Raw genomic sequence first — 72,089 nt, forward strand, 5'->3', positions numbered from 1 at the left:
TCGTCCTAGCATCGCAAAAGGAACGCCTCCTCACCACCAAAGCTGGACGCGCAATCTTGGAAAGAGTGGGTTCCCCGGCTGACATACGCGCCGTCCAGCACAACCGAGACATACCCTCAACTCTGCGAACTCGCGTGTATGTAGCTCCACTCCCGAAGAACATGCACTCGGACTCACAAAAGGGACGACGAAAGGTGCGAGTGGACCATCTGCGCCGCACACATCGACAGGCACAAAATGCTGTATACGTCGACGCAGCCATGTAATAATAATATTATTATTGTTATTATTATTACATGGCTGCGTCGACGTATACAGCATTTTGTGCCTGTCGATGTGTGCGGCGCAGATCCGATTCAACAAACGCGGTGGCGGTCGTCTTGGACACCAATCTCAAGGAAATCGCCAGCGCCTCCCCACGAAACTGCTCTCCCACAGTAGCAGAAACTGCTGCTATTGCCCTCGCAGGCCAGCACGGCCATGCTACAGGAAATGAGTTAAAAATTATTAACGACTCCCAGCCCGCGTGTCGCCTCTTCCTCTCTGGCAGACTTCCACATTCCGTCGCTCCCATTATGACAACCCCACAAGTTCAAAATTCCACATGCAAGCACCAAATCACTTGTACTCCTGGGCACGAGGGGCTCGAGGGAAGAGAGGCCGCGAACAGTCTAGCTCGAGAATATACTAACCGAGGGACTAACCTCCCTGACCTCACCCCTCTCCCCTCTAAGTACGGCGAGCGCCTCCTCCTTCTCCGAACACAAAGACAAGTCTATCCCTCACCACACCGTAAGCTAACGGCGGCAGAGGCGAGGGAATGGCGACTACAGACGAACACCTTTCCTAACCTACACAAGTGCCACATCATCTTCCCCGACAGATATGACAGTATAGCCCCTGGTGTGACGGAATTCCAACAACATATCATGTAACATGGGGCTACTCCGGTCCCTAGCCCCCCGAACTAGACAAACATCACTCCGAGAACAGTGGGAGTCTGCCCTGTTCAGCTCTGACTTGGCGAAGCCGCGAAAGCTGATATCCCAAGCAAGAGCAACTGCGGTGGATATTGGGATCCTGAAATAAGGACTCCACCAAAAATCTGTATTTTCGCCTCTCTATCCTACCTGTTTGGAACAAATGTTTTCTACTACTATTCCCGTGACGTCGCCATCACTGACTGAGGACGACGGCGGACTGGCCCTGGACGCAGGATACGGAGGTGACATGGTTGCTACCATCGTGCTGAAGACCACGACCTCGACTACCGCCCCGCCTATTTCTGTGACGTCGCCATCACTGACTGAAGACAATGGCGGCCTGGCCCTGGACGCAGGATGCGGAGGTATGGTTGCTACCGTCGTGCTGAAGACCACGGCCTGACAACCGGCCCGCCTACTTCCGTGACATCAACATCACTTGCTGAGGACGGAGGCGGCCTTGCCCTGGACGAAGTATACGGAGGTGACGTGGTTGCTACCATCGTGCTAAAGACCACGACCTCGAATACCGCACCGCCTACTTATGTCACGTCGCCATGACTTGCAGAGGAAGACCGCGGCCTGGCCCTGGACGAAGGATACAGAGGTGACGTGGTTGCTACCGTCGTGCTGAACACCATGACCTCGACTACCACCCCGCTTACTAACGTGACGTTGCCATCACTGGCTGAGGACGACGGCGGCCTGGTCCTGAACGAAGGGTCGGAGGTGTTGTGGCTGCAACCGTCGTGCTGAAGAACAGTGCTTCGCCAACCGTCCCGCCTACTCTCGTGACTTTGCATCGTTGTTTGAATTTCCGCAGATCTGTATTAGAGTAAATTCATAATTGTATTCCAGGTGTTTGCATATTTGTATTTCTATTCAGTTATGCCTTATACTGCGAAGCGTCTCCTCCGTGGTTGTCGCATATTTCCGTGAAAATTTGAACACAATAAATATAAAACAAAAATAGCAAAAATAGTTATTTATATAACCCTGAGGCCTGTGAATATTAAGGTATATGGTATTTTTTCATTCGTAGCTATTCACTTCTGTCATCGTTGCTTTCATAGATTTACAGTCCGGCTCTATGGTCTACCATAGAGCCCCCTGATCTACATCACTGGGAGTCGGATCGCCAAAGCGGTTCACGGTTCTCAATGCGCCATTGCTGCTTAGGAAACATGACTCAACGGCACTAGTTTCCCGCACAAGACATCGGCAGTCCTTAATTCTAAGAGCGGCTGAGAGCAATGGCTTCTTTATGCCATCTGTGACCCCGTTTGTCGCAAGGTAATTACGCTTCCACTTTCGCAAGGTGAGCTGGCCCGATATGTTTCTCTTCGCCGAAGTGACTGGTGGTCCATGATATCTGGTCGTCGCTAGTACACCTGCCGCTGCTGTAGTCATGTGCTCGATTGTTCTTTTGATTCAATTGATTGCTCGTCGTCGTTGCTATGAGTTCGTGGCCAGTGGCCGCACCGTTAAGATAGCATGCCCGGCAGCGTTTACAGGAAAATGAGACGGTCACCATTGGCCTGAGAATGTGTAGCAGAGGAGGCGTGGCAAAAAGAAGGGAGTTCAGCATGTGACGTGGGCAGTACTCGGGTTTTCCATATAACCCGGTTATCAGTAAGCAATGCTGCGTAGAAGCCGCGCACAGGTTGTGAGAGACTCCGTAGGGGAAGACCCCGGATCAATTTCAGAAAGGCGTCTCTGCGGGCAAGAAATCATATTGTTCCTCTTAGAGTAACAAAACCCGCCGCTAGACGGCGTCATTAATCGCAAAGACATGCCGCGATAATGAAACATAGGGTATTTGAGGGGGGGGAGGGGGGGGGGGGAGGTACAACAAGGATGAAGTACTAAGAGGTATTCGCAAAAAAAAATGGTGCCAGAGCTTATTTTCGTGAATGCGGTTCTGAGCTTAAGAGCAGAAGTTCACTCGGGGCTAGAAATATATCAGAGACGTATTGGAAGATTATCACCAAGTGCCACTACAAACGAGGCTGTACAGGGGGATATGGGCTGGGCACCTTTCGAAATGCTCAAAGTAAAATAATATATGAATAACGCCTGACGAAATTGGACGATAACAGGTGGGCAGCTAAGGTATTTAAACATCTATACGGAAAGAGCGTTGCCGCACAAAGGCGGCAGAGAACTAGGTATATTGCCACAGTAGAATCCATCCTGTGGCGCCATAGCGCGGCCGAACTGTTTTAGCTGGGACTTGCCGTGCCTTGGGTATTCGAGGGGCTAGAGGTTTGCCATCTTCCTCGCCCGAGATTCCTCCTGTCTTACACGCCCAGCGCGTCTAATTAAACCCGTTCTCTGTGCTTCAACCTTTTATCGGTGACATCTTTGGTGGAGCAGCTGGGTAGCGTCCCATGTACTCTGACTACGAAGACACTCTTGACCCCTGTTCTCCACGCGTGCACTCAACACCCGTCCACAAGGCGAGCCGCCGTCTGCGAGGCCTACCACCGCAGTTCTGCCAACTGACAGCGCCGGCAAGGGCCATGACATCCACCACGGCTAGCCAGACAACTCAGCACCGGGAATGCCCCGCCATTCGTCCTTCATGCACCTCGGTCGCCGCCACGGTTCCACGGGGACAGGTTCGAGGGCGTTGAAGACTGGTTGGCGAGCTTTGACCGAGTGGCGGGTTTCAATGATTGGGACGGCGAGCGCAAATTGCGCAACGTCTACTTTGCGCTATACAGGACTCAGCCAGACGTGCTTTGAGAAACACAAAAGAAGGTTCCATGACAAACAAAAATTTATTCCACAGCGAATTAAAAAGCACTGTCTGCACACACAAAAAAAACTAGGCCTCGGCCTGGGTCTCTTCGAACTCTCCCTCATCATCAGCTGTGGCCTCCTGGTACTGTTGGTATTCGGACACCAGGTCGTTCATGTTGCACTCTGCCTCTGTGAACTCCAACTCGTCCATGCCCTCTCCGGTGTACCAGTGCAGAAAGGCCTTGCGGCGGAACATAGCTGCGAAAAAAATATATGTATCAAGCAGGCGTGGTCACACTACATCTAATACGTCGATCCACACAATAGGCACAAACGGGCTTTAATAAAACGATTTCCTTTTGAGAACCACCTTCAAATCAAAGACGTAGTTACCGGTAAACTGTTCGGAGATTCGCTTGAAAAGCTCTTGAATGGCTGTGCTGTTCCCAATGAAAGTAGCCGACATCTTCAGACCTCGAGGCGGTATGTCACAGACTGCAGTCTTGACGTTGTTCGGTATCCATTCGACGAACGAGCCAGAGTGCTTGTTCTGGATGTGTAGCATCTGGTCATCCACTTCCCGCATGCTCATTCGGCCTCTGAAGACTGCAGCCACTGTCAAGTAACGGCCGTGACGGGGGTCGCAAGCAGCCATCATGTTTTTGGCATCGAACATCTGTTGCGTCAGTTCCGGCACCGTCAGAGCCCGGTACTGGAGGCCGCCTCGGGATGTGAGCGGAGCAAAGCCAGGCATAAGGAAGTGGAGGCGCGGGAAGGGCACCATGTTCACGGCCAATTTGCGAAGATCAGCATTCAGCTGTCCAGGAAACCTGAAATAGCAGTGAAGAGGCTTTAAAATGTGTACATAAATGCATACATAGGAGAATTCCGATTGCGTAAGTAGGCCGAGATATATATTCGCATATTATAAAAGTCATTAAGAGGTTGATGCTCGTGCAGCAACATAACCATATAAAATGGCTTGATGTTGCACAGCGGGTTTTTTTAGAATACTGCATGGAATATTGCGGTATTCCGGTATTCAGAAATTTCGTGCAAACGATTTGGATGTGATCGAGACCTATCACAAAAAATTGCACTGATTTTCTGCCTGTTCGGAGTCTATAGAATACTGGTCGGCCAATTATTCAATTATCCCGACAACACTGCTCAATTTAGGAGGTACTTCAACGGACTTTAAAGCTGCTTACGAGGCGCGAATGTCTTGGACCAAATTGTCTTGGATCACTGTCGCAATTTCATATAATTTTTTTCCTTGACTTTTCCAAAGCGTTCGAGCGGGCTTCGCACCCAAAAGTGATATACAAACAAAAGGATTTAATTGGTGATGGTCCCGTCCTACAATGGATCAGCAGTATTTTGTATGAACGTTAACAATTTGTAAAATTCGACGGAAATACCTCCGACATTATTCCCGTTTTATCTGGTGTCCCCCAAGGATCTGTACTGGCGCCTATTTTATTTTTGCTATTTATTAATGATATAACTAACGAAAATTAAGTACAAATGAGACTTTTTGTAGACGATTGCGTTCTTTATCATAAAATTAAACTTCAGTCTGACCAGATCAAACTAAATAGCGCTTTGCGTAAAGTTTTTCAGTGGTGCCATGATTGGAGTATGGTCATTAACAAAGAAAAGACTGTTTCTATGTCCATCACAAAGAAAAAAATTCCGCTTAAGTTCACTTATGGTTCTGAGCACTGCGCTACGAACTGTTAGGGAATATCGATATCTGGGCATCCTTATCTCATCTGACCTGAAGTGGACAACGGACGTTCAGTATGTAGCAAATAAGGCAATGAACAAACTGCTTTTCCTCAAAGGTGCCTTGGAAAACTCCCGAAATAAAGCTTCTGGCATACACTACGCTTATCCGCCCCGTATTAGAATAAGCTAATATTACAGAGTTCCCTTATACAAGTACTACTGTAGCCGCAATGGAAAGTGAGCAGCGAAAAGCTGCGCGATTTATCTATAACCAGTAAAGACGCACAGATTCACCTACTGAACTTTTGCATCGCGCAGGACTTCAGCCTTTATCTATCCGATCGAAACTGCACCGCTTGAAATTCTTCTAGTTTCCTCTGCACAATTCACTTAAGCTTAACTCTGAAGACTTCGTCAATATACGCCACTCCAGAATCACCCGCCGTAAACATCCTCTCACACGTGATGATTTTTTTTTGTTGCAATAACACATTCTATTTTTCTTTTTTTCCGCGAGAAGTGCGCGAATGGAATGCACTTTACGCTTCAAATTGTAATGCAGCCAACAGTCCTCAAATTTTTGGAGCTTGCCGAGCTGTGTATATTGCCACAAAACTGACTAAATATTGTTAAAATGTTTGTGATATAACCTTTGTTCTGCATAACTGTTTACCTCGAATTTGTTAGTTCTTGTCTTGCTTTAACTAGACCCATCCTTTTCATTGTACAACTGCTTACTGTTCTATAAATGTTTTATCTGGAAGCTATGCATTTTTTGAAGTCCGCTCACCCCTGTAAAAACCCCGCTTGGCGTTGACAGTATCTCGAAATAAAATAAAAATAAAAAAATAAAATGTAGATTATGACAAACTGCAGTTTGAGCCATTTAAATTAATAAGAAAAGAACCACACCGGCACCACTACTGTATCGCGGGTATCAGTTAAAACGGCAAAAATAAGATGCGAAACCATTCAGGCAACTGCGGATGCCTTCACGCGGCTGATGGGGCCAACGCTGTCGCTCAACAACATAGCTAAGTTTCCCTCTTACCATCTAGGGGATCCAGCCTAGTTCGTCCACTTCCTGCATATATACGGCGTCTTTTAGAAACATTCGCACCTTACGCGACAACCTGCCTTGTAGTCGTTGCTGTAAACCTTCGAAAATAAATGGCAAGCCCCTTACGATGTGTGAACCGTATGTCTCTTCGCATTATGCGCACGCACTCTGCCACGCTGCTTTCTGAAAAAAAAATACTGTTCGACAACGATGCAGAACTCTTGCTGAAAACCCAACAGAATTTAGCGTAAGTGAATTATCAAGCAGATTTCTCGAATTCATTTGGAATGGACCAGCATAGTCCCTTCCAACCGTCGACATCCGATGAGATGACTGCGGCAACTTCATTGACCCTCTGCCCTGTAGCGTAGTACCCCATGGCAACGAAGTTAATAGTCAGAAAGACCCTTCTACGATTATAACTCCATGAATTGTAATCATAGGCATAGATACTGAATTTACGGCAGACCTTGCTAAAATAATCTTGTATACTACAACAAGTCCAGCCACGGTACGACAACTGCCTGCCGCCCACAGGCCAGCATACTGACGCAACGCTTACAACATAATCGTCAGCATGCTAGCCTTCTACGCTGACACTGAAGCACCTGTATAGATCTGTGCAGGGGGGGAAATCCGACTGTGCGGCCTGCCCGTGCCCCCCCCCCCCTGCCACCAGATACGGGCCGGTGTAGTTTCGGCTACTAGGCTTTGTTCCGGTGCAACGCACAGCGGTGGGGATGGGTAGTCCGGGGCCCATCCTCTTGGGAGCGGCAGCGACTCCCACGGCTGTGAGGGCCAGCCGAATCGTGAGGTCCGTTGTCTGTGCGGAGGCAGGCCTGGAGGCATACCAGGCTGGACCCACGAAATCCGGTAGAAAAGAATGTCAAATGTCAAAAACCTCCGCTCACGGGAACGTGCACGGCTACTAATGCTCGGTTTCTGGCTACGAAGAGGTCAGGTCCGCGCGGTAGCGTGCCGACGCAGGGTTTCTGGCTACATAGAGGCCAGGTCCGCGCGGGGGTTCCGACAGCCCGAGCTCCTCGGAATCGATGTCCTCGGGGAAGAAGTCTCATTGCGGATCACTTATGAGGGTGGCATATTGCGGACGCGGAGGCTGACCCGGTCTGGGGACCAATGGGGACGCCGAGTTAGAGGGTGTGCAGTAGGACCAGTGCGAAAACCGTCGATGTGTGGAGTACCGGTGGAGTAGGCCCGGCTTATCTCACCCTATGCCCGATTCTTGGTTCGTGGCCCGGGCGCCCGGCCTTGAATACTCCCTTCTCAGTAGGCGTGGAGCAAGCAAGGGGAGGAAATAAGTGCATGGTGGTTGGAAGGTAGCACAGGTGGGTCCCCCAGGGTTACCGGGTTATGGTGCCGAGGGCCAAGCGCCGATAGGCTGACGACCTGGGCCTCTGTTGGCCGGACCACACCACACACACTTCCGGAGTCTGAAAAACCGCGAAACACAGCCGACGGCTAGTAACCGGCCGGTCCGATCCAACCCTTAAAATCGTGGAGGAGCAGGTGGCTGCGGACCCCAAGTTAAGAATTTTTTTTTCTTCTTTCCTGTCTCCGACGGTCGGAGCCAGTGGGTGGTCGTGCATCCCGTGGGGGAGCCGCACCATTGGAAAAGCTCGATGCTCTACCTGTCCTGGCCAGGCGGGCCAGAAATGGAGTCGATGTCATACGAAGGATCAGAGCAAAATCTCGCTGTCCCCATTCCCACCCCATTTCCCATAACCCTTTCCCAACTCCAATTTCCCATACCCTATATCCCACCCCCTCCGCTACGTCCTAGGGGAGATCAGGGGAGTCTCCCCGGGCCCGTTCCCCCGGCGATGGGTCGCTTGTAGCATTCCCCCCCCCCCCCCCTTTCTTTTATTTTTCCACCTACGGGTGGCAAAACGATGTATTGCCTTCGGGCCTTTTCATTTATTTCACGATTGGGTCAAGCCTGTAATACTTAGTGGCACAGGCAGGGGCATATTGGTTTACATTCTTTTTCTGGCTGCCCCACCATACACATTTTGTATAGATCTGTGCAGGTGTGCAAGATATGTAACACCATCGTGCTGCCCTTCGCCACGCGGAGTGATCGTACGGATGTAACGCTGCCAGGTTCCCGGTCATGCCGTAGTTTTCCTACTAGAAATTTGGTTATTTTACTGTCCAAAAAACAACTCGCTTTTCGGAGAATCTGCGTGCTTGCTAGCCTGACTACCGCCTCGCGGAGAACTGTAGTGAAGGGGTGTGCGCCTGTTCTGAGACATGCACGACTTACATAGTTGTCCCCATAACAGTCTCTGGGTCTGTACACCTATGCAGCGGTTTGTATTTCGAATTTTGGACCGATGATAATATTGCGCTTGTGCTGCCGCAATGGCACAGTGGTTATGGCGCTCGGCTGCTGGGACGAAAGACGCGGATCCGATCCCGGCCGCGAAAGTCGAATTTCGATGGAGGCGAAATTCTGGAGGCCCGTGTGCTGCGCGATGTCAGTGCACATCAAAGAACCCCAGGTCGTCGAAATTTCCGGAACACTTCACTACGGCGTCTCTCGTAGCCTGAGTCGTTTTGGGACGTTAAACCCTCATTAACCAAACCAAACCATATTGCGCTTGTATACACGCGGAAGCTGAGCACTCACCGAAGGCATGTGGTCACACCAGACATAGTTGCGGAGACCAAGTGGTTGAGGTCTCCGTACGTTGGAGTAGTGAGCTTCAGCGTCCGGAAGCAGATGTCATAGAGCGCCTCGTTGTCGATGCAGAAGGTCTCGTCGGTGTTCTCCACAAGCTGATGCACAGAAAGGGTCGCATTGTATAGGGCTCGACGACGGTGTCCGAAACCTACAGAAAACGGCAGAAGAACCACGATTACCAGGTGCAGGCAAGCATTAATTCAAACTCTACAAAAACAAAAAAGCAAAAAAAGCAAAAAGATAACACATTTGATGTAAAGCTTCGGTCACCGTTACCGTGAACACGCGAGCGAATTCTGTTCGATGTTATTCTGATACTTTCTTGCGCGATTCGAGCGATCTTCACCGCTGTTAAGAAAACGAAAGTAGCACATGATGCGATACAACAACACGCGCCGCGAAAGCGTGTAAATGACGTGGTGCACAGGAAGGACATGAACCCCTGTTCGTGTTGACGCCGATCAGCGCTGTAGCACAACGACGACTAAATTTGTTCTGATGGGTATTGTCACACACCTTTGGAGAGGGCACTACACTGTAGGTGTTCATGATGCGATCACGGATCTTCGAGATGAGCAGTGTGCCCATGCCAGATCCAGTACCTCCGCCCAGGGAGTGGGTCAGCTGGAATCCCTGCAGGCAGTCGCAGGACTCCGCTTCCTTGCGCACGATGTCGAGCACCGAGTCCACCAGTTCGGCACCCTCGGTGTAGTGGCCCTTAGCCCAGTTGTTGCCCGCACCTCCCTGACCTGAAGGGGGAACATTGTCAGAGGCGTACACTTGTGCAAACTCTATTATGAAGGAAATCAGTACTAGAATATGCAATTAAGGAAAGCCATGCACTGGGCGAAATGCACACAGCAGCCTGGAACGCGGAAATAACTAGACTTATGCTTTGTGGTGGACGTAGTGAGTAGAGGGATAAGCAACGCACAACACAGTTGAAGTTAACAGTTTGCGCAAGTCTACGATAATGTGGCGTGTGAAAGAAGTTGAAAATATATGTTCACGTCTGCAAAGAATTCAACAAATCATGGCTTGTATTGTACTCGGCTACAGAACACAATCTCTCCAGCGAGTCACTATGTAAACGGGTGGCAAATGACATGAACACCGGGGCGGGAGAACCGCCTCCTGTAATCATATCCTCTATTATATGTCTGTAATCTTTTGTTTTATGCCGGATTGTCCCCGCAGAGGGCCACCTCCCTTCCTTGTGTAATGCGCCACCTATCCGTTCTGCTGAGTGATGTGATGTTGTGTCAAAGGCGGATGGAAGCTTTTGTAGCGATTGCTACGCTAGTGTATAGCCGGCCCATTTCGGGTAAGCATGTCTAGTCACTACTGCTAATGAGCCACTAGTTGCACCGAGCCATAGGTGTTCCGCCGCTGCGCCGCTCCGCACCTTTCCTAAAAATTCGATTTTCAAGTTGCTCTTTCTGTTTTTCTTCTTTCCATCCCTCCTTTATCCCTTCCATTATGGGCCGGTTCTAGTGTCCACCGAGACATATGAGACAGTTACTGCGCCATTTCTTTTCTTCAAAACCAAAAAAAAAAGTGAGCCGCCGGCGCTCATTTGGTTCATTGGTGTTTACAACGTAGAAGCCGTTCATTTTTACGAAAGGAAACGCGCACAAGTGGCTCCCTGGGTCAGTGGACACCTCACTTTCGCTTTTGTGTTACGTGGAGTTGGCATCCAACTGCAAGAACTTAATTTGGATTAGTTCAGTTAATCCAGGATATACAAAGCGAAAGGTGTCGGCGTTCCTGTGTTCTTCTGCGTTGACAATGTTTAAGACGGCATTGGCTTTGAACAAAGGAAAGGCGCATAACTGGCTGCCTGGGTATGCGGACACCGCATTCGTGCTTTGACGCATGTGGCAGTGGTGAGAGAGAGATGTGGCCTGAATGCAATAGTGCTGACAGCGTTGTGTCTGACATGAGGCAGTGAAGCAATGGCTAGGCCGCAGCGTTCGTTTGGTTATCAATATCTCGCGATCAACCATTAATTGCATGCCACCTCCCAGGGTGACAGGGAGGGCGCGCTGCCTATACACTGTGGGGAACGCAATCAAAGCAGTCTTTTGCAGTAGACACCAACGCCACGTACATGAAAGCGAGATTTAGGTCTCCACTAACCCAGGGAGCCGGTTGTGCGCCGCGGTGGCTCAGGGGTTAGGGCGCTCGGCTACTGATCCGGAGCTCTGGAGCACTAGGGCATATAATCAGGCTTGCGATGATTATATGCCCACTAGATGCATGCGAATGTCCGGACACCGTAGAGTATCTGTTACGGGTCCAAATGGACTTATTTTTGGAAATGTGGCGAAGAGTTTGAAGGATGCTTCCCTCCCGCCATCGGTTGGCCCGGTATTGCACTATCTCCGGGATCAGCCTTGTCTTTAGCGCGTCTTTACTATCCTGTCTTTCTATCCCATCTTTCAACTCTCCTACTATCTGCACGTGGTTACGATTGTGGCTCGGCTAGAGCCAGTGAGCAGGCCTGTGCGCTTTCATTTTCTTTCTTCCTGGCAACAGACAGACAGACAGACAGACAGACAGACAGACAGACAGACAGACAGACAGACAGACAGACAGACAGACAGACAGACAGACAGACGGACAGACGGACAGACGGACGGACGGACGGACAGACAGACAGACAGACAGACAGACAGACAGACAGACAGACAGACAGACAGACAGACAGACAGACAGACAGACAGACAGACAGACAGACAGACAGACAGACAGACAGACAGACAGACAGACAGACAGACAGACAGACAGACAGACAGACAGACAGACAGACAGACAGACAGACAGACAGACAGACAGATCCGGAGCTCCTGGTTCAAACCCGACCGCGGCGGCTGCGTTTTTATGGTAGAAAAACGCTAAGGCGTCCGTGTGCTGTGCGAGGTCAGTGCACGTTAAAGATCCCCAGGTGGTCGAAATTATTCCGTAGCCCTCCACTACGGCACCTTTTTCTTCATTTCTTCTTTCACTCCCTCGTTTATTCCTTCCCTTACGACGCTGTTCAGGTCTCCAACGATATACGAGACGGATACTGCGCCATTTTCTTTCCCCAAAAACCAATTATTTAATTATTATTAGACAGCTTTTGCATTGTACATCCTCGATTAATGGAGCTAGCAATAATTGGTTTTTGGGGAAAGGAAATGGCGCAGTATCTGTCTGATATATCGGCCGACACCTGAACTGCGCCGTAAGGGAAGGGATAAAGGCAGGAGTGAAAGAAGAAAGGAAGAAAGAGGTGCCGTGATGGAGGGCTCCGGAATAATTTCGATCACCTGGGGATCTTTAACGGGCACTGACATCGCAAAGCGGCAGTGCGAGAAAAAAGAGAGGCTTCCTTCATGACTTTCAAGGAATGGTTACAAGTGCTACTTAAGGAGTTACCAGTAAATCTGGAAAAAATAACATGTTTCATAACTGTACATATATACAAGCTATCCTCAATTTGTTTACCTCAATACCGCACCTGTGGCCTAGTGGTTTGAGCAACCGCCTCGCATGCGGGGCCAGGGTTCGGTCCCCAGTGCCGCTGGGTACCCACCAGTGATATAATAGGCACAATCTTCCCCTTGCCTGATGCTCAGATTTTTTAGAGTGAAATGCTTCGGAAATCGGTCTCTGACCCCATCTTACGTTTTATTTTCATTTTATTTTTGAAATGGCGCATGTGTTGCCTCTGTCGTTGTATGCTCTTTTCACGGCGCACTATATTCTTGATGAACCGCCAAGCTTGCGTCTCAATCTTGGTGGACTAGGTTTCGCAAGGAATTGATGAGAATGCCCATTGATCAAACTCGAAGTACTAGATTCCGTGGCTGCATTAAACTGACTGCCACTCGGACTGGATTACAATCAGCGAGGATTCGCAGTGCGTACCGAGATGTGCATACAAATTTAGCCAGTTGTGCGCTTTTATGATTAGTCTATACTGTGCGCTCTTGTGGGTGTGTTTATGTAGTAGGTTTTACGCCGAGCAGCCCCTTACCGAACACAAAGTTGTCCGGCCGGAAGAGTTGTCCAAAGGGTCCCGAGCGGACGGCGTCCATGGTTCCCGGCTCCAGGTCAACCAGGATGGCCCGAGGCACGTATTTACCTCCTCAAACAAAAAACAAATATCACTTAGGGGCAACAAACATACCGTACAGTTATTAAAAGTACCTGCGTCACAACAAAGCCAGTTAAAGAAGCAATGACAATAGAGCGCGCCAACTGAAGATGTCATAGCAAATTAAAAGCGGCACTACTAGGACCTTGCGCCACCTCACGGTCTTTAAATAGCAGATCCAATTATGTTTAATCAAAGATATCAATAACTTTCAGCAGAAAAACAGAAGGGGAAATGTTGATAGATAATTTGAGATGGATCAAAAAGATGTTTCTACAATAACGTCCTGTTGCAACTCCTGTTGCGATTCTGTTCCGTATTACGAAACTTACAGTGTAGTATATGGGATTAACTTTCCGAATACTGTACATGGGCTGTGATCAACGCGGTAGTGCAGGCCTCTGGATAAATTTTCACCACCTGGGATTGATTTACGCGCAATAAGATCGCAGAACACACGGCTCTTTAGAATCTCGCCTCCATAGAAATGCGTCTACCGAATCATGGATTTCATGATCGAGCCCCTTCCAAATGAAGCACAGCGGCGGTATTATTAGCAAACATTGAGTTAAAAACGCTTTACAAACTCACTGCAGCAAGAGGAAACGTTGGAGAGGGGAGAGTTACTATGTCCTCGTCAAACCTGACGAGGGAATTCAGAACTCGGGTTCGAACCCGACCGCGGCGGTTGCGTTTTTATGGAGGCAAAACGCTAAGGCGCCTGTGTGCTGTGCGATATCATTGCACGTTAAAGATCAACAGGTGGTCGAAATTCTTCCGGAGCCCTCTACTACGGCACCTATCTCTTCCTTTCTTCTTTCACTCCCTCCTTTATCCCTTCCCTTACGGCGCGGTTCAGGTGTCCGCCGATATATGAGACACACTGCGCCATTTCCTTTCCCCAAAAACCAATTATTATTATTCAGAACTCATTCTCGTTGTTAACATTCATTGCCTATGAGAAAAAAAGCCTTTGATAAAGAGCCTTCAAACTAATGTCGGCGGGAATTCTGGCAATGCAACCTGAAAAGCTGCAATGGCCTAACATAACATGCCGCAAGCAGAAGAGGCCACTAGATGTTGCACTGTGATCTAACTAAATATGCGCGATAGGTTGTACAATTTAAAGCTCAAACATCAAAGGCCTGCCGTTGAAGAAGCTCCATTGAGAATCCAGATAACTGCTTAACACCACAAACAGCGCTGTTAAGACAGGACCGAGAATATGAGACACCCATACACACAGCATTCGGTTTTGTCTTTCGCTTGCTGTTTTTGTTGAAGTCATCTGCCAACCAGCCCGGCAAATTTCCGTAATGCTTAGCAGCGCGAAACAGCCGCAAGGCAAGTTCAACGCGACGGGCAAGCATCAAAGTGAAATTATCAACCGAAATACTGCCAGACGCCTACCGGAGGCCTCATTGTAGTAGACATTGATGCGCTCTAACTGGAGGTCCGAATCGCCATGGTACGCCCCGCTTGGATCGATGCCGTGCTCATCAGAAATCACCTCCCAAAACTGCAGACGGGAAAAGATATCAATAATCAGAGTGGCGTCACATCGCGCAGAGGCGACAGTCAAAGCATATTTACAGGCTGGAATTCACAGCGAAAGCAACATAACTGCTACAGTTACACTTGTCAACTGGTGTTTGTAGTCAACTCGTCAATTGCCATAGATTCTCACGCGTCATGTGTTTTGCTGATGGCGGAAAGCTGGCAGGACCTAAGACCACTTGAGGCCTTTGAATTACGTCATACGCGAAAACTAGGTCATACGAAAAAAAATTCCGGCAAAGAATCTTCGCCGATCGCTTTGCGGCAGTCATTTGCCATGAGACTTCCATGTCACCTCTCCGCCGAGACCGATTGTCTGGAATTTTCTTACAACCGGGAATAACGTCTGAGCTATATGGCATAAAACAACAAAAATATTATAACGCTCTCAAAGTGCGAGCAGTAATTAAAAGGTCAGAGCGAGAACAGCGGTCAGGAATAAGAGATTCGATGCGCATTAGGGCACATTATTGTCCCACGCAAAGAGGCCACAACAAAGAACGAAAGCAGTACGTCTGCTAAAAGCCGCGACTGCTTCACAGGTAATTACTTTCGCCCGTATCCTGAAACGAGATTCTATAACGCGGCGTTTAGGACGAAACGTAATCGCCAACGTAAAACGCCCCTGGACAGGCACTGGGACCGAATGGCTATCGCGATCCTTTGAGCCGTGAAATAACCCACAAGGTGGTAGAGGTGGCTCACCTTCGCCCCAATCTGGTTGCCACACTGGCCTGTCTGGATGTGTACTATCTCGCGCATGTTTGATGCCACTCCGAGACTCAGCTGTCAAGATGCCGACTGGCTGCCCGGGTCAAGGGTCCATTTATTCGTTGCCTTGCGCCGCATCAACGCTCACTTCTTCCTCAACAGTACATGCTCCTATGTGTACGCGTGTCAACTCAATAACACCTAAGAAAGTGCCACAGCCTGTTGCTGCCATAGTAAATGCGTTTCTGAGCTCATATATAAGACCTTCAGTTCACGTACCGGATGCCGTGCAAAGGATATGCGCCGTACAACGCGTACTATTTCTCGTTTCGGAAGGCATCCGACCGAACGGGGTTCTCTCAACTGGCTGCAGGGGCAAACTCGGCTTCTTCTGCTTTCTTTTCTCGGTGCTCGAAACTGGTTTCACTCGAAGGAACCCCGCGTGCATTCTTGAGCATCTTTTTCCATTTTTGTAACTTTTTCGACTCGTGCACGTGCGGTCGGTTCTAAAATTTGAATCAAACCGAAAGATTGTAAGACTTTGATTCATCATCATCATCATCATCATCAGCAGCAGCAGCAGCAGCAGCCTGACTGTAGCCCCCAGAGGTTGGAGACCTTAGTCCATGGCCTCATTAGCTTTTCCAATCGGGTTTGCCTCGTCGATCAGTCTGCGCTGGTCATCCTGGTGTGTGCTCTCGTAACAGCGGCTTCCCATTAGGAGGGAGGGGTTGGGTGTGGGTATGGGAGGTTGGGTTGGGAGTTTGGGTGGGTCATTATCATCATCGTCGTCATCAGCCTGACTACGCCCACTACAAGGCAAAGGCTTCTCCCATGCCTTTCCAATTATCCCTGTCCTTTGCCAGCTGCTCCCACCTTATGCCTGCAAACTTAATCTCATTCGCCCACCTAACCTTCTGCCAAACGTTGCCAGGTTGAGACTGGGTGGTTATGTGCCAATATATGCCTGGTGAACTGCAAGCTATTTACACAGAAAATTTGCGCAGAATTTGGTCATTTTGGCAGTGATTTTACTAGGTATAATGTTCGATACTTTTGATGGATCATGGAATGCTTTAGTAAATGTGGATTCACAATACGGGCCTCTTGCCGTTCCTTGGTCCGAGCAGCGTTCTGCTTTCGGTGCGTTAGGTATGCACACTGCCCGCAGAAAATTGTCTGATGTTGGTGAACGTAGCACGGCGACAGGCCGTGCGTATGCCTATCCACTTACAGCAGCTTGCTCCGACCTCCAGCATCACAGGTGCTGATAACAGGATTAGACATGCGCATGACCTTTCACTGTGCGACGTTCACCAACATGGCAGCCAAAGATCCGGGGTCCGCCGTCGGAAAAAAGGATATCGGAATTTCTGCTGGGGCCCCGCCGCGGTGGCTCAGTGGTTAGGGCGCTCGACTACTGATCCGGAGTTCCCGGGTTCGAACCCGACCGCGGCGGCTGCGTTTTTATGGAGGAAAAACGCTAAGGCGCCCGTGTGCTGTGCGATGTCAGTGCACGTAAAGATCCCCAGGTGGTCGAAATTATTCCGGAGCCCTCCTCTACGGCACCTCTCTCTTCCTTTCTTCTTTCACTCCCTCCTTTTACCCTTCCCTTACTGCGCGGTTCAGGTGTCCAACGATATATGAGACAGACACTGCGCCATTTCCTTTCCCTCCAAAACCAATTATTATTATTATTATTAATATTATTATTATTATTATTATTATTATTATTATTATTATTATTATTATTATTATTATTATTATTATTATTATTATTATTATTATTATTATTATTATTATTATTATTATTATTATTATTATTATTAATTTCTGCTGGAACCCCTGGTGCGCAGATAACCGGGGCCAGGCCAGATACGGGCCAGGCGCGAACTTAACGAACTGAAAGTAGAACGTCACGTGAAGCCTGTTTCGCGACACAAAAACTGGTCTCCAGATTTTCTTTTTTTGTAATTGTCGAGTTTAACGTCTCGAACCGACACATGGGGTATGATGAACACCGTAGTGGAGAGCTGCAGAATAATTTAGCCCAAATGGGGCTCTTCAACATGCGCCACTTGTCGCTGCAGCACACGGGTATTTTTGTATTACGCCTCCGCGCTGAAACCCAAGCAACCACTGCCCCCGCCAAAGAACTTTCCACCGCTAGTGCCTCATCAAGATCGCCAGCGAGCCGGGACCAAACCCACCAGTACACCCCAAACCTCACAGCGGGAGGAAGAGATAGCTCTCCTGCGGTAAGAGGTAAGGCATCTTAGGGCAGCCATTAATTCTATCCATCCTACAGTTTCTCCACCCACTCCTTCACCAACACCCCAAACCTCTTCACCTACACCCCAACCCTCCACACCCCCTCCACAAAAGCAACGCAGACCAGAAGACGTTCCAGACATGGATTCTAAATTACAAACCTTTGCCCAACAGCTCGAAGCCAGTATTCTGGCTGAGACTCAAAATTACAATGAAGCCGCCATCGCTAAGCTTACAGAAACTATTATCAGTCAAGTAACCACTGCCATTCTCCAACAAATTCCAAAAATAATTGCTGGAATGTCTTCACATATCCCAGCTAGCAACCCCATAGCTGCTCCCATCCTCCGCCCCCCCCACCCTCCAGCATGGCCCAGTTGACGGGCAATAATCTCCAATTAAGCATCCTACAATGGAACTGCAAGTGGTTTCGTCGCAAACGTGACCCCCTGCAGCAGCTCTTCTCTGCTTCCTCCACACCCCCTGATATAGTAGCACTTCAGGATGCTGGCACAAATTTATCGCTGCCAGGATACGCTCTGGTACCCTCTGACACCACTCCAAACCCCAGGGTTACCACGTATCTCCAACATTTTGTACCATACACTTGTCATGTACTAACCTCGCCGGTAGCTCACACATTCCTAGAATTAATCCCCTCCACTCACAGATCTCATCCCCTCTTCATCCTCAACTGTTACCTCCTTCCGAGGCAACCGGTCTCAGATTTAATCTCTCTAATTAAAGCCGCCTCCAACGCTGCAAAAAGGAACCCCCTCATTATATTAGGGGATTTCAACTGCGCACATGTAGACTGGGGTACACACGCACTAACAAGAGAGGAGCGGAATTGCGCAACACCCTTCAGATGCATGGCCTGTTCATATATAATGATCTGAGCACACCTACAAGAATCGGCAATAGTGTCACTGCCGACACTAGCCCAGATCTTACTTTTGGTCGCAACCTTCCCACACCGGTGTGGACAAACACAAATGAGGCCCTGGGCAGTGATCATTATATCATAACTATACAGCTTGATTTTGCCAAAAAGCTAAAAACTACCGTGTCCGAATTACCAGCTGGGATAATCTTCGGAAGCACAGAGAGGCCAAAACATTAGAATCCCCATTTAACCTCAACACATGGATGACAGAGCTGAAACACGATGTCCAGGCATTCACGCAAACATTAGACGCCACCCCCGAGACTCCCGTTGCAGACAGTCGCTTAGCGCACCTACTCCAAGCTCAGAACAGTATCGTCACACGCAGGAAAACCCAAAAGCAAAGTCGGAAACTTAAGCTAAAATTAGCGCAACTACAGAAACAAATAGAAGAGCGCAGTGCCGCACTCAGTAAATCTAACTGGCATATGTGACGGATTACGCGGTAATCTCTCCTCCACCAGGGCCTGGCATCTTCTACGGACATATGATAGACCCCACTGAATCTAAAAAGCAAACACGGATTACACTCAAAAGACTTACCCATAAAAATCGTCAAAATCATCAAGCACTGTTACGCCAACTACAATCAACTTATACCACTGTGGGCCAAGCTGTATCATATCCCGACCATGTGGGCCCCGATCAACCCTCCCTCGACGCCCCCATTATGGAGGTTGAAGTCAGAGCAGCCCTTATCAAGCTCCGAAACTCTACCCCTGGGGAGGACCAAATCACAAATGTCATGCTCAGAAATCTAGATGACCGTTCAATTTCCCTTCGCACCGACTACTTCAATGAGTGCTGGGAAATGGAGGCGCTACCCGCTGAATAGAAGCACGGGAAAATAATTTGCATTCCTAAACCAAATAAGCCCATTAACGCCCAAAACCTCCGTCCCATTTCGCTGACTTCGTGCTTGGGCAAACTGTTTGAGCATGTCATCCTCACCCGTCTCACGCAACACATGGAATCCCATGTACTATATCCCCATACTATGGTAGGATTTCGAGCCCTCCTCTCGGCACAGGACGCCCTACTGCAGATTTCACACGCTATCCTCAATGACATGTTACATCACACCAGAGCAATCCTGGCAGTCGATCTCACCAAAGCATTCGACAAAGTTACGCACAGCGCCATCCTGCAGGGCATCCAAGAGCTGCAGTTGGGGCCTAAGACCTACAACTATATTCGGGCCTTCTTAAACGGTCGCACAGCCTCACTGCATATAGATGATATACAGACCCCCCACCTTCACACTTGGTAATGTTGGTACCCCGCAAGGAGTGGTGTTATCTCCCTTCCTCTTCAACCTCATCCCCCTGGCCAAGGCTCTCAGCCGCATTCCGCACTTAGGACACACACTTTACACGGATGATATAACGGTTTGGACCACATACGGCTCGGATGGCGACATAGAATCGACCCTTCAGGAAGCCGCCACAACTATAGCTACTCACGCGGCAAACATTGGGCTTGAATGCTCCCCCACAAAGTCAGCACTCGCCATAATCCGCCCGCGGCGCGTCCCTACCTCCCCCATCACGATCTACCTGCATGACACTCCCATACCGCAAACACCTACCCTCCGCGTTCTTGGCCTGCATTTACAGGACACGGGGGAAAACAACCTTACCCTGAAAGCACTAAAACAGTCCACTTGCTCCGTCATCCATCTTCTTAGAAGGGTTTCACATTCACGAGCCGGTCTAGACGAAGCAGAAAATCTCAAGGTGCTGCATGCCTTTGTGCTTAGCCGCATTCTTTACGCCACTCCTTACCTGAACCTCTCCTGTGCGGATAAAGACAAGATCAATGCTCTAATCCGCATGGCTACCAAAGCAGCGCTAAACCTACCAAAGAGCACTAGCACGGGCAGGCTCTTCAAATTAGGAATGCACAACACTATACAAGAACTTATAGTGCACATCGCTACACACAGTACCTTCGTCTGGCTGGCACGGAAACCGGACGATATATACTGGATTCTCTGGGACTTCGCATACTGGCACACACGACAGACTTCATCTCTCTCCCTCGCGCCATACACACCGCGCTTATCCTGAAACCCCTTCCTAGGAATGTCCACCCTGAATACCATCAATCCCGCCGCGTCACGCGAGCCAAAGCTCTCCATAAAGAATATGGCACTTCAGAGGATGTGCGCTGGGTGGACGCCGCGTGTGGTCCAGACCGTTCAGTAGCTGTGGCTTACCATCCAGCAGCCCCCCATTTACCCATTTCCTAGACCCCCCTTGTACCCCGGAAGAAGCAGGGGAAGCAGCTATAGCAATAGCCATTGCCCAAACCAATGCGGCTTATATACTTAGCGATTCCAAAACAGCCGTTCTTAACTTCGCCCGCGGACGCGTCCATCCCCCCGCGTGGCAGATATTGAGAATGTGCACCCTAAATCCCGATAGGCGTATTGAGCTCGTGTGGGTGCCGGCTCACTCTGGCAATCCCGGAAATGAGGCCGCCGATAACATAGCCCGAGGACTACTTGCCGGGCAAATGGCGACCCCAGCCGGGATTTCTCGAGGGAGCGGGCACACACGTTTTCAGAACTAACTCAACAAGCACGCCTTGCCCGTCGACTCTATCCCCCTCCCCACCCCCGCCTATCCCACTCCCAACAAATCCTCTGGAGGCGACTCCAGACCCGAACTCTTCCTACCCCTCAGCGTCTCTCCTACTTCCGCCATGTTTCCCCAGAGTGCACTCTCTGCGGAGCTCCACATGCCACCCTGGACCGCATCCTCTTCGGCTGCCCTGCCGATCCTCCCCCGCAGGGACAGCCCGCCATCGGTACATGGGAGGAATGGGAGGCCCTCCTTGCGTCGCAGGACCCGGACACGCAACTTCGCTGTGTGAACCGGGTGCCAGTGCCATGGCCCTACGTGGCCTGGACACATGCGCGTAATGTGAGGGCTGTGCGGTGGCCCTGAGACCTTGCACGGTCCAAACTCGCTTGCTTAATAAAGTTTTCCATCCATCTACTACGGCACCTCTTTCTTACTTTCTTCTTTCATTCCCTCCTTTATCTCTTACGGCGCAGTTCAGTTGTCCCCGATATGTGAAACAGATACTGCGCCATTTCCTTTCCCCACAAACAAATTTTCAAGTTTTGAAGCGAGAAGCTTCTCTACGCCTGCTTTTCGAGCCGTCAAGAGGGGCCGCAAGTTTGACCTTGAATGTAGCTAGAGGTCATGGTGGCCGCAAGTTTCACCTTGAATGTAGATAGAGGTCAAACCTTGAGCATAGCTGATGGTAGCCTGGTTCGACACATGACGTCGGCTACAGAAGCGACACCAGCGGCTATCACACCATCTATCTTGACTTTGACCTTTGACCTTGACCTCCGGTCAGGCGGGAAAGCGTCTGCCAGCATCGCATGCCCATATCATGAAAGTGGGTTCTGCAGATACCGCGAACCCGCCGCGGCGGCTCAATGGTTAGGGCGCTCGGCTACTGATCTGAAGTTCCCGGCTTCGAACCCGACCGCGGCGGCTGCGTTTTTATGGAGGCAAAACGCTAAGGCACTCGTGTGCTGTGCGATGTCGGTGCACGTTAAAGATCCCCAGGTGGTCAAAATTATTCCAGAGCCCTCCACTACGGCACCTATCACTTCCTTTCTTCTTTCACTCCCTCCTTTATCCCTTACGGCGCAGTTCAGTTGTCCCAGATATGTGAAACAGATACTGCGCCATTTCCTTTCCCCAAGAACAAATTTTCAATTTTTGAAGCGGGAAGCTTCTCTACGCCTGCTTTTCGAGCCGTCAGGACGGGCCGCAAGTTAGACCTTTAATGTAGCTAGAGGTAACGGTGGCCGCAAGTTTCACCTTGAATGTAGATAGAGGTCAAACCATGAGCATAACTGGTGGTAGCCAGGTTCGACACATGACCTCGGCTACAGCAGCGACACCAGCGGCTGCCACACCATCTATCTCGACTTTAACCTTTGACGTTGACCTCTGGTCCAGCGGGAAAAACGTCTGCCAGCATCGCATGCGCAGGTCATGAAAGTGGGTTCTGCAGATACGGCGAACTCGCCGCGGTGGCTCAATGGCTAGGGCGCTCGGCTACTGATCCGGAGTTCCCGAGTTTGAACCCGACCGCGGCCGCTGCGTTTTTATGGAGGCAAAACGCTAAGGCGCCCGTGTGCTGTGCGATGTCAGTGACCGTTAAAGATCCCCGGGTGGTCGAAATTATTCCGGAGCCCTTCACTTCGGCACCTTTCTTCCTTCCTTCTTTCACTCCCTCCTATTTCCCTTCCCTTAAGGCGCCGTTCAGGTGTCGAACGATATATGAGACAGATGCTGCTTCATTTCCTTTCCCCAAAAAGCAATTATTATATTATTATAATATACTCCGTCATTTTCATTCCCAAAAAACCAATTATTGTTATTATTAAAACGGCGGTGCACTTTGATGCGTTCAGGGGAACGCTAGGTGGGATGAATGCGACGCTTGCCGTGGAGACCGACACCAGAACCGCGCCCGTAAGGACAGGAAAATTAAATAAAAGTGGCTTTAAGGAAACGAAATTATTCCTTTCTCACATATCTCAGTGGACGCCCGAACAGCGCCCGTAAAGGAAGGAAAATGGAATAAAGTTGGTTTAAGGAAACGAAATGACGCCTGTTTCACATATCTCGGTGGACACCCGGACCGCGCCGTAAGCGAATGAAGGTTGGCTTTAAGGAGCAGGTGCTGTAGTGTTTCCACTGCACCGCATCTGTCACACACATTAGGCCCCATTCTCACAGCCGGTTTTTCACTTCCTCCGTCACCTCCGTCGCCGCCGGAGCCGACGGAGGGGGATGAATTTGCACCGGTTTCTCACCCAAATCTGGCGACAGGTGCCGCTGGGCCCTGCTCTACGTTTCCGTCAAGCGGCGGCGACGGAGCCGCGCCCCACGAAAAACGCGCCAGTGACAGCCCGAGCTTGCCTCACAGGATCCACGGCTTGCTTGCTGCGAGCGAGAGATGGCGCTGGCGAGCGTCGCGGCTTCGGCGGCGGCAATGCGTTGGTGCGCGGGCTCCCCCCGGCTGAGCAAGCCATCGCCACAGACTGGGCTGTCATCGTCATGAGCTTCCGGGACTTGAACGTTTCAGTGCAGTGGGGCCGTGCGGGGGCCCAAGGACCTGCGTATCCTGAGCTCACCTGTGTCTATTGAAGTTTTAACCGCCACCACCACCTCACTTTAAAGGAAGCGCGTACGGCCACAGTGCGCGCTCCTGAAGCGCGATTAAAATAAGAGGCACAAATATGTCACACGCCGTAGCAGACGACACGGTTGTCTCCACACCAGGAGAGGGCGCGCGCATCGAGGCACCCTAAAGTGGACACCTCAACCGCGCCGCGAGAGGAGAGGGAGAGTTTTTTTATTCGTCCAACACAAGGGCTATCTCGCGGTTCATGGGTTAGACCCCGAAGGCTGTGGCAGTCGCCTAAATCGCAAGCCGGTAGCTCTTGGACCAAGCCGGAGTCTTTAGCCAGTCGAACGATTTCTTGTTGGGCACTTGAGTCCCAGCTTCGCAGAAGGGTCGAACAGTCGTTGCGGAGCGGAAGCGTCCTCGTCTCGCATGCCGCGAAAGGAAAATGAGCCGACGCTGAGCCAGCGATCGAACGCTAACACACCTAAAATAGGTCGTAGGCTCGAGTTTCATAGCTCATAGTGAACTAATTAGGGATATCTATACCGGGTCGACAGAGCTCAGTTTCATATTGTGGTGCTTGGGCATCACGCCGGCGCCTATTGTCTTTCCATTTCGTAACCAATTTCCAACAAACAGCCTTGAGCCTCCCTTTCTAAATAAACAGCTCATTCGTTCATTATTTAACCACCTCGGTTACCATGATGGCAACCACTGGGTTACGATCTGCGCTACGATCTGCGCTATAAAGCATAACGCTGGCACCCGAAACGCGAAAAGCAGAGGCGAAACGCTAAGGCGCCCGTGTGCTGTCCGATGTCAGTGCACGTTAACTATCCCCAGGTGGTCGAAACTATTCCCGAGCCCAGCACTATGTACCTCTTTCTTAATTTCTTCTTTCACTCTCTCCGTTATACGGTTTGCTTAAGGCACAGTTCAGGCGACCGCCGATATTTGAGACAGATAATGCGCCATTTCCTACCCCCCTCAAAAAAAAATTTAAAACAACCAGTTAACGCTCTAAAACGCCATTGCTATGGAATCTGTTATTTTGGATTCTATCCGTGGAATCAGCATAGCTCGGAGGATCTAAAGCGCTCCAAAAGACACGGAAACAAGCTTTAGTCAGCGTTTGTTTTTCCCACAGCGCGGTTGGTGTGTCCACCGGCAAAGTCGGCCAGTTATGAATAATAATAATAATAATAATAATAATTGGTTTTGGGGGAAAGGAAATGGCGCAGTATCTGTCTCATATACCTTTGGACACCTGAACCGCGCCGTAAGGGAAGGGATAAAGGAGGGAGTGAAAGAAAGGAAGAATAGGTGCCGTAGTGGAGGGCTGCGGAATAATTTCGACCACCTGGGGATCTTTAACGTGCACTGACATCACACAGCACACGGGCGCCTTAGCGTTTTTCCTCCATAAAAACGCAGCCGCCGCGGTCGGGTTCGAACCCGGGAACTCCGGATCAGTAGTCGAGCGCGCTAACCACTGAGCCACCGCGGCAGGGCACAGTTATGAAATTGAAAATTGGTTTTGGGAGACATTAAATGGCGCAGTATCTGTATCACATAACGGCCGATACCTCAGCCGTGCAGTGAGGGAAGGGATAAAGGAGAGAGTGAAAGAAGAAAGGAAGAAACCAGTTATGCGTCTTTCTTCAAATTCAGGGTAGCGTCTAGAAGGCGAATAAGGCTAGAGGGGGACCCTTATTCGCGGTCTAATCTCTCACTCGTTTTTTTAGGCAACGAAATTCGCATTCCTGGCTAATATAAAAAAGTTAAATCGAAAATATTTTTTTGTCCGCATTATGATGTGCAGAGAACCCCAGGCCACTGACTCATTAACGGTATCACGTCACCTTTAAGGCTGAGCTTAACTTCACGCCGCCGCGGTGGCTAAGTGGTTAGGGCGCTCGGCTACTCATGCGGAGTTCCCGAGTTCGAACCTGACCGCGGCGGCTGATTTTCAATGGAGGCGAAACGCTAAGTCGCCCGTATGCTGTGCGATGTCAGTGCACGTTAAAGATCCCCATTTGGTCGAAATTATTCCGGAGACCTCCACTACGGCACCTCTTTCTTCTTTCACTCCCTCCTTTGTCCCTTCCTTTACGGCGCGGCTCTAGTGTCCGCCGATGTGAGACAGATACTCGGCCATTTCCTTTCCCCAACAACCAATTATGAATTATCATTTACGCACCTGCTTTGTCGAACCGCAAACTGTCGTTTCATGTACGCAAAGCTTAAAGCGTAAGGATTGGAAGGTGTGAATTTGGACGCTGTCTCTCGCCGATAAGTCGCAAGCTACCGCTTTGAAAGATGGTCCGAACATACACAGATACGAATATTTTTATTCAAACCACGCCGCTGACTCCAGCAACTGCTGTAAAAAGCGAACTCTGGCGTGGTATCCAATCATTACACTCTGAAGCGCTGGCATATTTCCGAGTGGGACAGCTCGGATGCTTGAATCGACGCCGACGGGCGGGCTTCAGGTGGAGGTGCTCGTCCAGGTCGCTCTTGTGCGCGAACAGCTTCTCGCAGAAGCCGCGCACGAAGTCTCCTCCCGCACTGCGGAAGCGCCATAGAGCGGAGGCTGCACTGGTGGATTCAGCACTGAACTTCAGAGCTGCCCCTTGTTGTGAGTACTAATGTGCAGGGCCATTGTTGTTCTGCTCTTGCACGGTTGCTGGTACATGCGGCATACCGGGATGGAGAAGAGGGAGGCGTCGTAGCTATCATTCTCGTACCCTTCGTGGGCTACGGGCCTGGTCGCAAGTTGGAAGTCGACTCGGCAATCCCAGCATTCATCGATGGTCTGCTCCACAGGCGGCAGGACGTCCTGGAGCCGCCTTCTGCGCCGGGACATGTGGAGTTGCTGCATGGATAAGGAAGGGGAGTTGAACGGTATGCGCGGAATAGGTTCCCGTTCACTCGTAGTTACTGTTCCCATGTCAAATGTGCGATGATCCAGTGCTGCATGTTCCGAGCGCGGACATTGTTCCAAAGGTCCCATCCTTCATTAAAAGACAGTTCTCCCTCTCACTGATAATATTCTTTGCAAAAAAAATGTGTGCGGTTTCACGTGGCTTGAACCTACTCAAACGAGCGAAAGCTCTGTTAAGTATGGTCTCCAGAAAGAAATTAAAAAAATGAAAAATGAAAATTGCTTTTTTGGGAAAAGAAATCGCGCAGTATCGCACATATGGGCGGACATCTGAACCGCGCCGTAAGGGAAGGGATAAAGGAGGGAGTGAAAGAAGAGAGCAAGCAAGAGGTGCCGTAGTGGAGGGCTCCGGAATAATTTCGACCACCTGGGGATCTTTAACGTGCACTGACATCGCACAGCCAGCACACGGTCGCCTTTGTGTTTCGCCTCCATCGAAACGCGGCCGCCGCGGTCGGGTTCGAACTCGGGATCTCCGGATCAATACCCGAGCGCCCTAACTGAGCCACCGCGACGGTCCAGGCTGAAATCAAACGTCATCGTGGTCAAAGGTCGAGGTCAGGTACCCAACGGTCATAGCCATGGTCACTTGGTCACACTATCATACTTTAGGCCATAACTCCGCGCATTTACGTTCGGTTCGACCTTGTGAGGCATTGAAGGTGATTGAAGAAAAGTTGAGCTCTCGCTCTAAAACCATTCTTAAAGTTCTAGAATCTTTATTAGAGCTAATCTATCACTGGAATGGTGTGCCAGAATATGAGGTTATCAGTATTGTTCATGAAAACTCGCCGAAAAATGTGTACAAGCGTTTAGCATTGAGCACTGGCTCAGCTCCACGGTCAAAGCTACAGCCGTTTGCAACCCAGCTAAGAGCTCTGCAAATGACATTGATCAGTTACGCGTTACATCAAAATATACAAACGTTAGCGCAAAATAAGACACAATCACAAGAACGGTGGATAGGACAACGCGCTTGGGAACAGGAAGCGCGTTGTTCTGTCCACCGTTCTTGAGATTGTGTATTATTATGCGCTAAACGTTTGTACATAGAACTATGCGCCGACTAGCCCAGCGACAAGTTCTACTTGAGTACATCAAAATAAATTGTCAAAAGATTGCGCAACTGCCAGGAATTGGCGGTTATTCTGTACATTCACGGAATTTCGCATCATATTAAGAAGATTGGTGGTAGGGCTGGTGTTAGAGTGGTTTTTTAACGCTCCTGAAAAACTCTCCAGGATTTGCAAGAGAGTGAATGTGGAGGATGCGGCCGTCGCTTGTTCGATAGGATAGGAAAACTTTTAATATCCAACAGAAAGAGGCTAGCCAGAGGGCTACCCGCCTAGACGACGGCCGAAAGGTCTTGACTCTCGGCGGCGGCTTTGGCCAGTCGGACGAGTTGTAACTGAGTCACCGGGTCGGAGCTCAGTAGTAAGGTCTCCCATTGATATTTTGTGTTAATACGTCGTCCCTCCCGGGGAGCATGAGGACATTCCCATAGTATGTGGTCCAAAATGGCCCTAAGTTCGCTGTTCGCGCATTTTTCTGAAAATTGCCCTGGGTACATAAGACTCCAGAGGGCCGGGTTTGGAAATGTGCAAGTTTGTAACCGGCGCCAGTTGATGGCTTGGTATCTGGACAAGGATCTATCCGCTGGAGGAAGTCTAGCTCGTTGCAAACGATAGTGTTGTGTAATTTCTCTGTAGGTCACCATGCGATCCCTGTCTGTAAAGGCCACCTCGCTCGGGTCCGCCCGGAAAGAAAAGCCTCGCGCGAACTCGTGGGCCGTCTCATTACCAGGCAGGGATGCATGTGCTGGTGTCCAGACTAGCGTAATTTTCCGGTCTATTACATGACGGCTTAGAATTGTATTCGTTAGAGGGGAGACCCGGCCCCTGCTGAAATTTAGTATGGCAACTTTGGAGTCACTGATGATGTATCTCGCTTTTGTGCCTACACAAGCCAGTGCAATGGCAGCTTCCTCTGCAGTCTCTGGGTTACCCGAGAGTATGGAGGCACTTATTTTGAGGAGTTGTTTATTATTGACGACCGCGACGGTCATCGTGTTCTTACCATATTCAGCGGCATCCACGTAGACCACGTCCTCGTCTTTGTAGGAGCGGAAGCGTTTCTCTAGCGCCTCTGCCCGCTTGGCCCGGCGCACTGAGTGATGAATAGGATGCATATTCCTGGGTAATGGGGGTACAACTATATTGTCTCGAATTTTTCCGAGCATGTCAACTTTGGCGGTTGTTCTGTTATCTCGGCTAAGATTGAGTTTTTCTAGAATGGCCTTGCCGGTTGTGGTCCCGGCTAAGCGTTCGATTTGGGACGTTCTCACTGCTTCCGTAATTTCTTCCAGGGTATTATGCATTCCCAGCTCTAGAAGGCGGTGAGTGGATGTACGGATGGGCAATCCTAGAGTTTGTTTCGTGCATCGCCTGATAATTCCATTTATCTTTTCCTTTTCTGAAACTTTAAGATCAAGGAAGGGGGCAGCATACGAGATACGGCTTACTACGAACGCCTGTACCAGCCGTAGGAGATTCTGCTCTTTCATGCCGTGTCTTCTGTTTGCAATCCGCTGTATGAGCCGCATAGTTTGTTGCGCGCAGTTTTCCATCTTAGTTATTGCATCACCGTTGTACCCGTTGCTTTGTATAATCATTCCTAAAATTCTGATTTTGTCAACATGAGGAATCTCCGCCCCTTGAGTTTGTAATTTGATGTTAGGGATGGTTCTAGTTTGTCTTTGATGCAGAGGTCTATAAAAAAGAAGTTCAGACTTCTGCGGCGAGCATTGCAAGCCCCTACGGCTGACAGTTTTCGACCTCATTTATGGCCTTCTGTAGCGTACTTTCGATGTGCGCGTCGTGGCCACGGGTCATCCACATGGTGATATCGTCCGCATACATGCAGACATTCAAGCCATCTATCCCCTCCAGTCTCTTCGGGAGCCGTATCATGGCCACGTTGAAGAGAATAGGGGAAAGTACCGAACCCTATGAGTGCCTATGCTGCCCAAGTGTATGTCTTGAGACTGACTTTCACCAAAGTGGATGCGCGCTATCCTGTCCGAAAGGAAATTGGCAATGTAGTTGTATGTGCGCTCCCCGACATTTAAAAGAGCCAGGTTTTCTAGTATCGCCTCGTGTTTTACATTATCGAAAGCTTTAGTGAGATCAAGTCCCACTATTACTTTCGCATCCAGCGACTTAGTGTCTAATATGTCATGTGTGGGCTGTATCATGACATCTTGCGTGGACAAATGCGATCTAAAACCTATCATCGAATGGGGGCATAAGTCGTTGTCTTCCATGTTCGAAGCGGCACCAGCAGCGATTCGTGGCCTGTAAAAAGAGCGTTGTGTACTCGATACCACTTGCCTGTGGTAAGCAGTACATTGGCCAAACTGGCAGGTGCCTTAATGAAAGGCTGAGGGAGCACGCAAGAGATGTCAAGAACAAGTCAGGTAGCAAAATGATTGACCATATTCGGAATTGCCGCAACTGCACTCCCGCGCTCGAAAAAACGTCAGTACTGCGCCGGTGCAAGACACAACTTGGAAGAGAGATAATTGAGGCTAATGAGATAGGAAAATCGGGTAACTCGTGTGTCAGCAATCCTTCAATTGTGCTCTCAAAAAAAGAAATCAGTTATCTTGCGCAGAATTAGAGCTCGAGTCATGCCCTCTCTAGTGCGATGATGGGATCTGTGCTGATCTGATATATATGTATGCGAAGGCTCTTCTTTCCCTCTTCTTGTTTTATAAGAGCAGCTGCTGTACTTAAGCAAATGTTCCATCAATAAGCACCTGAGTTGTTAGTAAGCGCTTGTCCTGTCTAGCTCGTTTTTGTGTCGTGTCTCTTGCGCAAAAAACCCAGAATGCTTAGGCACCAACTAGCCTGCAGAAACATACTCGCAAGTTATATCTCTAGTTCTGCAGGCGCTCCTTTCCTCTATTCCTTGTATCCGTCGCAACTTGTTCCCATCATTGCCCATGTGGCTTGCAAGTCCAGAGAACTTGGGTTCTGTATCCGAAAAAAGGTGCTTCCTGGCGAAGTTATAGCGCTGTTTGGCGGCTGCACACCTTCTCCCGGGCACGGAAGGAGAGTGTGCAAAATATTGCGTTCGGAGTACCAGAAGCAGTGCCGTCTGTTCAAAGAATTTCTGTGGATTCGGCTACAAGAGTGCACGCAGCCTTCCAGTGCTTCATCGCAATGGCGCCAATTCTGCGTGATGATCAACAATACTACAGAATTCCTGTGGCAACGAACACTTCCCTTCCTTCGACGGTGCGTACCAAAAGTGAACGCTGGACCTGGGAACAACGTCCACACGTTGGGGAATGTGTCACTTCCGAGGCAGACCCAGCAGGTACTCAGCCTCGGACCAAAGTTTGCCACCGAACCTCGGAAGTCTCCAGCTGAACTACTGGAAATGATCAGGCAAGTCTCGCGACATTCAGGGGCTGAAGCCGAGAGGTGTGTCTCCGAAGGCGTTGACTTCCTCCAACATCACAGGTCGTCGACTAGGACCCTACCTGTTGAAAAGACCATTAGGTACCTGAAGGATAATGCCTTGAATATCGTACCGGCCGATAAAAAGGAAGGCTTCTGTGTCCTGGAAAAAACGATGTAACTTCAGAAGGCTTCAGAAGCGATCGCTACAAATTTCAAAGAGTGTAAAAAGCTTTCACTCGCGAAAGTTAAGACAAAGGCAATGAAGTTTATCGAGACATTAAAGCTGGATGGGCTAGTACACTTTGTAGAGAAAGCTGAGAAGTTATCCTTAAACATGTTCTTCAGTGGCAAGACACACAAAGATGCATGCCCTTTCCGAGTGATTGTTTCCGTAAAGGGGTCCTGGCAGCAAGCCGTAGCCAGGTTCTTGCAGGAGAAGTTGAGTGTCTTAGAAATTAACGATCCCTTTAGGGTAAAAAATTCGGACGAAATAATAGAGTTTAGAAAATCAAATAACAGCAAACGCATGTATGCCCTGTCAGTATATATAAAGGACTTGTATTATTCCATACCTCACGATTGTCTCTTAAAAAGTGTCCGCGATTGTATTGACAGCCATGGTGCAACAGCCTTCCAGAATAATGCAGGTTTATCGGTTGACAACTTCATCGAACTGTTAACAATGTACCTGACTTCCACGTATGCGCAGTGAAAAAATATGACATTCATTCAGAAACAAGGAATATGCATTGGATCCTGCCTAGCACCATGTCTTAGTGACATCTTTTTAGCGACACGTGACAAGGTGCTGCATGACTGCCTTCGCGACACTAACGTTTTAAAGCTTTTTAGATTTGTTGATGATTTCATTGTGTTCGTGGATTGTGACAAAGAATCTTTTTCTCCTAGTGTACATAAGCATCTAACGACGTTTTCAGAGTGCCTAGCACCATTAGAATTGACGCACGAGTTACCGGAAGCTAATTTCATCAGGTTTTTAGATATAGGGCTTTATTTTTCAAGTGAACACGTATGTTGGGCCTTTGAGCCCAGAGGCAACAAGCCCCTGCTTCCCTTCAGCTCGGCACACTCCAAAGCCGTAAAACGAGGCATTGTGAAATCGTGCCTTTCCAACGCTCTGAGCAAGTCCTGCCTGCATTTGGTAGGACGCAGCTTTGACATCCAGTTGCAGCGCCTTTCGAGCGCAGGCTGCCAGCGGGCCTTGCTGGCATCAACTGCCGAGAACCTGCTGAAGAAACCAGCCAGCATACCCGATCAAATTGACCGGACGAAATTGGCGGTTATTCCGTACATTCACGGAATTTCGCATAATATTAAGAAGATCGGTGCTAGGGCTGGTGTTAGAGTGGTTTTTAACGCTCCTGAAAAACTCTCCAGGATATGCAAGAGAGTGAATGCGGAGGATGCGGCCGTCGCTTGTTCGAAGCGGCACCAGCAGCGATTCGTGGCCTGTAAAAAGAGCGTTGTGTACTCGATACCACTTGCCTGTGGTAAGCAGTACATTGGCCAAACTGGCAGGTGCCTTAATGAAAGGCTGAGGGAGCACGCAAGAGATGTCAAGAACAAGTCAGGTAGCAAAATGATTGACCATATTCGGAATTGCCGCAACTGCACTCCCGCGCTCGAAAAAACGTCAGTACTGCGCCGGTGCAAGACACAACTTGTAAGAGAGATAATTGAGGCTAATGAGATAGGAAAATCGGGTAACTCGTGTGTCAGCAATCCTTCAATTGTGCTCTCAAAAAAAGAAATCAGTTATCTTGCGCAGAATTAGAGCTCGACACATGCCTTCTGTAGTGCGATGATGGGATCTGTGCTGATCTGATATATATGTATGCGAAGGCTCTTCTTTCCCTCTTCTTGTTTGATAAGAGCAGCTGCTGTATTTAAGCAAATGTTCCATCAATAAACACCTGAGTTGTTAGTAAGCGCTTGTCCTGTCTACCTCGTTTCTTTTGTGTCGTGTCTTTTGCGCAAAAAACCCAGAATGCTAAATTAATGGTTGATCACGAGAGGTTTGTCACCCAGTAAACGCTGCGGCCTATTGCTGCAGTGCCGCGTATCTATATACCACAACGTTGTCAGCGCAAATGCATTCAGCCCACATCTCTCTCACCACCGTCAAGTACATCAAAGCGAGATTGAGGCGTCCACTGACACATGGAGCCAGTTATGCGCCCTACCGTTCCTCAACATCATCTGTGTAGAACGTTGTCAACGGCAACGCCAATGAACACTGAACACAGACAGCCTATAGAAACACAGGCGCGGCTGAATGACGTCATAGGTATCACGTGGTTTCTCTTGTGTTGAACGTGAAATTTGCGCAGACAGCGAAGAAGCTACAGAGGGAAGTAGTAAAGCTTTCGCTTTAAATATATGATCTGAATCTGGTGCACATGGAGCAGGAACGCCGGTACTATAATCAGTCGCGGGGTAATGACGCCCATTAGACCCGCATTGGACGCTGCTCGAGCACAGATCAGGGTGGTCGGCCAAGACGTTCTGTTCCGAAGGCTTCTGCGCTTATCGCCTAACACCTCATTTCAGTGTTATCTATGCAAGCCCCTTCGTAGTTTGGCTTCGCATCATTGGTCAAACTGCGATAACGGCCAGCGGAAATTTTCCCTGAGCATACAGCTCAGGCTGCGAGCGCTAGCTGGGCCGGCACACCTTTTCATGAAAATGAAAATTGGTTTTGGGGGAAAGGAAATGGTGCAGTATCTGTCGCACGTATCGGCGGACACCTGGACCGCGCCGTAATGGAAGGGGTAAAGGAGGGAGTGAAAGAAGAAAGGAAAAAATAGGTGCCGTAGTGGAGGGCTCCGGAATAATTTCGACCACCTGGGGTTCTTTAACGTGCACTGACATAGCACAGCACACGGGCGCCTTTGCATTTCGCCTCCATCGAAACGCTGCAGCCGCGGTCCGCTTCATCGTAGTTCTAGAATATTTTTAAGAAAATAGCTTTGGTCCTGCCTCTGTTCTTATCTTACACACTTAATCATGATACGCTAAATAGGCCGTGCATACATGACAACGGAGCGTGGGCATTTATGCGTCTACACTCTGTTCAGCTGCTCTTTCTGAGAAATAAAAGCTGCAGTCGTCAATGACACCTGTGCTTCGTGCGAAACGACTGCAGACTATCGGCGCTCCCGATGGATATGGCACGACTACCTTCGAACTTCGTTGCCTGAGGCTAATACACGCCGGGCGACCGGCAGGCGCCTTCGCGTCCGGTGGAATTGTCTACGGTTATCGGAAGAATGTCGGGGCTTACCTCTACAAAGGACAAGCCGGAGTCGAAGCTGTCCGCAGTCTGCCCGTGTCTCGCTTCAGTCTCCGCTATGGAAGGACGCCTGGTGGAAACGAGGGAACGGGTGAGCGGCGTGCTCATGTCACCAGTATTCTTGGAACAGTTGGGACCCGGCACTCCTGCGTCGCTGATGGCGGTAGAACGACCTAGGTGGCAGCGGTCAGCGAGAATGGTTGGCTGGACGAGCGGCTACGAGCGCTGGGTCGAGGCATCCGGCAAATGGAGGCACGAGCACGACACGAGTAGACGGCGGTGATGATGATGAACACGTGGACGGTATGACGTAATTCGCGAGTGATACAGAAGGAGAAGGAATGCCACGTAGGCGAAGAGGAGGAGGCAGAGCTAAAAAAAGAAGTGGTGGTGGTAGTGGTTGTTTATTCAAATAATAGTAAAAAGGAAGGAAAAGATTTTTGCTTGCCCCGGCATCTGCCATCGATACTGAAGCACCTGAGCTGGGGCAGCGGAAATAAAGGATAGCAGGCAGAATGGAGAAATGAAATGAAAGAGGTAAGGGGACAGGACGTGGGGACAGGACGAGGGGATAGGGGGAGAAGTAATATGTACAAAATATTCACACAATAAGAAATGTGTCCAGGTTGTGCGCGTGATTAGTTCATTTTAGAAGAATTAAATCACACACGCGCACAGCACTGTGTTGGCTACAACTGGAGTGGGGCGTCCAGTTATTAATCGTTCAAGGTAGAACTCGCGGAGCGTTCGGTCACTGCGTGTAACTACCTGACGGAGAACAGACGGGACGTCAAGCCAGTGTGTTCGAGTAATGCACAGAGGAATGCACAATGTTCGCTCACGAGTGCGCGCACTGCCCTGCGGCCACAATAGCGTCTTGATGGAGTCTGGTAGTATGCCCTGCGCCCTATAGGCCGCGAGCATATCGCGACGAGCATCGGCGAACGCGGCACAGTGAAGGAGCAGGTGCTCTAGTGTTTCCACTGCACCGCATCCGTCACACACATCACTCGTCGCGATTCCGTGACGCACCCGTCGTTCCCCGTGCCAAACGCAGCCAATGCGTGCGCGGAGGACCCGGGAACTCCGGCTCGACTACTGATCCGGAGTTCCCGGGTTCGAACCCGACCGCGGCGGCTGCGTTTTTATGGATGAAAAACGCTAAGGCGCCCGTGTGCTGTGCGATGTCAGTGCACGTTAAAGATCCCCAGGTGGTCGAAATTTTTCCGGAGCCCTCCACTACGGCACCTCTTCTTCCTTTCTTTCACTCCCTCCTTTATCCCTTCCCTTACGGCGCGGTTCAGGTGTCCAACGATATATGAGACAGATACTGCGCCATTTCCTTTCCCCAAAAAAACCAAATATTATTAATTATTATTATCATTGCACGTTGTCACCGTGTAAGTCTGCGACAGCCGGTGATACTGTCGATACGCTCACCTCCTTCGATGCGTGGTTCGGGGTTCTGCATTCGGAAATGGTCGTGAATGGCCGCGCGCACGTCCTCCAGCGCAAGAGGCAGATCGCTGGCAGGTAGTTGTTGTTGCTGCCTGAAAAGATGATGGCACATACCCACGGTGGGGGATTGGCCAGGGTTTGGTGCAGGTCCAAACAGGGAATGTCTAATCTAAGTGAATCTCTACCGATTTATCAATGAAGATTGTGAGTGAAAAGGAAATCCTTAATTTGATTGAGCATGAGGAAATCGGGTTGTAAATCAAGGAAACAAAGCCGTGCGAGTAGAATTACAAATGTGAGGATTGATAAGAAAGCAAGTAATTTTGAGAGAATGAAAGTTTTAAAGAATAAAAAAATAATAAATACATCTAGAAATTAACACAAAAATCTCCCAGTTGCACTGATATACTTGTGGGGTAGTTGGCACACTTGCCAAATGGCATGCCCTTTGACGGTTGCACCGAATGAGAGGAGGACGGGAAGAGTAAACGGCAGTCCTAATTGAGCGAGCGGATTTACCAAAAACTGAATTCAGGTAGTTGGTGTGCAGCGGTCGCGAGGTCGTCAGCTTCTTCATTGCCGGTGATGCCGCAGTGACCGAGCACCCACTGGGCACGCACGGCACATCCTCTCTGCGCGAGGCGAGGCGCTCGATGCTCGAGCGAATTGCCCGCACTAGTGGAGTACCGCGGCCGTTAGATTGCAGGCGGCGGAGGGCGGCGTGGGAGTCGCACAGCAGAGCACTCCTGGGCGGCGGAGGGCTGAGGGTGAGCAGCGGGTCCAGCCCGAGCCCGATCCCCATCAACTCCGCCGTGGTGGAGGAGCCCAGGAAGGTTGCGTGTTGATGGCTGTGCAGTCGCAGGGCGGGGATGGTAGCCGCCGCAGCAAGGGAGCAGCTGTCGCGGGCCACTGAGCCGTCGGTGTACACGAGGAGATGGTCCTGCAGCTCCTCGAGTATGACGGTTCTGGCCAGCTGCTGCACAGCACGGAGGGGTGTTCTCCGCTTTCCCGCAATGCCGACGATCTCTCGCTGTACCTCCGAGGCAGCAGGCCAGGGCGAGCAGGACCCGTGCACATACTCGATGAGTCATTAATGAAATGGCTATTATAGTCGTCTTTGCTATTAACAAAAATAAAATTGAAAACTGGTTCTTAAGAGAAGGAAATGGCGGAGTAATAATAATAACAATTGGATTTTGGGGAAAGAAAATAGCGCAGTATGTGTCTCATACATCGTTGGACACCTGAACCGCGCCGTAAGGTAAGGGATAAAGGAGAGAGTGAAAGAAGTAAGGAAGAAAGAGGTGCCGTAGTGGAGGGCTCCGGATTAATTTCGACCGGGATCTTTAACGTGCACTGACGTCGCACAGCACACGGGCGCCTTAGCGTTTTGCCTCCATAAGAACACAGCCGCCGTGGTCGGGTTCGAACCCGGGAACTCCGGATCAGTAGCCGAGCGCCCTAACCACTGAGCCACCGCGGCGGGTAAAATGCCGGAGTAACTGTCTGACATCTCGGTGGACACCCGAACCATGCCGTAGTGGAAGGGAGGAAGGTGGGCAGAAAGAAGAGAGAAATAGGTGCCGTAGTAGAGAGAGGGGGGAACAATTTGAGAAAGAAATTCGTACTGATCCGGAGTTCCCGGGTTCGAACCCGACCGCGGCGGCTGCGTTTTTATGGAGGGAAAACGCAAGCGCGTCCGTGTGCTGTGCGATGTCAGTGCACGTGAAAGATCCCCAGGTGGTCGAAATTATTCCGGAGCCCTCCACTACGGCACCTCTTTCTTCCTTTCTTCTTTCAGTCCCTTGTTTATCCCTTCCCTTACGGGCGGTTCAGGTGTCCAACGATATATGAGACAGATACTGCGCCATTTCCTTTCCCCAAAAATTGGTTATAATAATTGTTTTTTTTGGGGGGGGGGGGAAAGGAAATGGCGCAGTATCTGTCTCATATATCTTTGGACACCTGAACCGCGCCGTAAGGGAAGGGATAAAGGAGGGAGTGAAAGAAGAAAGGAAGAATAGGTGCCGTAGTGGAGGGCTCCGCAATAATTTCGGCCACCTGGTGATCTTAACGTGCACTGACATCGCACAGCACACGGGCGCCTTAGCGTTTTTCCTCCATAAAAACGCAGCCGCCGCGGTCGGGTTCGAACCCGGGAACTCCGGATCAGTAGTCGAGCGCCCTAACCACTGAGCCACCGCGGCGGGGTCTCCCCAAAAACCAATTATAAGAAATTCGGGGCACGCCCTGGCACGCCCCTGAAAAAAATGAAAATTTGTTTTTGAGGAAAGGAAATGACACAGTATCTGTCTCAGCTCTTCGTGGACACCCGAAGCGCAGCATAAAGGAAGGCATAAAAGAGGGAGTAAAAGAAAAAAATTGGCAGCGCCTTAGCACAGCTATTCCAGGATATACGTAGCCAGACCTGCAGTTCGCCTCTGGTCTGGTGGTAGTAAGAAGTAAGTGGTTTTTACTAAAATATTGATTAAGAGGAAGGAAAGGAATTTTACCAGCCCCGGCATCTGCCATCGATACTGAAGCACCTGAGCTGGGGCAGCGGAAATAAAGGATAGCAGGCAGAATGGAGAAATGAAATGAAAGAGGTGAGGGGACAGGAAGAGAGGATAGGTAATATACACAAACTACACAATGTAATCATGCAGTGTTCCGTGTACGTCTGTGTGTGCGTGGTTGGTTTAGGTTCGTTTTTGGGGTTTGATGTCCCAAAGTAGCTCAGACTATGGGGGACGCCGTAGTACAGGGCTCTGTATAATTTCGACCACCTGGGGATCTCCCGCGTGCACTGAGGTCGCACAGCACAGGGGCGCCTTTTGCGTTTCGCCTCCGAAGAAACGACCGCGCGAACAAGACGGAAATGAACAAAGAGTACGCGGTTTCGCTGGTTTGTTATGTGAATCACATTAGACATCATATACAGGTGGTTTACAAACTCACGACCTGGTATGTAACACGTGAAGAAGAAGAGCGTGTAAGCATTCTGCACGCCCCTGCTACCGGCGAAGCTTTTATACCCCTCAGCCACCGATGGATGCGCCCTCTGCGTCTCGCGCATTTCTCGTCACGTGACCCCTCAGGCGCAGTAGATTTCGGTGGGGCCTCGTTGCACTAATCCAGGCGGAGCAGTAAGAGCAGAACTAGGGATTTGCGTGGGCTAATGGCTATTGCTGATTAATGCTCTGCCGCTTCTTCCGCGCCCAGGTAGCAATGTTTCTCTTTAACAGAATGCGCTCTTCATTTCGAAGCATCAGCTCCTCTCAATGCTATATCTGTCTGGTCCAATTTTTAAGTCTCGTTTTCGTGCAATGAGCGCTTCGTGTTGTACTTCCTTTTCCCCTTGTCCGGACCCCGTAGAGTATCTGTTACGGGTCCAATTGGACTTATTTTTGGAAATGTGGAGGAAAGTTTGAAGGATGCTTCACTCCCGCCACCGGTTGGCCCGGTATTACACTACCTCCGGGGTCGGCCTTGTCTTTAGCGCGTCTTTTCTATCCCATCTTTCAACTCTCCTACTTTCTGCACGTGGTAGCAATTGTGGTTCGTCTTGAGCCAGTGAGCAGGCCTGTGCACTTTCCTTTTCTTCCTTCCTGGCAACAACAACAGACAGACGGACGGACGGACGGACGGACGGACGGACAGACAGACAGACAGACAGACGGACAGACGGACAGACAGACAGACAGACAGAGACAGACGGACAGACAGACAGACAGACAGACAGACAGACAGACAGACAGACAGACAGACAGACAGACAGACAGACAGACAGACTTCCTTTCAGCAACTTCAGTCAGTAAGAGCGACGGAACCCACCTTAAATAGCCAGCGCTTTTCCGGGCATTCGCCTAGTGGCAGTTGATCGTCTGAAAGTCCCACGTACTTTGGTCTCTATTTGGTGGAAACCACTTCGTATACTGCTGCTGGAAAAGAAAAAAACTTTGCTGTGGGCTGAACCTGGTTAGCGAGAGAGAGCTGTGATGTATCGGCAAGTAGACGCGGCTTGGCCTCTGACCTTGAGTGCGTTCCGCGCACTGCATTTGCAACGCGCCCACCCTGACAGGTAGCGGTTAAATTAATGGTTGATAGCGAGAGGTTGGTCAGCCAAGGAACGCTGTGGCTCACTCCTGCAGTGGCGCGTTGCTCCCACAAGGTTGTCTCTGCCACAATGCTGTCAGCGCAAATGCATGCAGCCCACATCTCTCTCCCCCACCGGCAGGTACCTCAAAGCGTGATGGAGGCATCCACTGCCCCAGGGAGCCAGTCCTTTTCTCAAAATCATCGAAGTCTAGAGCGGTGTCAACGCTAACGGCAATGAACACAAAGAACGCCTAGGGTCTATAGCGTCCGTGCCGCGTTTCTACTACAACTTTGTGAATGCCAACGCATGCAGCGCACGTCTGTCAGTACCGAGCGCGACTGAGGTCTCCGCCGTCCCAGGGGGCCAGTTATGCGCCTTTCCTTTGCTTTCGAAGAAAATTGAAATTTGTTTTGTTGCGAAAGCAACACTACGCCAACCAGGCAGCCCCGCCGCGGTGGCTCAGTGGATAGGGCGCTCGACTACAGATCTGGAGTTCCCGGGTTCGAACCCGACCGCGGCGGCTGCGTTTTTATGGAGGAAAAACGCTAAGGCGCCCGTGTGCTGTGCGATATCAGTGCACGTTAAAGATCCCCAGGTGGTCGAAATTATTCCGGAGCCCTCCACTACGGCACCTCTTCCTTTCTCGTTTCACTCCCTCCTTCATCCCTTCCCTTACGGCGCGGTTCAGGTGTCCAACGATATATGAGACAGATACTGCGCCATTTCCTTTCCCCCAAAACCAATTATTATTATTATTATTAACCAGGCAGCCAGCTCGGCTCGTCGCGTGGTCGAACTTCAGCCGTCTGCAGTGGCCCACGAAAGATCTCCAGCCGCCATTGCCTCTAGCAACGCCGCAGCCGCGCTCCAACAGACAGATGCTGCCGCTCGCTCCACCGGATGTGGTCTCCTGGGGTAGAGGGAGAGGAGGTGTCGCCTCGCTGGGTATATATATAGGTGTGTGTGTGTGTGTGTGTGTGTGTGTGTGTGTGTGTGTGTGTGTGTGTGTGTGTGTGTGTGTGTGTGTGTGTGTGTGTGTGTGTGTGTGTGTGTGTGTGTGTGTGTGTGTGTGTGTGTGTGTGTGTGTGTGTGTGTGTGTGTGTGTGTGTGTGTGTGTGTGTGTGTGTGTGTGTGTGTGTGTGTGTGTGTGTGTGTGTGTGTGTGTGTGTGTGTGTGTGTGTGTGTGTGTGTGTGTGTGTGTGTGTGTGTGTGTGTGTGTGTGTGTGTGTGTGTGTGTGTGTGTGTGTGTGTGTGTGTGTGTGTGTGTGTGTGTGTGTGTGTGTGTGTGTGTGTGTGTGTGTGTGTGTGTGTGTGTGTGTGTGTGTGTGTGTGTGTGTGTGTGTGTGTGTGTGTGTGTGTGTGTGTGTGTGTGTGTGTGTGTGTGTGTGTGTGTGTGTGTGTGTGTGTGTGTGTGTGTGTGTGTGTGTGTGTGTGTGTGTGTGTGTGTGTGTGTGTGTGTGTGTGTGTGTGTGTGTGTGTGTGTGTGTGTGTGTGTGTGTGTGTGTGTGTGTGTGTGTGTGTGTGTGTGTGTGTGTGTGTGTGTGTGTGTGTGTGTGTGTGTGTGTGTGTGTGTGTGTGTGTGTGTGTGTGTGTGTGTGTGTGTGTGTGTGTGTGTGTGTGTGTGTGTGTGTGTGTGTGTGTGTGTGTGTGTGTGTGTGTGTGTGTGTGTGTGTGTGTGTGTGTGTGTGTGTGTGTGTGTGTGTGTGTGTGTGTGTGTGTGTGTGTGTGTGTGTGTGTGTGTGTGTGTGTGTGTGTGTGTGTGTGTGTGTGTGTGTGTGTGTGTGTGTGTGTGTGTGTGTGTGTGTGTGTGTGTGTGTGTGTGTGTGTGTGTGTGTGTGTGTGTGTGTGTGTGTGTGTGTGTGTGTGTGTGTGTGTGTGTGTGTGTGTGTGTGTGTGTGTGTGTGTGTGTGTGTGTGTGTGTGTGTGTGTGTGTGTGTGTGTGTGTGTGTGTGTGTGTGTGTGTGTGTGTGTGTGTGTGTGTGTGTGTGTGTGTGTGTGTGTGTGTGTGTGTGTGTGCTTCGCCTCAGTGGATTCGCTCACGCCTCTCCCCATTGAAACGTACCAATCCGCCATGATATCTGATACCTGATTTATTATATGCTGCGGGTCTTTAAGCCGAAGATATTGAACTTATTTTCGGAATATCGCGGAATGCTTGGCTTGAAGCACTCTGGCACGGGTCGGCCCGGTATTGCACAGCCTCCGGGATCGGCCTGGGGCATAACAGCGCGCGCCTTGTCTTTGTATCTTTGCTCTCCTATCCTTTAACTCTCCTTTTTTTCTCCTACTTTCAGCACGCGGCAGCGAGCGTGGTTCGGCTTGAGCCAGTAGGCAGCCTCAAGCACTTTCCTTTTCTTTCTGCCTATCAGCTACAGCAGCAGTAGTCAGTGGATTCTAGTCGTTATGGAGAGCGCGAAAGAGAGACAACAACGAAAGAACGAAGCCAGGCGGAGACAACGCGCTCAAGAGACGGCATAAGAACGCGCCGCACAACTCGTGAAGCGCCGTAACAAAGATGCGGCTAGAAGTCGTGTTACGTCCCGGAGTGACTCTTCAACTGCGGAAGAGACCGGTCTGAGTTATCGAGTGCGTCGGAATGAGACGCTGCGTAGACGACGTGCCGAGGAAACGAAGCTTTCGCAATTCAACGAGGGTTAACCAGACCTAACCACACCCAATTTTTTAAAATTGATTTTGAAGAAGGAAACGCGGCGGCAGCGTTTCGATGGAGGCGAAACGCTAAGCCACTCGTGTGCTGTGCGATGTCGGTGCACTTTAAAGATCCCCACGTGGTCGAAATTATTCCAGTGTCCTCCACTACGGCACCTCTTTCCTACTTTATCCCTTACGGCGCAGTTCAGTTGTCCCCGATATGTGAAACAGATACTACTGCGCCATTTCCTTTTCCCAAAAACAAATTTTCAATTTTTGAAGCGAGAAGCTTGTCTACGCCTGCTTTTCCAGCCGTCAGAAGGGGCCGCAAGTTTGACCTTGAATGTAGCTAGAGGTCACGGTGGCCGCAAGTTTCACCTTGAATGTAGGTAGAGGTCAAACCATGAGCATAACTGGTGGTAGCCAGGTTCGACCCATGACGTCGGCTACAGCAGCGACACCAGCGGCTGTCACACCGTCTATTTCGACTTGTACCTTTGACCTTGACCTCCGGTCAAGCGGGAAACCGTCTTCCAGCATCGCATGCGCAGGTCATGACAGTGGGTTCTGCAGATACTGCGAACCGGCCGCGGTGGCTCAATGGTTAGGACTCTCGGCTATTGATCCGGATTTCCCGGGTTCGAACCCGACCGCTGCGGCTGCGTTTTTATGAAGGCAAAAGTTAAGGCGCCCATGTGCTGTGCGATGTCAGTGCACGTTAAAGATCCCCGGGTGGTCGAAATTATTCCGGAGCCCTTCACTTCGGCACCTTGGAGAAATTGGGCGCCATCGCGAACTTACCATCGCTTGGAGGAGGACGGAGCTGTGCTGACGTGTCTCGCATGGGCTCCCGCCTCGAAGCCACTTTTCGGCAGAAAGAGTCAGCCTTCGGGCTCGAATATTTTGGACGACATCCGGGCCATTGTCCAGTGCCTGCTGCAGCCGGATTTTGCCAATCTACGGACACCTAGGCATATTGTCGGCTGACTGCCGGCCTAGCCATTGAGCTCGACCTAGCTCGTCACCTCTCCGCCGGGAACTGAGCGCCCAGGGACCCGCACAGATGGAGTACGCCGTGGAAGGCGAGAAAATATCACCGTCGGAGCTCGAGGCCGGAAAATGGGAAACCATTCTTCGTTACCGCGACCGACAACGAGGCCTGAAGAATAAAGGGCCCGCATCAACCGACGACGAGCCTGCGCAGGGGCACAGCCGAGGCAAGTCTAATTCCAATTTTCCATCGCGAAAGAACGGGAAGAAGCTACTTGCACTCAGCAAGAAAGCCCTTCTCCCGCGCTTACCGACCGACGACTACAAAATCGTCTGCCGACCAAAAGGTTGGAATCTGAGGGACTTTGCGCCCGGACTACTACTCTTCTGCGCATGCGAGGTGGCCAGGCTGCCGTATGATACGGTGAAGAATGAAGACATTATCAGAGTGAATACGGCCAACAACACCTTTACGCTATGCACGCCCGATCGTCAACGGGCGACTGCATACGCCAATATTGAAAACCTGAACCTCCAAGGTCAAACCTACAACGTAACGTCGTACGTGGCGGCGCCCGAAGACTCGGTAAAAGGGGTCATTTACAACGCCTACGCGGGAGACTCGCCCGAAGCGGTTCGCCAAGGCTTCGGAAACCGAAACGCAGGAATAGAAGTTGTGGATGCCCGAAGGATCGGGAAATCCAGAACAATACAAATCACCTTTTTTGGAAAGAAGCTACCCAGCCAAGTAATCTATCAGTGCGGCGTCTTTCGGGTCCACCCGTTCAGGGAGCAACATGAGGTATGCTACAACTGCAGGAGAGTAGGACACCGGGCCGATGTCTGCTACAAACCTACAACGAACCTTTGCCGCCGCTGCGGAGAAAATCACTCGCCTCCACCTGAGGGAGAACAGCCAACCTGCCAACCCGTATGCATCTTCTGCAACGGGGGCCACAACACAGGCAGCCGGAACTGCAAATTCCGGCTGATCAACAAGAACAAACAAGGAACGCCCCATGGCAACCAGACACCCAAGCGAGGGGACAACGACTCATCACTACACGGACACCAGTCTAGGCCCAGGAAGAAGGAACACGGTGCTACCGGAAAAGGAGGAAGCCACAGCCGGAACAACTCCAGCTCCTTCCCGCCCCTGGGGAACCCTGCAGGGAACGACAAGAGAAGCTCAAGCCGCGGACGCAGCGATAGCCGCTCCAATAAAAAGGTGAGCTGGCCAGCAGAGGCCTCCCAATCTATTGACGCTCGAGAGAAGGAGTTTCAGATCCAACTACAATCCCGAGACAGAGAAATTGCCAGCCTTAAAAAAGAGTTGGCTGACATTAAACGCCTGTTACAAGCTCATCAGGTACAGAATTCCACTGCGGCTAGAATGCCACCCACCGCGTCCCAGGATTCGACCAATAATGCGATGGAAACAGACGCTATTTGCCACACTCCCTCCAACGCGTCCCAGTCTTCAGCCCATAACGCGACGGACACAGACGCCAGAATAGCAACTAAAAGACCGCATCCTACAAAGGAAGGCGAGGAATCCAGAAGAAAGGCCGAGGCTTCGGAAGCCGACACCCCGCAGCCGTCGAAAGCGCCTACCAAACTCAGGGTGGTGGTGGTAGTGGTTTTATTAAAAATAATAGTAAAAAGGAAGGAAAAGATTTTTGCTAGCCCCGGCATCTGCCATCGATACTGAAGCACCTGAGCTGGGGCAGCGGAAATAAAGGACAGCAGGCAGAATGGAGAAATGAAATGAAAGAGGTGAGGGGAGAGGAATAGAGGACAGGGGGAGAAGTAATATGTACAACCTATTTACACAATAAGTAATGTGTCCAGGTTGTGCGCGTGATTAGTTCATTTAAGAGGAATTAAATCACACACGCGCACAGCACTGTGTAGGTTACAACTGGAGTGGGGCGTCCAGTTATTAATCGTTCAAGGTAGAACTCGCGGAGCGTTCGGTCACTGCGTGTAACTACCTGACGGAGAACAGACGGGACGTCAAGCCCGTGTGTTCGAGGAATGCACAGAGGCTCACCAAAGTTCGCTCACGAGTGCGCGCACTGCCCTGCGGCCACAATAGCGTCTTGATGGAGTCTGGTAGTATGCCCTGCGCCCTATAGGCCGCGAGCATATCGCGACGAGCATCGACGAACGCGGAGCAGCGAAGGAGCAGATGTTCTAGTGTTTCCACTGCACCGCATCCGTCACACACATCACTCGTCGCGATTCCGTGACGCACCCGTCGTTCCCCGGGCCACACGCAGCAAATGCGCGCGCGGAGGATCATTGCACGTTGCGACCGTGTAAGTGCGCGACAGCCGGTGACACTGTCGATGCGCTCACCGCCCGCGATGCGTCGGTCGGGGTGCTGCTTTCGGAGATGGTCGTGAATGGCCGCACGCATGTCCTCCAGCGCAAGGGGCAGATCGCTGGCAGGTAGTTGGTGTGCAGCGGTCGCGAGGTCGTCAGCTTCTTCGTTGCCGGCGATGCCGCAGTGACCGGGCACCCACTGTGCACGCACGGCACAACCTCTCTGCGCGAGGCGCTCGATGCGCGAGCGAATTTCCCGCACTAGTGGGGTACCGCGGCCGTTAGATTGCAGGCGGCTGAGGGCGGCGCGGGAGTCGCACAGCAGAGCACTCCTGGGCGGCGGAGGGCCGAGGGTGAGCAGCAGGTCCAGCCCGAGCCGGATCCCCATCAACTCCGCCGTGGTGGAGGAGCCCAGGAAGGTTGCGTGTTGCTGGCTGTGCAGTCGCAGGGCGAAGATGGTGGCCGCCGCAGCAAGGGAGCAGCTGTCGCGGGTCACTGAGCCGTCGGTGTACACGAGGAGATGGTCCTGGAGCTCCTCGTGTATGACGGCTCTAGCCAGCTGCTGCACAGCGCAGACATCAATACTCTGTCAGAGAGAACTAGCGCTATATCAACAGAACAAGCAACCTTCCAAGGCCTCGTTACTACCAAATTTGCAGAGATAGATATTCGCTTTGCAACACTAGAGGGACAGGTATCCCAAATAGCCACCTGCATGCAGCAAATAATGGATAGGCTTACAACTATCGAGGCCCGCCTACCCCCCACCTTGGATCTGTCCACGACGCCACAACCATCTATAACCCAACATGGCACCACTCCAAAAATTTGAAATTTGGCAATGGAACTGCAGAGGCTTCCGCCGCAAGCGGGCCCACTTGCAGCTCCACATCCAACAAGCACCGTCTGTTCCAACCCCAGACGTGATTGCATTGCAAGAAGCTAGCGGCAGGGCTACACTGCCAGGCTATAAAGCATATCTGCCACCTCATTATGATACTAGTAACGCAGAGGGCTCCTTCACAGCCACTCTGGTGCATAGAAATATCACCGCAATTCAACATTTTATAAATGATTCGGAAGAAGATTACACCCTACTTGAAATAGTACCAAGGCAAAAAAGAGGCTCAAATCTCTTCATCCTTAATGTATACAACCCTCCCAGAAACAAAGGCAATGGACTCCCACACTTGTTGATAAACACAGTAAAGCTGGCTGCTAGGGCTCAACTATTAATTGTGGGAGACTTCAACGCTCAACACCCAGCATGGGGATATACCAAAGCAACTCCGAAAGGGAACCTGCTCTGGCAAATCATACAGTCACTAGGGCTCACAACGCTAAACAATCCGAGCGACCACACACGCATGGGTAACAGTGTATGTGTCGACACATCTCCAGACTTATCCTTCTCTAAAAACGTCAAGGACGCAAAGTGGGTTAACACCGGGCAAAACCTTGGTAGTGATCACTTCATCCTTAGCATCACCTTCCCCACGACAAAACTTAAAAACAAAGCAAAAGAAATACGAACCACGGATTGGGACAAGTTCAGGCAACTTCGCGACAAAACAGCTCCAAAGGAGATCTCTAACCTTAGCGACTGGGTTATCTCCCTGAATGAGGATGACAGCTCCACTAGCGTTGTGGTGCCAGTTGAGAAGGAGGAGCAGATTGCAGACTCAAAACAGTTACACCTGTGGCAGGCACAAAAAGGCCTCCAAAAACGCTGGAAACAGCATAAACACAACAAGCGACTACGCAAAAAGATCGCTGAAATCGAGAGGCGAATCGAGGAACATACACTTACTCTCCAAACACAACAATGGAACCAAATATGTGAAAGCGTCAATGGACAGCTCGGAAATAAGAAGACATGGCATCTTCTAAGACACCTGCTCGATCCAGAACAAACACGTCCCGTGCAACAAAGTCAACTGTACAGACTCATACATAAATATGAGGGTACAACTGAAGACCTAATCAAAGAGCTAGCAGAACGTTATCTAAACACGGATGATAGTACCACACAACCAGACTACCGGGGGACTCCTAATCCAAATTTAGACGCAGACATCAAAGACGCAGAGGTCTGGTACGCAATTGGAAAACTGCGGACAACAACTGCGGCAGGACCAGACAAAGTAACAAATAAGACTCTCAGGAACTTAGACGCAACGTCGATCGCGGCGGTTACAGACCTTATGAGCAAATACTGGCATGCAGGCAACATACCACCAGAGTGGAAACACGCGAAAATCACTTTTATTCCTAAAGCGGGTAAGAAACTCAGCACTGAGAATCTACGCCCAATTTCATTAACATCATGCCTAGGCAAATTCATGGAGCATGCCATCCTCAATAGGCTCCAAAACTATGCGGAGGACATGAACCTCCTACCTGAAACAATGTTAGGATTCAGGGCCCAACTATCTACCCAGGACATTCTCTTGCAGCTTAACAAGGACATCATTGAAGCTGACGAGGGAACAGGAACGAAAGCAATATTGGGTTTAGACCTTGTTAAAGCTTTCGACAACGTCACCCACAAAGCCATCTTGACAAACTTGTCAGAAATCAACCCCGGAGAAAGGACGTACAACTACATCCGATCCTTCCTCACTAACAGAACAGCAGTGATAACGGTCGGAACAATAGAGTCTGCCCCAATCAAACAAGGAAGTAAAGGAACGCCACAGGGCTCCGTCCTGTCCCCTTTACTTTTTAACCTCTCCCTCATCAAAATTCTCCCCAAACTGGCACAAATACCAGACCTACATCACACGTTCTATGCAGATGACATCACACTTTGGGTAACCAAAGGATGCGAAGGCTACATAGAAGACACACTCCAAGCAGCACTGGACATCATCGAGGCATGCGCATGGGATTCCGGCCTCACTTGTTCTGAGCGAAAATCTGAACTCTTCGTGATCCGTCGTAAACAAAGAGGTAGGCGTACCACGACATCCCCCCCGCAAATAAACGTCTATGTCAATGGACGATCTGTAAAAGAGGTACAGACCATGAGAATACTGGGGTTGTATTTACAAACAAATGGAAAAAATACTGACACACTCACTAAGCTAAAACGCACGGTAGAAGCGACGGCGCGATTACTCCGCCGCATAGCTAACCGCAGACAAGGGGTGAGGGAAAGAGATTTATGCCGCCTAGTGCAGGCCTTTGCGCTGAGCAGGATACTCTATGCCACCCCTTATCTGGAATTTTCGAAAGCAGAAAAGGACAAATTGGATAGCATGATACGGCAGGCCTATAAGGCTGCGTTAGGACTCCCACTAAATGCCTCAACCGAAAGGCTTATGAGGTTAGGAATACATAACACCTACAATGAACTGAAAAAAGCCCATTTAATGGCTCAACCAGCGCGATTAGCCAGTTCCAGAACTGGCAGGAGTATTCTTACCAGGCTCGGAATTAACTTTCAACCTACGAATAACTATGCTAAAGTAGACTTACCCCGCGCCTATAGGACGGCCCTACTAATCAAACCACTCCCCAAAAACATGCACCCCTTACACCATGAGGGTAGAAGACAAGCACGAGCCAAAGCCTTACATAAGAAATACAGACAGTGCGCTGCAACACTTTATGTAGATGCGGCAGAATACAAAAATACCAATGCCTTTGCAGTTGTGGTTGTGAACGAGAATGGTGACCACATCGTCTCGGCGACAATCAAAACGAAATCCTCTGAAACGGCAGAAGAGGCGGCTATAGCCCTCGCCCTAGTACATACCCAAGGGAGCATCATCCTCAGCGATTCCAAAATTGGTATCAATAATTTCGCTAAAGGGCGAATTACAAACACCTCCCTTAGAATCCTTAACGCAACCAAATTCTCACCAAATTATTCCGAATTGATATGGGTCCCAGCCCATTCGGGGAATCCGGGGAACGAGGCAGCTCACAATAAAGCCCGAGGTTTCGTCGACCGGGCAGTGGATGAGTCTGGCTCCCTGAATTTCACGAAGGACTCAATGATCACATATCATGATCTCACCAATCATTTTAAACTAGAGAGGAGAATTTTCCCCCCTCCAGACAAAAGACTTACTAAAGAACAAGAGGTTACGTGGCGTCGTCTACAGACGAGATCGATACGCACCCCATCACTCCTCGCGCACATTTATCCAGATCTTTACAACCCAAACTGCAAACACTGTGGCCAACGTGCTACCTACGATCACATCCTGTGGGACTGCAAAATAGAGCCACCTCCGGGTGATCTAGTTACAGCTCCTTCTCTCGAGCGGTGGGAGACCGTGCTGGCTAGCTCTGACCCCAGAACGCAAGTTTTGGCGGTGGAGTGGGCTGACAAAGTCGTCGAGGGCTATGTACTCTCGACCACTTAACGCGACCTCTTGCCAAGCTCTTCCCGGCGAATAAAATGTTTTACAATCAATCGGCACCTTTCTTCCTTTCTTCTTTCACTCCCTCCTATTTCCCTTCCCTTACGGCGCCGTTCAGGTGTCCAACGATATATGAGACAGATGCTGCTTCATTTCCTTTCCCAAAAAACAATTATTAATATTTTATTATACTGCGTCATTTCCTTTCCCAAAAACCAACTATTATTATTATTAAAACGGCGGTGCACTTTGATGCGTTCAGGGCAACGCTAGGTGGGATGAATGCGATGCCTGCCGTGGAGACCGACACCAGAACCGCGCCCGTAAGGAAAGGAAAATTAAATAAAGGTGGCTTTAAGGAAACGAAATTGATCCTTTCTCACATATCTCAGTGGACGCCCGAACAGCGCCCGTAAAGGAAGGAAAATGGAATAAAGTTGGTTTAAGGAAACGAAATGACGCCTGTTTCACATATCTCGGTGGACACCCGAACCGCGCCGTAAGCGAATGAAGGTTGGCTTTAAGGAGCAGGTGCTGTAGTGTTTCCACTGCACCGCATCCGTCACACACATTAGGCCACATTTTAACAGCTGGTTTTTCACTTCCTCCGTCACCTCCGTCGCCGCCGGAGCCGACGGAGGGGGATGAATTGGCACCGGTTTCTCACCCAAATCGGGCGACCGGTGCCGCTGGGCCCAGCTCTACGTTTCCGTCGAGCGGCGGCGACGGAGCCCCGCCCCACAAAAAACGTGCCAGTGACAGCGCGAGCTCGCCTCACAGGACCCACGGCTTGCTTGCTGCGAGCGAGAGATGGCGCTGGCGAGCGTCGCGGCTTCGGCGGCGGCAATGCGTGGGTGCGCGGGCTCCCCCCGGCCGAGCAAGCCATCGCCACAGGCCGGGCTGTCAGCGTCATGAGCTTCCGGGACATGAACGTTTCAGTGCAGTGGGGCCGTGCTGGGGCCCAAGGACCTGCGTATCCTAAGCTCACCTGTGTCTATTCAAGTTTTCACCGCCACCACCACCTCACTTTCAAGGAAGCACGTACGGCCACAGTGCGCGCTCCTGAAGCGCGATTAAAATAAGGGGCACAAATATGTCACACGCCGTAGCAGACGACACGGTTGTCTCCACACCAGGAGAGGGCGCGCGCATTGAGGCACCCTAAGGTGGACACCTCAACCGCGCCGCGAGAGGAGAGGGAGAGTTTTTTATTCGTCCAACAGAAGGGCTATCTCGCGGTTCATGGGTTAGACCCCGAAGGCTGTGGCAGTCGCCTAAATCGCAAGCCGGTAGCTCTTGGACCAAGCCGGAGTCTCTAGCCAGTCGAACGATTTCTTGTTGGGCACTTGAGTCCCAGCTTCGCAGAAGGGTCGAACAGTCGTTGTGGAGCGGAAGCGCCCCTGTCTCGCATGCCGCGAAAGGAAAATGAGCCGACGCTGAGGCAGCGATCGAACGCTAACACACCTAAAATAGGTCGTAGGCTCGAGTTTCATAGCTCATAGTGAACTAATAAGGGGTATCTATACCGGGTCGACAGAGCTCAGTTTCATATTGTGGTGCTTGGGCATCACGCCGGCGCCTATTGTCTTTCCATTACGGAACCAATTTCCAACAAACAGCCTTGAGCCTCTCTTTCTAAATAAACAGCTCATTCGTTCATTATTTAACCACCTCAGTTACCATGATGGCAACCACTGGGTTACGATCTGCGCTACGATCTGCGCTATAACGCATAACGCTGGCACCCGAAACGCGAAAAGCAGAGGCGAAACGCTAAGGCGCCCGTGTACTGTGCGATGTCAGTGCACGTTAACTTTCCCCATGTGGTCGAAACTATTTCCGAGCCCTCCACTACGTGCCTCTTTCTTCATTTCTTCTTTCACTCTCTCCTTTATACCGTTTGCTTAAGGCGCAGTTCAGGTGACCGCCGATATTTGAGACAGATAATGCGCCATTTCCTCCCCCCCCCCAAAAAAAAGAACTTTTTAAAACAACCAGTTAACGCTCTAAAACGCCATTGCTATGGAATCAGTTATTTTGGATTCTATCCGTGAAATCAGCATAGCTCGGAGGATCTAAAGCGCTCTAAAAGACACGGAAACAAGCTTTAGTCAGCGTTTGTTTTTCCCACAGCGCGTTTGGTGTGTCCACCGGCAAAGTCAGCCAGTTATGCAATTGAAAATTGGTTTTGGGAGACATTAAATGGCGCAGTATCTGTCTCATATAACGGCCGATACCTAAACCGCGCCGTGAGGGAAGGGATAAAGGAGGGAGTGAAAGAAGAATGGAAGAAACCAGTTATGCATCTTTCTTCAAATTCAGGGTAGCGTCTAGAATGCGAATAAGGCTAGAGGAGGACCCTTATTCGCGGTCTAAACTCTCACTCGTTTTTTTAGGCAACGAAATTCGCATTCCTGGCTAAGATAAAAAAGTTAAATCGAAAATATTTTTTGTCCGCATTATGATGTGCAGAGAACCCCAGGCCACTGACTCATTAACGGTATCACGTCACCTTTAAGGGTGAGCTTAACTTCACCCCGCCGCGGTGGCTAAGTGGTTAGAGCGCTCGGCTACTCATGCGGAGTTCCCGAGTTCGAACCTGACCGCCGCTGCTGATTTTCTATGGAGGCGAAACGCTAGTCGCCCGTATGCTGTGCGATGTCAGTGCACGTTAAAGATCCCCAGGTGGTCGAAATTATTCCGGAAACCTCCACTACGGCACCACTTTCATTTCTTCTTTCACTCCCTCCTTTATCCCTTCCTTTACGGCGCGGTTCAGGTGTCCGCCGATATGTGAGACAGATACTCGGCCATTTCCTTTTCCCAACAACCAATTATCAATTATCATTTACGCACCTGGTTTGTCGAACCGCAAGCTGTCGTTTCATGCATGCAAAGCTTAAAGCGTTGGTATTGGAATGTGTGAATTGGGACGCCTCTCGCCAATGAGTCGCAAGCTACTGCTCTGAAAGATGGTTCATACATACACAGATACGAATGTTTTTATTCAAACCACGCCGCCGACTCCAGCCAGTGCTGTAAAAAGCGAACTCTGGCGTGGTATCCAATCATTACACTCTGAAGCGCTGGCCTATTTCCGAGTGGGACAGCTCGGATGCTTGAATCGACGCCGACGGGCATGCTCCAGGTGGTGGTGCTCGTCCAGGTCGCTCTTGTGCGCGAACAGCTTCTCGCAGAAGCCGCGCACGAAGTCTCCTCCCGCACTGCGGAAGCGCCATAGAGCGGCGGCTGCACTGGCGGATTCAGCACTGAACTTCAGAGCTGCCCCTTGTTGTGAGTACCAATGTGCAGGGCCATTGTTGTTCTGCTCTTGCACGGTTGTTGGTACATGCGGCATACCGGGATGGAGAAGAGGGAGGCGTCGTAGCTATCATTCTCGTACCCTTCGTGGGCTACGGGCCTGGTCGCAAGTTGGAAGTCGACTCGGCAATCCCAGCATTCATCGATGGTCTGCTCCACAGGCGGCAGGACGTCCTGGAGCCGCCTTCTGCGCCGGGACATGTGGAGTTGCTGCATGGATAAGGAAGGGGAGTTGAACGGTATGCGCGGAAAAGGTTCCCGTTCACTCGTAGTTACTGTTCCCATGTGAAATGTGCGATGATCCATTGCTGCATGTTCCGAGTGCGGACATTGTTCCAAAGGTCCCATCCTTCATTAAAAGGCCATGCTCCCGCTCACTGATAATATTCTTTGCAAAAAACTGTGTGGGGTTTCACGTGGCTTGAACCTACTCATACGAGCGAAAGCTCTGTTCAGTATGGTCCCCATTAAGAAATTTAAAAAAAAATGAAAAATGAAAATTGCTTTTTTGCGAAAGGAAATCGCGCAGTATCGCACATATAGGCGGACATCTGAACCGCGCCGTAAGGGAATGGATAAAGGAGGGATTGAAAGAAGAGAGGAAACAAGAGGTGCCGTAGTGGAGGGCTCCGTAATAATTTCGACCACCTGCGGATCTTTAACGTGCACTGACATCGAACAGCCAGCACACGGTCACCTTTGCGTTTCGCCTCCATCGAAACGCGGCCGCCGCGGTCGGGTTCGATCCCGGGAACTCCGGATCAATACCCGAGCGCCCTAACAACTGAGTCACCGCGACGGTCCAGTCTGAAATCAAATGTCTTCGTGGTCAAAGGTCGAGGTCAGGTACCCAATGATCATAACCATATGGTCACTTGGTCACACTACCATACTTTAGGCCATAACACCACGCATTTACGTTCGGTTTGAGCTTGTGAGGGATTGAAGGTGATTGAAGAAAAGTGGAGCTCTCGCTCTAAAACCATTCTTAAAGTTCTAACATCTTTATTAGAGCTAATCTATCACTGGAATGGTGTGCCTCAATATCAGGTTTTCGGTATTGTTCATGAAAAACTCGCCAAAAAATGTGCACAGGCGTTTAGCATTGAACACTGGCTCCGCTCCGCGTTCAAAGCTACAGCCGTTTGGACAACGAGTTTTGGAACAGGAAGCGCGTTGTCCTGTCCACCGTTCTTGATATTGTGTATTATTCTGCTCTAACGTTTGTACATAGAACTATGCACCGACTAGCCCAGCAACAAGTGTTACTTGAATACATTATAATAAATTGCCAGAAGACCAGGGGCCGGACTACGCAACTGTCAATTAGCAAAGTTGTCAAAAACTTGTCAAAGAGGTGTCAATTAGCATCACTCCTATTGGTCGGTCGTGGGCGGCGGCCATTTTGCTTTTTAGCGTCATGGGTGGCTGCAGGTTACGTCACGGATGTGGCAGAAGTGGTAACGTTGCACACCTAATTATGCAGGCGCTAATTGACAGTTTTAGTGACAGTCTCGAGGCGGTCAATTTGACCGTTGCGTTTTTGACAGAAAATGGCGGCGGCGTACATACGTGGCGATACGACAGAGCCGGCTGGGCCGGCGCGAGCAACGGCGAAGGAGGGCGCACGAAGACGCGTTTGACTACGTTTGACTTGCCGGACGAGCTGTTTCGACGCCTTTTTCGACTGGAGAAGCAGACGGTGGAGTGGCTATGCGACGAAGTCGCCGATGAACTGGGAGGTGCTCGTGTGAGCGCGTTGTCGGTGCGGCGGCAGGTGCTATGTGCACTGCGGTTCTTTGCTACCGGCGGCTTTCAAGCTGCCGTCGGTAATGAGGCGTACGTCTGCATCGCACAACCGACGGTGAGCAAATGCGTACAGCGGGTGTTGGAGGCAATTTATAAAGTTAGTGCGCAGAAGGGGTGGGTTCCGTCGTCACCTCTGTGACACACAGCTACATATATATAAGACACGCTTATGCTGGCAAAGCACTTTATTTTTCCCAGCAAATCGCACTTCATGGTCGTCTTCTGTTTCCCAAGGGTAAAGAAACAAACAACCACTCGTCACATACTGCAACACCTCACCTTTTGGCATTTTTGTCATCGATCGAAAGAGCCGAACAACACAGACTTCAACAAGTTGTCTTCGTCGATTTGGTTCCGTGCGCTCCTTGCAAATTCGCTCGGCAGGCACGTAGCCTTCACTGCATTCGTTCACATTTTTCTGCGCACTTAGGTCAACCGCACAGTAGCTTCATTTCTGGCGCGCCCCGTAGAAAAACAATAAAACGGCGTGCAATCGGCTGTATTCGTGCAAAGTGGTTCACCTTTTACCGCTGTCAGCGCTCCCCCGCGGCAGCAGAAGTTACCCACCAGCAAAGGGTGCGGCACAACTTCGAGCACTTTTTGTTTTGCTTCATATTTTTAACTTTGAACACAATGTTTTGGCAAAATAAAATATCGGTTATTTTGATCGCTGCGTATGTCACAGGTATTTTTACAAAAATTTAGCAGACGGCCCCTCGCCGTGCAAATAAATGCTCTAGGGGCGCCGCCCTGCTGTAATTGGCTGATTCCTCGTAGCGTCAAGCGGTGCCGTCTCTTCGTTTCGTCATTTTGACGTCACTGTCAATAACGTTTGGCAGAATTTGTGACAGTTGCGTGATACAGCCCCAGAAATGGCGGTACAAAAATTTTCTGCGATTTAGCTACTGCATGAACATGGTTGGAGAACGAAAGGTGGAGTCTATCAGACAAGTAGACAAGACTTGGTGTCTGTAACGTTAAGCGCGTTCCGCACAGAAGATAGGCAGCACGCCCACCTTGCCACCTGCAGGTGGCAGTTAAATTAATGGTTGATCACGAGAGGTTGGTCACCCAATAAACGCTGCGGCCTATTTCTGCAGTGCCGCGTATATACCAAAACGCTGTCAGCCCTAATGCATGCAGCCCACATCTCTCTAACCACCGTCAAGTACCTCAAAGCGAGATTGAGGCGTCCACTGACCCAGGGAGCCAGTTATTCGCCCTTCCGTTCCTCAAAATCATCGGTCTAGAACGTTGTCAACGCCAACGCCATTGAACACTGAACGCAGACAGCCTATAGAAACAGAGGCGAGTGCTCAATGTCACGGCTGAATGACGTCATAGCTATCACGTGGTTTCTCTCCTGTTGGCGGTGAACTTTGCGCAGAGCGAAGAAGCTACGGAGGAAAGTACTAAAGCTTTCGCTTTAATAATGTGAAATGAATCTGCTGCACATGTAGCAGGAACGCCGGTACTATAATCAGTCGCGGGGTAACGACGCCCATTAGGCCCCGCTTAGGACACTGCTAGAGCACAGAGCAGGGGGGTCGGCCGAGACGTTCTGTTGAGAAGGCTTCGGCGCTTATCGCCTAACACCTCATTTCAGTGTTATCAATGCAAGCCCCTTCGTAGTTTGGCTTCGCATCATTGGTCAAACTGCGATAACGGCCAGCAGAAATTTCCCCTGAGCATCCCATTGTGAATGAACAGCTCAAGCTGCGAGGGCTAGCTGGGTCGGCACACCTCTTCACGAAATTGAAAATTGTTTTTTTTCGGAAACGAAATGCTGCAGTACCTGTCTCACATATCGGCGGACCGTGCCGTAATGGAACGGATGAAGGAGGGAGTGACAGAAGGAAGGAAGGAAGAGGTACCGCAGTGGATGCATCCGCAGTAAATTCGACCAACTGGGGATCTTTAACGTGCACTGACATAGCACAGCACACGGGCGCCTTTGCATTTTGCCTCCATCAAAACGCTGCCGCCGCGGCCCGCTTCACCGTTGTTCTAGAATATTTTAAAGAAAATAGCTTTGGTCCTGCCTCTCTGTTCTTATCTTACACACTTAACCATGATACCCTGAATAGGCCATGCATACGTGAAAACGGAGCGTGGGCATTTATGCGTCTACCCTTTGTTCAGCTGCTCTTTCTGAGGAATGAAAGCTGCTGTCATCATTCAGACAACTACGACCTGTGCTTTGTGCGGAACGACTTCAGACTATCGGCGCTCCCGATGGATCTGGCACGACTGCCTTCGAACTTCGTCGCCTGAGGCTAATACACGCCGGGCGACCGGCAGGCACCTTCGCGTCCGGTGGAATTGTCTACGGTTACCGGAAGAATGTCGGGGCTTACCTCTACAAAGGACAAGCCGGAGTCGAAGCTGTCCGCAGTCTGCCCGTGTCTCACTTCAGTCTCCGCTATGGAAGGACGCCTGGTGGAAACGAGGGAACGGGTGAGCGGCGTGCCCATGTCACCAGTATTCTTGGAACAGTTGGGAACCGGCACTCCTGCGTCGCTGATGACGGTAGAACGACCTAGGTGGCAGCGGTCAGCGAGAATGGTAGGCTGGACGAGCGGCTACGAGCGCTGGGTCGAGGCATCCGGCAAATGGAGGCACGAGCACGACACGAGTAGACGGCGGTGATGGTGATGAACACGTGAACGGTATGACGTAATTCGCGAGCGATGCAAAAGGAGAAGAAATGCCACGTAGGCGAAGAGGAGGAGGCAGGGCTAAAAAAAAAGGTCATTAATGAAATGGCCATTATAGTCGTTTTTGCTATTAACAAAAATAAAATTGAAAACTGGTTCTTAAGAGAAGGAAATGGCGCCGTAATAATAATAATAATAATTGTATTTTGGGGAAAGGAAATAGCGCAGTATCGGTCTCATATATCGTTGGACACCTGAACCACGCCGTAAGGGAACGGATAAAGGAGGGAGCGAAAGAAGAAAGGAAGAAAGAGGTGCCGTAGTGGAGGGCTCCGGAATAATTTCGACCACCTGGGGATCTTTAACGTGCACTGATATCGCACAGCGCACGGGCGCCTTAGCGTTTTGCCTACACAAAACACAGCCGCCGCGGTCGAGTTCGTACCCGGGAACTCCGGATTAGTAGCCGAGCGCCCTAACCACTGAGCCACCGCGGCGGGTAAAATGGCGGAGTAATTTTCTGACATCTCGGTGGACACCCGACCCATGCCGAAGTGGAAGGGAGAAAGGTGGGCAGAAAGAAGAGAGGAATAGGTGCCGTAGTGGAGGGAGGGAGGGAAAACAATTTGAGAAAGAAATTCGTACTGATCCGGAGTTCCCTATATGAGACAGATACTGCGCCATTTCCTTTCCCCAAAAACCAATTATTATTATTATTATTCGAACCTGACCACGACGGCTGCGTTTTTATGGAGGGAAAACGCTAAGGCCTCCGTGCTGTGCGATGTCAGTGCACGTGAAAGATCCCCAGGTGGTCGAAATTATTGCGGAGCCCTCCACTATCGGCACCTCTTTCTTCCTTTCTTCTTTCACTCCCTTCTTTATCCCTTCCCTTACGGGGCGGTTCAGGTGTCCAACGATATATGAGACAGATACTGCGCCATTTCCTATCCCGCCAAAACCAATTATAAGAAATTCGGAGCACGCCCTGGCACGCCCCTGAAAAAAATGAAAATTTGTTTTTGAGGAAAGGAAATGGCACAGTATCTGTCTCAGCTCTTGGTGGACACCGGAAGCGCAGCATAAAGGAAGGCTTAAAGGAGGGAGTAAAAGAAAAATTGCCAGTGGCTTAGCACAGCTATTCCAGGATATACTTAGCCAGAGCTGCAGTTCCCCTCTGGTCTTATGTTAGTAAGTAGAAGGTGGTGTTTATTGTAATAATGATAAAAAGGAAGGAAAAGGTTTTTGCTAGCCCCGGCATCTGCCATCAATACTGAAGCACCTGAGCTGGGGCAGCGGAAATAAAGGACAGCAGGCAGAATGGAGAAATGAAATGAAAGAGGTGAGGGGACAGGAAGAGAGGATAGGGGGAGAAGTAATATACACAAAAAACACAATAATCATGCAGCGTTCCGCGTACATCTGTGTGTGCGTGGTTGGTTTAGGTTCGTTTATTGGGTTTGACGTTCCAAAGTAGCTCAGACTATTGGGGACGCCGTAGTTCAGGGCTGCGTATAATTTCGACCACCTGGGGATCTCTTGCGTGCACTGACGTCGCACAGCACAGGGGCACCTTTTGAGTTTCGCCTCCGAAGAAATGACGGCGCGAACGCGACGGAAATGAACAATGAGTACGCGGCTTCGCTGGTTAGAATCGAGCCTGCTTCCTTGTGATCGAGCGCTTTGAACAGGCTGCACCTACCGGTATCATTGTGCACGCAACACGATCGCGTTATTGATGGTAGGAGAGATTATCCGATAAGTTTGAATCACATCAGACAGGTAAGTTTCACTGTTATGGGAATCACATTAGTCATCATATGCATGTGGTTTACAAACTCACGACATGGTATGTAACACGTGAAGAAGAAGAGCGTGCAAGCATTCTGTCTGTCTGTCTGTCTGTCTGTCTGTCTGTCTGTCTGTCTGTCTGTCTGTCTGTTGTTGACAGGAAGAAAGAAAAGGAAAGTGCATAGGCCTGCTCACTGGCTCAAGCCGAGCCACAATCGCTACCACGTGCAGATAGTAGGAGAGTTGAAAGATGGGATAGAAAAGACGCGCTAAAGACAAGGCCGACCCCAGAGGTAGTGCAATACCGGGCCAACCGGTGGCGGGAGTGAAGCATCCTTCAAACTCTCCGCCACATTTCCAAAAATAAGTCCATTGGACCCGTAACAGATAGTCTACGGGGTCCGGACATACGCACGGCCTCAGCCGCCATGCTTTTATACAATTCTGCACGCTTCCGCTTCAGCTTTTATACCCCTCAGCCACCGATGACTGCGCCCTCTGCTGCGTCTCGCGCATTTCTCGTCACGTGACCCCTCAGGTGGTGGTAGTGGTTTTTTATTAAAATAATAGTAAAAAGGAAGGAAAAGATTTCTGCTAGCCCCGGCATCTGCAATCGATACTGAAGCACCTGAGCTGGGGCAGCGGAAATAAAGGATAGCAGGCAGAATGGAGAAATGAAAGAGGTGAGTGGACAGGAAGAGAGGATAGGGGGAGAGGTAATATGTACAAACTATTTACACAATAAGAAATGTGCCCAGGTTGTGCGCGTGGTTAGTTCATTTTAGAGGAATTAAATCACACACCCGCACAGCACTGTGTTTGCTACAACTGGAGTGGGGCGTCCAGTTATTAATAGTTCAAGGTAGAACTCGCGGAGCTTTCGGTCACTGCGTGGAACTACCTGACGGAGAACAGACGGGACGTCAAGCCCGTGTGTTCGATAAATGCACAAAGGCTCACCAAAGTTCGCTCACGAGTGCGCGCACTGCCCTGCGGCCACAATAGCGTCTTCGTGGAGTCTGGTAGTATGCCCTGCGCCCTATAGGCTGCGAGCGTATCGCGACGAGCATCGGCGAACGCGGCACAGTGAAGGAGCAGGTGTTATAGTGTTTCCACTGCACTGCAACCGTCACTCGTCGCGATTCCGTCACGCCCCCCTCGTTCCCCGGGCCACACGCAGCCAATGTGCGCGCGGAGGATCATTGCACGTTGTGACCGAGTAAGTACGCGACAGCCGGTGACACTGTCGATGCGCTCACCTCCGATGCGTGGGTCGGGGTGCTGGTTTCGGAGATGCTTGTGGATGGCCGCACGCACGTCCTCCAGCGCAAGGGGGAGATCGCTGGCAGGTAGTTGGTGTGCAGGCGGAGTAGGTTTCGGCGGGGCCTCGTTGCACACCTCCAGACGGAGCAGTGAGCAGAACTAGGAATTTGCGTGGGCTTATGGCCATTGCTGATTAATGCTCTGCCGCTAATTCCGCGCCCAGGCAGCAATGTTTCTCTTTAACAGAACGGTCTCTTCAGTTCGAAGCGCCAGCTTCTCTCAATGCTATATCTATCTGGTCCAATTTTTAAGTCTCGTTTTCGTGCAATGAGCGCTTCGTTCTGTACTTTTTTTCAGCATCTTCAGTCAGTCCCACCGTCGAAACCTACTTTAATTAGCCAGCCAGTTAATCGTCTAAAAGTCCCATTTACTTTGGTCTCTATTTGGTGAATACCACTTCGTATACTGCTGCTGGCAAACGAAAAAAAATTTGATGCGGACTGTAGCTGGTTAGCGAAAGAAACCTGTGATGTATCGGCAAGTACACGCGGTTTGGCCTATAACCTTGAGTGCGTTCCGCACACTGCATTTGCAACCTTGAACGATTAATAACTGGACGCCCCACTCCAGTTTTAACCTACACAGTGCTGTGCGGGTGTGTGATTTAATTCCTCTAAAATGAACTAATCACGCGCACAACCTGGACACATTTCTTATTGTGTAAATGGTTTGTACATATTACTTCTCCCCCTGTCCTCTATTCCTGTCCCCTCACCTCTTTCATTTCATTTCTCCATTCTGCCTGCTGTCCTTTATTTCCGCTCCCCAGCTCAGGTGCTTCAGTATCGATGGCAGATGCCGGGGCTAGCAAAAATATTTTCCTTCCTTTTTACTAATATTTTTCTAATAAAACCACTACCACCACCAACGCGCCCTCCTTGCCAGGTAGCGGTTAAATTAATGGTTGATAGCGAGAGGTTGGTCAGCCAAGGAACGCTGTGGCTTACTGCTGCAGTGGTACGTCGCTCCCACAACGTTGTCTCTGCCACAGCGCTAATGCATGCAGCCTACTCTCTCTCTCACCTCCGGCACGTACCTAAAAGCGTGATGGAGGCGTCTACTGCCCCAGGGGGCCAGTCCTTTCCTCAAAGTCACCGAAGTCTAGAGCGGTGTCAACGCTAAGGCCAATGAACACAAAGAACGCCGAGGGTCTATAGCTTCCGTGCCGCGTTTCCGCTACAACGTTGTGAATGCCAACGCATGCAGCGCACGCCTGTCACTACCGAGCGCGACTGAGGTTTCTGCCGCCCCAGGGGGCCAGTTATGCGTCTTTCCTTTGCTTTCTAAGAAAATTGAAATTTGTTTTGTTGCGAAAGCAACACTACGCCAGCCAGGCAGCCAGCTCGGCTCGTCGCGTGGTCGCACTTCAGCCGTCTGCAGTGGCCCACGAACGATCTTCAGCCGCTATTGCCTATAGCAACGCCGCAGCCGCGCTCCAACAGATGGTGCCGCTCGCTCCACCAGATGTGCTCCCCTGGGGTAGAGGGAGAGGAGATGTCGCCTCGCGGGGTGTATATATATATATATATATATATATATATATATATATATATATATATATATATATATATATATATATATATATATATATATATATATATATACATGAGTTTCGCCTCAGTGGATTCGCTCAGGCCTCTCCCCATTAAAACGTAGCAATCCACCATGATATCTGATAATATATGCTGCGGGTCCTTAGACCTAAGATATTGAACTAATTTTGGGAATATCGCGGAATGCTTGGCTTGAAGCACTCTGGCACGGGACGGCCCGGTATTGCACTGCCTCCAGGATCGGCCTGGGGCATAACAGCGCGCGCCTTGTCCTTTGTATCTTTGCTCTCCAATCCTTTAACTCTCCTACTTTCAGCACGCGGCAGCGAGCGTGGTTCGGCTTGAGCCAGAAGGCAGCCTCAAGCACTTTCGTTTTCTTTCTTCCTATCAGCTACAGCAGCAGTAGTCAGTGGATTCTAGTCGTTATGGAGAGCGCGAAAGAGAGACAACAACGAAAGAACGAAGCCAGGAAGAGACAACGCGCTCAAGAGACGGCAGAAGAACGCGCCGCACAACTCGAGAAGCGCCGTAACAAAGATGCGGCTAGCAGAAGTCGTGCCACGTCCCGGAGTGACTCTTCAACTGCGGAAGAGACCGGACTGAGTTATCGAGAGCGTCGGACTGAAATGCTGCGTAAACGACGTGCTGAGGAAACGAAGCTTTCGCAATTCAACTAGGGTTAACCAGAGCTAAACCACACCCAATTTTTTAAAATTGGTTTTGAAGAAGGAAACGCGGCGCCCGCGTTCCGATGGAGGCGAAACGCTAAGGCACTCGTGTGCTGTGCGATGTCGGTGCACGTTAAAGATCCCCAGGTGGTCAAAATTATTTACGGGCGCCAATACTCTCTGGAGGACATGCTTCCGATGTGCTTCGCAGAGAAACCGCAAGTGCTGACTTGGAAGAGCGATTCTGAGGGGTCCTAGTTCGCGTCAACTCTAAGAAGACGATGCCCTTTGTCTCACCCATTTCAGTGCAATGATATCCCCACGATTTGGAGGGCAGGCATACGAGTGACGGGTCATCGAACAACATATTGTAAGGTTTCTGGCGACAGCCGGTGGTCTGATTCAGTTGCGTATTCGGCCAGGGCACCAGCAACCTGGATCACTGCACGATGATAGGCATTTTGGTTCCCACGGCCGGACCTCGCGAGGTTTATTGGATTCGAGACGGAGGATTCCACTGCCGTTTGAAAACAACATTGTTCGCGGAAGATCGTGCGGCCCGGAGCACCCCTTCAACTATGCCTGCTCGCCGGCGTCTCGCCTATTCGGACCTCCCGGAAGACGTGGCCGGCTGGAACGTGAGAACTGCCGTTCGGACGCGAAGACAACACTCTCTCTGGTGAGGGGGGGGGGCGATTGTCCAGCGGCACCCTCTTTCTCCGGCGAGGCATGTGACGGGGCGCGTCCCTATGTGAAGTGCTGTGTGTGTGTGTGTGTGTGTGTGTGTGTGTGTGTGTGTGTGTGTGTGTGTGTGTGTGTGTGTGTGTGTGTGTGTGTGTGTGTGTGTGTGTGTGTGTGTGTGTGTGTGTGTGTGTGTGTGTGTGTGTGTGTGTGTGTGTGTGTGTGTGTGTGTGTGTGTGTGTGCGCGCGCGCGACAGCGCAAGTTAGGCCACGCCCAACCTGGCGAAGACATTCTCGGACCTGGGGAATCCTAGGGACCGGACCCTTTTAAAACCGGACGACGAGTAGTGCCGTGAGAAGAAATCCTCGATCATCCTCAGATCTTCTCAGACCCTCCGACCTTCCCCCATCACCCTCCAATGGGTTCCAAAATCTTGTAAATAATGTAAAATAAACCCCCTGTACGTTTCCTTCATAACCAAGTCCGACAACGTCATTCGGAGAAGGGACATGCGGCGCTGAAAGAGTCAGCTCACTCAAGGACCCCTCGTCCCCAACAATATCAAAAGCTGAAGGTGCCACTGCCGCAGAAGGCCCGGCTTCCTCTTGAACTTCGGTTGCGTTCGTGCAGCCATCACCGCGCACTGGTACTGATGGCATGCAAAGATCCTGGCCCTCTTCGGAATTGTCGCAACTGGAGCTGGCACACGATGGGCTGTTTTTCTTTTTCGATGGGGCGAGAAGCTGCCTCTCGGCTGGCCGCTTCCTGCTTTTCAGCGTTTTAGAAAGATAAGCAGGTCAATCGGGAAACCTCGTGGGCACGGCGTCCTTTGCTAATAATGCTCGACGAGGCGTGCTTACCAGGGCGTGTCCATTGTGCTCTGCAGTCCAACTCTTTGAAACAAGGTGAGGCTCAAAATGCCGCTCACACACGTAGTCTGTCGTCTGCAGTAGACGATCCTTTCTTGGGATGGCGCGTCACCACACGTGTAATCGCTCTTCATCCTTAGGCGCTTAGAAGAGAGAGAACTTGTCGCGGCAGGACTTGTATCCCGTAGAGCAGCGGGGAACAAAACAGCTTTTGCCCATCACCACAGTGCACACGAGTGCATGACGAAAAATGTAATGGGCAAAAAAAAAAAACACGTGGCGCAAAAGTGCAGCGATCACTGCTTCTCCACCAACTGCGGCCGCCCGCGCGCTTGTGCTGCCGGCTGACCCTCTAACCTGCCAGCGCATCTCAGGGCACTCCCTGAAAACACGACCCGGTGGTCGTCAACATCGCCCGCTGGAAAGGCGCCGCCGTTCAGGCACCTAGCCTATTCTTCCACCGTGCCCTGGACAGTCCGCCAGACACGGGACATGGGCTTGCTGGCATCCAAGTGCTGACAGAAGCTCTTCCAGCGCTGGTCCTCCAGCCTGTCCATTCTTCGCTTGATTTTTTTCTGCATGCGTCTAACCTCTATTAGATCATCTAAGCACCTGGTTCGTTTGTATCGCCTATCAGTTCGCCGCCGAAGACGTCGTAGTCGTTGTACCTCGATATCAAAGTTGCTGCGTATTCTCGATGACGTGACGTGACTTCTTGTAACACTCCTAGCCTTAGCCTGCCAGTGAGGGCCTTTTTGCACGCTTCCTTCATATGCTTTCAAAATGTCGCCCAGTCGATGTGCACGAGTTTATCTGGGGCGGGCGCACCAAATTCATTTATTTTGAAGTAACTATGAATGTGGTCACTACCAGGTGTCTCCACATCACAAAACAAGCGCAGACTCGCGTGCAAGTACCTTAAAACTAATGTCAGGTCCTGGCAACTTCTGTAGGAAGAGTCGGGCAGGTAAGTCGGGCTGCCGTCATTCATTACATAAAGATCATTGTCGGAAGAAAATAATGCCAGATTCAGTCCTTTGACATTAATTCTGGCACTTCCCCGCAGTAAATGGCGGGCCAATGACAGCGCGTCGGCGTGGTTGTGATTGGAAGCAACCTTTCTGGACTTCAAGCGTCGGTCATATCTTCGGCGAAAAATAGCAGCGGCTTCGCGGCGCGTCGAGTTGTCACGGACTATTTGCCTGAGGACAGCACGCTCTTCTTTTAGCCGCGAGAAATCTCTAGTTAGACGTCATGGGGACCGTAGCAGGTTGAGTACCTTAAAACTTGTGCCGTGCATGTCATAGCGCTATGAGTTTCGGCAAAACGCTTGCAGCACACACTGGCGTTGCCGCAGGCTCCGCTAACATGGCTCAGTTTCATGCATATCTTGCATTAGGGGCTTAGGTACAAATGGCCTTACAGCGTGACAAAAATGGCCTACCTTCATGTGTGACGCAAGGCTGTCGCCTTTGAAGACGAACTTCACACAGCGAGGTTTGCCTAGACGTGAAATTCGGAGCATTACGGTGCGTGCATTTCCTGGCTTCACGTGCAAAGGCAGGTCTTGTTTCGTGATAGCCTCATCGACGTCGCAGATGACGCCAGCAGAAACTTCCTCGCCGTGCGGCATAACTTTATGAACTGACATGTGTCCGAGTTCAGTGATGGCCCGCAGTGATTCGAGCGCAGACGCCTGATGTACGTCAACTCCAACGACGTTCTTGCGCGAGTCCACGCGAACGTCTTTACTTCATTTGGCACAAGGGCCTCAAGTTGCTAAGAGACATGTTGCCTGTTGATCAGCATCATGTTGTGAGATCGATGCGCAGGCAGGGGGAGAATTGCGTGCTTCTGTGCTTGGCCATTTTTCTTCACCCTGGACTGGCTCGATTACGAGCTGGCTGTTAATGGTTTTCTATTGGTCCTGCGGCTGAGGTACGCCTCAAATTCGTCTTTGCTGTTCCCTTCTCTCAAGTACGGCATCGTACATCCTCGCTGTCGGGGTCACTCGGAAGGCTGCAACGCTTCCTCGAAGAACTCGAGGAGGGAGCCGCCAATCTGGTCGGATGCCCAGGAGGATCCAGATGTACTATTCGCGGAGGGGACTCTCATCCCCACTGCTGTCTGCGCATGCGCAGCGTTGCTGTAGCGACGGAGGCGCGCCCGGGCGCGTCGTCTGCTTCCCACGGCGTCGAGTCCCCAAACTCTTTCGGGGCGCTAGGGAACGCTCCAGTTTCCAGGCACATGCTTGAGCACTCTGCTTGAGCACTCCGCTTGAGCAGCGCTTCCTCGGCGGCATTAACTGAATTTTTACGTAGGTGGTGACCCCTGCCCGTTCAAACGAATGGCTTTGCGAACACAACAGGAGTGACAATGGTCTACGTAGACTCCTCCCCGTTCCACACATCCTCGGCGAGTTCAGCGCGGGTATTGGTTTCGTTGTGAAGCCCTCAGCTTTCGCTCAACTAAGCTTGTGAGCCGCGCTCCGTGCGAATACAGACAGCAAGTACATCAATAAAACTTTTAATTTAAACAGCACCAACAGAAGGAATTAAACTTGGCCGCTCTGAGCTCCCCTTCTACGTCTGTGGCGACCCTCCTCCTCGTTCGTGAGAACTGGTCTGGATGGCGGAAGACGGCGTACCGCATACATCGCGGGCGGTGAAGGAAAGAGTCGAGGCGGTGCCTCGAGCTGAGCGGCGGCGCCCTCAGCGCCGGCTGAACATCCTCTCGAATGGCGCCGGTGAGGGAATGCACTTGACAAGCCCCGAAAAGTTTCTGCAGTTCCTCGCGGGCCACAGAAAGGACGCGGTCGCGAGTGGAGCTCGTAGCCCTTCCGGAGGCAGTATCCAGGGGTTAAAACACTTAAACAGGGCTCGACTGGTTGCACCGCTGCTGCAGCATCCTCTCCATGACCGCAGTTTGTGCGCTGTAAACAAAAATCAAACCAAATTTGAGTGTAGTCGGTTGGCGCCACCCTTTATACTCCATATGCGGAAACATTTACTCCGTCATAATGGAGTAAGAATGTTCTAAATGACCTATTTTACTCAATGCTCTCAATAATGAGGTATAAAGGAGGGTTCCCCTCCTTATAACTCCCATTTTTAAATGGAGTTTATAGGTCTCAATGCGCCCCAAGTCCCCAAAGGAGTAAAAAACACCACTTTGCGCCATCCCCCCACCACCTAGCGCCTCGTCTGCTTGCGGTCAGTCGTCTGATCATGGCGGTGAGTGACGACCCCTTAGTTACCGTCGTCGCTGGACGTCTGCTCACTTCTGCTCCTTCACGGGCGCCTGCCGCCGTACAAGATATCGGCTTGTCACCGTTCCGCTATCGTAAGGTGCATAATTCAACTTCTCTTGTGAAGCTTACAGAGTTCTAACCATATCTGACCTTCCTTTTTTAGTGCCACCACCTCGTTAGAGAGCCCCTTAGGCCTAATTCTCGCAGCTTTTTTCAGTGTGGTTCTCGCGATGTGTCGCAACAGAATATAGTGCATTCTATAACATATAACTCTGATAGAATATAATTTCAACGCTGCGCTCTTCATTGAGCTGATGCGGCTACATCTTCCTGAGTCATATTGAAATGTCAAGCCTTAAAGAAGTGAATACGAAACCAAACACTGCCAAACCGAACTGCCTTCAGGGATGTTTTCATTTTCATCTTATTCTGCTCTGGTATTTAGCCAAATATTGTGTGATGCATGACCGTGAAAACTACTCCGCGACTCTTTTTCAGTTTTGAACTATTTATTCTAATGGTATATACCTTTATCGTACCAACGTAGGAAGAAGAAGAAGAGCGCTGCGACCGGCAGCATCTCTTGATCGAGCTCCTGTTTTTTTGAAATACTTTGTGCTTCTGTAGCCTTCAAGGCAACCTCGCCGTCCCAGGCGATGGCGGATGACCCGCCGCCTCTGCTGCCTTCTGTGGCTAGCAGTGTGAACTGCACAGATCAGCGTGGATGCAGTATGGATCTCCCCTCAGAGCTCCCGGGATCGTCCAGTTTCTCTGACTCGGATGACATGGAGTTCGACGGAGGCTACACCGAGATTGTGAGTCGGCGCCTGAAGAGGAAGCTTTCCAAAACCCCGACTGAGTGTGGGCCCAGTGTGTGTACGAAGCGGGCTAACAAGTCCATTGTGCCAGCGAAGATGCCTCACCAATCCAGTGTGAGCAAGAAAACAACCAACGAGGCCAATGTAAGTGAGCAATCTCTCACTTACACAATTTCATACATGCCTGTTGAGGAAGAGAATCTCAACTCCATCAACAGGCAGACTTTGACTCTTCTTCTTGAACGACTGGTTCCGGGCCAAGTCCAAGAAGTGCGTATTAACGCAAGAAGGAATATCCTCTCTGTTGATGTCTCTAGCCGGGCAACCCTGGATAAGTTGAAGACCGTGTCTGTCCTTGGCAACATACGAGTCCGCTCGTTCTTCGCTCATGGACTTAACACTACTGCTGGTGTGATTTCTGACGTGGACATACAGATCACGGATATGGACTTGGTGCAACTGCTATCAAGTTCTGTTCGCATAACTGACATCCATCGTTTCGGCAAATCACGGTGTGTCAAACTAGTGTTTGAGGGTACTACTTTACCATCGCATGTGAAAGGGGGTTTTGTGAGGCACCCAGTGCGTCCTTATGTGCCCCGACCGGTGCAGTGCCGAAAATGCCAGAAGATTGGACATGTAAGTGCTGCGTGTACGAGCACGAAATCATGTCCGCGTTGTGGTGGCGTGCACGATGGACCTACATGTACGATTGAGTCTCCAGTTTGTGCCAACTGCAAAGGTCCTCATGAGGCAACATCTAGGGAATGTCCGAAGGTGAAAACAGAGATGAAGATCTTGAAGAAAATGGTGAGAGACCATTCTACTCACCGAGAAGCAGCAATCGCAGTACGTCGCTCCAGGAGGAGGACACGAAGTCGGCAGAAGAAATTGAGCTCAGTAAATGACGTGTCAACACATCAGGAGGACCGCGACCGCTCTGCCGCGCAAAAGCCACTGCCTCCAGCTCCGCAAGAGCCAAGACTGACAACCCCCCAGGAGGACCCCGCAGAGTGGCCACTTCTACCATCGCGTACTGTAAGCTCTGTGACACGTCCGCCTGTGCGTCCGCCGGCTGTGTCGACAACAGATGATCACATCAGGGCGATGCTGAAACAGCTGATAGGCACCTTACGGCTGATAATTGCTGGAGTGGACACGCCAATTGCTAAGGCTGCTGTCCAAATTTTAGACGCTATTGAACCGGTGCTTGCCACCCTTTAATAGCAGTCAAAATTATGGCTCTACCGTCGTCAGCACCCTCACTGCAGGAGAGAATCTCTCGATCGGCAGTATTACAATGGAATGCTCGAGGTCTGCGAGGCCGCCTAGCAGATCTCAGGCAGAGGATCTTCAAATACCGATTTCCGGTGCTTGTAATATGTGAGCCTAATATCACATCTCCTTTTCGACTGTCCGGTTATGAAAGTTTCCTCTCTGAAGCGGCTGGGCATTTGAGCAAGGTACTACTATGCGTCCGTCGTGACCTTATTACGTTCGGCATCAAATTCCTGGGGGCAGTAGCAACGAGTATGTAGCAATCACTGTGACTTTGAATGGGCGCACAATCTCTATTATAGGTGGCTACATACCACCAAGGGGTCGATTTGATGCCCTACGACTACAATCGCTACTTGACAGCGTTTCGGAACCCCATATAATAGTAGGAGATTTCAATGCGCATCACCACGGCTGGGGAAGCGCCGTTACGAACGTTCGAGGACGGGATATCGCCACGTTCATGAACAATGCAGGTCTCGTTTTGCTCAATGATGGCACGCCGACATTTCTACGCGGGACTACCTACAGCAGCTGCCTGGACCTTGCATTTGTATCCAGGCGCCTGTCATCGTTCGCAACGTGGTGTGCTGATATTGAAAGTTATGGAAGTGACCACATACCGACGTATGTGCAGCTACGGGGGTTTCACCGTCTTCCAAATGCCAAAATACGTTGCACCGACTGGAGTGCTTTCCGCATTGTTCTAGAAAAAACCTGTGGGAAACTCGCTGATCCAACAGATGTGGAACAGCGTATTATTTCGGCCCTGCACGATGCAACACGCAATATCTCAGCGCCAAATTCCACAGCACCAGTGGATGTGATCTACGCGCAGCTTCGGGCGATTCGTCGGCGCGCAGAAAGAAAATACCGGAGGACAAAGGATGTCTCGGATCTCTGGGCCTCTCGACGTGCCCAGAAGCAAATACAGCGCTATTTGGAGAACCTAGGCAAACAACGGTGGCGGTCATTTTGCAGCAGATTGGATCCCCGCAAACCACTCTCCACAATCTGGCACGTTGTTCGAGCACTGCCGACATTTCCCCAGCAGAAACACCCTTTCCGTGCATTGGCACTTCATGATAGACGGCAAGAACTAGAGGTGGCGGAGGATTTCTGCTCGAGAATTGCCGGAAGCGCTTCTTTACCTCGGCAGCATCGATGTGCTCCCCCCACGATGGACGATCGACTGGACATCCCCTTCACAATTCAAGAACTGAAAGCAGCTCTTTCTGCTTGCACGCATCCTTCATCCCCAGGACCTGATGGAATAACAAACAATGCGCTTCGTCATCTAGGCCCACAGTTAATGGAAGCCCTCTTAACATTGTTCAACCACTCTTGGGCCTCTGCCACTGTACCACAGCAGTGGAAAAGAAGCCGCATTGTGGCCTTGCTCAAACCAGGGAAATCGCCACTCACATTA

General features: G+C 50.5%; 1 long non-coding RNA gene and 2 pseudogenes across 2 annotated transcripts; 1 reads left to right on the forward strand and 2 right to left on the reverse strand.

The window, feature by feature from the left end:
* Window positions 1–3,791: 3,791 nt before the first annotated feature.
* Window positions 3,792–15,997, reverse strand: LOC144097323 (tubulin beta-4 chain-like; annotated as a pseudogene). The gene is made up of 7 exons (XR_013306981.1): window positions 15,630–15,997; window positions 14,778–14,886; window positions 13,248–13,358; window positions 9,740–9,972; window positions 9,170–9,371; window positions 4,122–4,558; window positions 3,792–3,986 (listed from the first exon to the last, which is right to left on the reverse strand). The product of XR_013306981.1 is annotated as a tubulin beta-4 chain-like (transcript).
* A 10,397-nt stretch (window positions 15,998–26,394) lies between these two features.
* LOC144097324 (uncharacterized) lies at window positions 26,395–34,836 on the reverse strand. Its single transcript, XR_013306982.1, has 2 exons — window positions 34,733–34,836; window positions 26,395–26,893 (listed from the first exon to the last, which is right to left on the reverse strand). It is a non-coding gene; the product is annotated as an uncharacterized LOC144097324 (long non-coding RNA).
* Window positions 34,837–39,545: 4,709 nt separating this feature from the next.
* Window positions 39,546–39,696, forward strand: LOC144099606 (U2 spliceosomal RNA; annotated as a pseudogene).
* Window positions 39,697–72,089: the final 32,393 nt, after the last annotated feature.

Source organism: Amblyomma americanum, chromosome 7 (assembly GCF_052857255.1).
Source record: "Amblyomma americanum isolate KBUSLIRL-KWMA chromosome 7, ASM5285725v1, whole genome shotgun sequence".
Taxonomy (NCBI): Eukaryota; Metazoa; Arthropoda; class Arachnida; order Ixodida; family Ixodidae; genus Amblyomma; species Amblyomma americanum.